Source organism: Somniosus microcephalus, chromosome 7 (genome assembly GCF_052327205.1).
Source record: "Somniosus microcephalus isolate GS21.2 chromosome 7, FLI_Smic_1.0, whole genome shotgun sequence".
In the NCBI taxonomy this organism is placed as follows: Eukaryota; Metazoa; Chordata; class Chondrichthyes; order Squaliformes; family Somniosidae; genus Somniosus; species Somniosus microcephalus.
In genome coordinates this window covers 59,642,118-59,714,206 of record NC_140993.1, presented here as the reverse complement: position 1 = coordinate 59,714,206, position 72,089 = coordinate 59,642,118, and the positions used below count along the sequence as shown (strand labels likewise).

The 72,089-nt window shown below is 46.0% G+C and overlaps 1 protein-coding gene and 1 long non-coding RNA gene across 2 annotated transcripts; both read left to right on the top strand.

Annotated features, from left to right (window-relative positions):
• The first annotated feature begins 27,197 nt into the window (after window positions 1-27,197).
• LOC147114652 (uncharacterized) lies at window positions 27,198-50,293 on the top strand. Its single transcript, XR_015078972.1, has 2 exons — window positions 27,198-29,642; window positions 50,146-50,293. It is a non-coding gene; the product is annotated as an uncharacterized LOC147114652 (long non-coding RNA).
• LOC147114653 (transcription factor MafA-like) lies at window positions 39,955-45,779 on the top strand. The gene is made up of 2 exons (XM_085992498.1): window positions 39,955-42,446; window positions 44,840-45,779. Exons 1-2 carry the CDS (start codon window positions 41,608-41,610, stop codon window positions 44,895-44,897), a joined length of 897 nt encoding a protein of 298 aa, XP_085848624.1. The 5' UTR covers window positions 39,955-41,607; the 3' UTR covers window positions 44,898-45,779.
• Window positions 50,294-72,089: the final 21,796 nt, after the last annotated feature.

The window sequence follows — 72,089 nt, the reverse complement described above, 5'->3', positions numbered from 1 at the left end:
AAAAATAAAATTAAAATTTGTTAGTGTTATGTGACTGTACCTTTTCTACCTAGTGAGAAGTGATATGAGAAACAAGATAAACTTTTCTATGGGAAAATATGACTTGTTTTCAGTCCAAAAGGTTGAGATGTGATTAACCAATCAGCAAGCACAAAAATGACTCTACACAATCAAAACAGGCATAATAAATAAAATCTGTAGATATTGTAATCTATATGGTGCTATAATCTTTGTACCATACCAAGCAGTATTATAAATATAATATGCAGACCAATATCATTATTCTAATATGGAGAGTAGTTTGCATACAACACTAAATTAGGGAGTATAGTTGAATCTAGAGGCAGCCAAAGACTGACAGAATGAGTTAGATGAAATAATAGGTGGGACATTAAATGTAATAAAAAAAGAGTAAAGTACTGCGCATAGGAAGGAAAAATGGAGCATCTATGTACTCCATTAACAGTTTTGCAGTAACTGAGGATGAAGTTGAAGGAGATCTATTAGGTATTATGGATGCTTAATATGCCTGATTAATAGAGCGACAGTCAACAAGGCAAATAGAATGCTGAACTACAGAGTCAGATCAGTAGAGTATAAGTCAGGTTTTGTTTGTTGTTCATTCTCGCCATGTGGGCGTCACTGGCAAAGCTGGCATTTATTACCCATCCCTCGTTGTCCTGGCGACTGAGGGCAGTTAAGTGTCAGTGAAGTTGGTGTGGGACTGGAGTCGCATATAGGCTGGATCGAGTAGGGACAGCAGATTTCCCTCCCTAATGGACATTAGTGAACCAGTTGGGCGTTTAGGACAATCTGACAGTCATGATCACTTTTACTGAAACCAACATTATTTAATTTCCAGATTTAAAAAAAAACTGAATTCAAATTCTCAAACTGCCATGGTTGAATTTGAACTCACGTTCTCTGAATTAGTCCAGACCTCTGGAGTACTAGTCCAATAAAATAACCACTACACTACTGAACCCATGTTTCCCAGGTTAGGTGCTTTGAAATTACTGTGCACAATATGGGGAGACCGAGAGAGGGGAACTTAAGGGAAAATAAATGTCTGTAATTTCCTTGATGTTGCTCCCGTTCCACCAATGTAACTTCACCAGAAGTGTAGTAGAAACACCGTTTATGCACATTGGGGTTTCCATCACACTTCTGGTAAACTTACGACAGCCGAGCAGGTGCAGGTCCAAGGAAATTCCCAGCCAAGATCTCGCCACCAGCAGCTCTTGCAACCTTGATTTTTGTTCGTTAGCTTTCTGTCCTGAAGGTATTGACTCATTGCTAGGTTACCGTTCTACAAGTGCCATTCATCGACTGATATCTCACCCAAGTGGCCATTAGTCAGATGTGTCGGCAGGCTATTCGACTGTGGAGACACACTCGAGCCCGATCTTATCCTCACCTGACGTCCATACCCAGTATGACTTGCTGAATCATAGAATCTTACAGCACAGAAGGAGGCCATTTGGCCCATTGTGCCTGTGCCGGCTCTTTGAAAGAGCCATCCAGATAGTCCCACTCCCCTGCTCTTTCCCAACAGCTCTGCAAATATTTATTTTTCAACTATATATCCAATTCCCTTTTGACTCGTGACCAGGTGTGGGATTTACCCCTCACAAGCCCAGCTGTCAGCACTCAGGCCTCTGCTGTCAGCCCAACCGAGATCAGTAATTCATTGTGATAGAACCTGGGACCTTCTGGGTCTGTATTTCTCAGCCAACACTGAGCAATTGGTGAAGTGCCTTGAGAACATTTTAGGATTAAATCAGCTATTACATAGAATTTTACAGCACTGATACAGGCCATTCGGCCAAACAGGTCTATGCCGGTGTTAATGTTCCACAGGAGCCGCCTCCCACCCCACTTTACTATGTTAAAGGTGCTATATACATGTAAGTTGTTAGACCAGGGAGTCTTTTACCTTAGGGAATAGTTGGGGCACAGACTGTGACCCTGAAAATCTTAGTGCTGTGATCTCGATCGTTATGCCAGTGCTGACCTGCTGGAGTTTACAGGGTCAGTGGGAGATTACCTAATTTGCATGGGACCGGTGGTCGTCTGTGCCACTATGAGCGCACTTTTGTCACCCACTGCCCTATGCAACCTGAAAATACCCTACCTGCTTGCTATCGGGCCCAGCACCCCTCACAAGACCCCAACCATCTCCCCCTCCACATTTTGGAAAGTAAATTTTGGTTTTCTTTTAGGGATCTAGGCTGCTTTTCCCCTCTGGATCCCTCACCTGGTGGGACCTACCTGTGGCCTTGTGGAGGCTGGTATGTCTCATCTTACTTGGCGTACACTCTCCATGCTACGCTTGGTCCCATATGACCTAGGGAATTGGGAACCCCTTGCACAAGGAGTTCCCACTCTCAATTGTAAATTCGATAGATTTCTTTCAGAAAATAATATTTCAGGATACCGTTATGAGTATTTTGAGACATGACGTGGTAAGTGTAGCACGCTTGGGAGGAACTGATGACTTTGTTTCACAAAGCTCTCCACCACTGGAGTTTACCCTGCTTCATGTCTGCCTCTGTTTTAGACTAATTGATAGAGATTGATTACTGTGATTAGTCAACAACTCCATTATCATTGTATCATGTGCCTACCAGGATGGTAGAAGGCAAACTAGATGGATCTTGGTCTTTTTTGTTCTAGTAATTCCTATGTTCCTAACATCATTAGCCTTGTAAGGAGAAGGCGAAGGTTCTGCCCCTCATAACACTAACCAGAATATCCTGGAAAAAGCAGGGAGCTGGCATAATCAGGACTGCCAGGAGTTTTGTGGAACCTCCGAGGAAATTGTGAGCCCACTGAATCTTAAGGGAAAACTATTTGAAGCAGAGAATGATGCAGGGCTATGGGAAGAGAGTGGGGTGGTATGATTAGCTTTGGAAAGATCTGGCACAGGCATAATGAGCCGAATGGCTATGATTGTATGGTTTTGTGTTTTAGTGTTAACAATGCTCAGGACTTTCTCTGTCTGCAAAACTCCAGGAACGTCACTCCTATGTGTTGTTAAACACTGGCTATGGACCTCTAACCTGGTACATCTTGCTATGTACCTAGGCTTTAAAAAAAAACTACAGGATAAAAATTAGATAGGTTATAGAGTATTGATAATAATCAAGGCTGTTCATTATGATTGCCACAGGAAAATGGACAGAATTTCATCACCAAAATTTGGTAAAAATCCCAGAATAATGTAGTAACATGCAATTTGATTTATTCAGTCACGGTAAATTAGTGATACTGATAATACATTGTGCGATACATGATGTAAAACCCATTTGTTATAAAATGGAATATCCTGAGTTACCATGAGCAATTCCATTGGAGATCCACTAGTAATATAAAGATTTTACATATATGTGTGCTTTCCCTGTGTAAGAGCCATAAAAGCTTAAGAAAATACTTTAAAATAGTGGCTAAATGGCATAATACAGTTAGTTTACCTGAACGACTTATTGTATTAAGAAACCCCCTATTTTCTTGCTCCAGTAGTATAGTCCGACACCCCCTTCATTCTTGCCACAATGGAACAGTCCCTAAGCCACACATGGGTGCAGCCATCTTACAGTTTTAAACTGCACGTGGTGAAAGAGGCAGAAGCTGTGAGGTTTGGAGCAGTACAGTTTTTGACCGTGTTCGTTTATACGTGTTTGCTTTGTAATTCTGTTTGTTAAGTGTTATAGTAAACCGTTTAAAAGACAAAGCTACGTTTGGGAACGTTTTATTTCGACACGCGTCTACTCGATGTTAAAAGCCCCACAGCCCAGTGGCCTGCCTGTTTGGAAACTAAGAAGCGCCACTACATTAGTCAAAAACTCGCTCCCTAAGAAGGAAGGGACGGAATCGTCGGCGAACGTATACATGAATGGTCACGGAGCCAGACGACAATTTAAGAAAGCGAAGGTACAGTGACTGTTACTTGCTTTGTTCATTCTGTTGAGAAGCTAAATAAGAGCTGCGGGTAAAATGGCCGAGGCCTTAAGGAGCCAGGAGCTTCCCCCAGCCAGAAGGATTGCTGGCCAAAAGAGGGAAATAAAGCTCACCCCAAAGGCAAGGGAAGAGAAGTTACATAGAAGCATAGGTGCAAGGAAGGCTAAATTAGTTCAGATAACTGGAAAAATGAAGATAATTGATCGTCTCATGGAAGATAATGCTAATATTAAGAAAGCTGAAGACATGATGTATTACGATTTCTCCAAGCTGCATGAAGAATTTAATATACTCAATGAAGATGTATTAGCACTTCTGTCTGAAGAAGAGGGAAACACTGATCAGCACGACTGGTTTGATCTTAAATCAACCAGCATTAAGGACTATATCAAGGCCACGGAGCAGTGGATGTTAAAAATTCGTCAAGATGCTGATACAGCAGAGAAAGATAAGGTTGACGATGAAGTCGGACCAGACGATAGCATTTCAGAGACTTCCGCCAGACCGAGCAAAAATCGAAAAGAAGGTAGCTCTGTTTCTGGACACAGGTCAGTCGCTTCTACCACAAGCTCGGCGCGACGCATGAGAGCGGAGGCTGAACGGGCGGCGTTGATGGCGCGCGCAGCATCTTTAGATGAGAAGCAAGCTCTTGAACGGGAAGAGGCCCAACTGCAGGTCCAAGAGGCCCAACTGCAGGTCCAAGAGGCCCAACTGCAGGTCCAAGAGGCCCAACTGCAGGTCCAAGAGGCCCAACTGCAGGTCCAAGAGGCCCAACTGCAGGTCCAAGAGGCCCAACTGCAGGTCCAAGAGGCCCAACTGCAGGCCCAAGAGGCCCAACTGCAGGCTCAACTGCAGGCCCAACAGGCCCAACTGCAGGCCCAAGTGCAGGCCCAACAGGCCCAAGTGCAGGCCCAGCGGGCCCAGGTGCAGGCAACGAAAGAACGGCTGGAGATGAAAACAGCTATCGAGGTCTCAGATGCCAGGTTGAGTGCGTACGAAGATTATGAAGGCTCACGGGACGGCGGGAGCCACTGCCAGTCAACGTTGCCACATAGAGTTGGATCCAGGGCACCTTCAAGAGTTACAACAGAGCCCGAAAGCAATTCCCCGGCATTACAGCGTGGAAGAGTGGCCTCTCCACTAACAGGAGCACGTGATGCTACCCCAGACGTCAGACGGTCTAGACTAGACCCTGCTGATGACCACCAGAGGCCTGAAGACACAGGGAGAAGCCTATACCGAGTGATGCAACGTCAGAACGAAATTACAGAGATGCTTGTAAAACAACAGAATCTGTTTCGACTCCCTCAAAGAGACATACCAGTGTTCCAAGGCGACCCACTCAAGTATAAGCCCTTCATCAGATCCTTTGAACAAGCCATTGACTCCAAGACAGAGAGCAGCAGTGATAAGTTGTACTACCTGGGACAGTACACCAGTGGTAAACCACAAGACCTGGTCAGAAGCTGTGAACACATGAGACCGGACCGGGGATACATAGAAGCCAGGAAGTTGCTGCAGGAGCACTATGGTAACGAGCTGAAGATAGCCACTGCATATATCGAAAAGGCTACCAAGTGGCCACAGATCAGATCGGAAGACGGAGAGGCATTGAACGCATATGTTCTCTTCCTCATAGGATGTCGCAACACCATGGAGGATGTTGAATTCATGGAAGAGATGGACAATCCTACGACTATGAGAATCGTCATCTCTAAGCTTCCTTACAGGATGAGAGAACAATGGAGAAGAACAGCCTTTGAGATAATGGAGAGACGGAAAAGTAGAGCCAGGTTTGCAGACTTAGTGAATTTCATAGACAAACAGGCTAAAATTGCTAGGGACCCATTGTTTGGAAACATCCAGGATGTCAGCCCGACCACCGATGGAAGAGTGAAAGCCAAGCCTGCTGAATCAAAGACTCTCAGGAAAGGTGGTTCCAGGGGAAGCAGCTTTGCAACTATCGTCACTCAGGCCGAGGAAGAAAGGCCCCAGAACTCATCTCCCAAAAAGAGCAGCACAGTGACGCCTGCTAATGCCTTTCAGAAGCCATGCTTATTCTGCCAGAAGAATCATACATTGGATTTCTGCAGCGACATCAAAGCACAGCCACATAAGGACAGAATCGAATTCCTGAAGTACAACGGCCTATGTTTTGGATGTCTCTCTCAGGGGCACCTGAGTAGAAACTGTAAGCAAAGAACAACATGCAGAGAGTGCACTCGGAAACATCCCAGTCTGCTGCATATCCATAAAGAAGAACAAGTCTCTAAGAAGAGTGAAGAAAACAATACCGATGAGAAGGCTGTTTCAAGTGCTCTGGTGTCGCTAGAACCAGAGACTTGTGGACTCACTGGGGCCGGTGACAGTGACTGTATTCTTGCCATCGTACCAGTAAGGATCAAGTCTAAGAGGAGTGAGAAGGTTGTGGAGACTTACGCCTTCATGGATCCAGGTAGTTCAGCAACGTTCTGCACAGAATCACTCATGCGACAGCTGAACGTTAGAGGCAGAAGAACAGAAATCCTATTACGCACCATGGGTCATGAGAAGTCAATGCAAAGCCATATCCTGTCAGACCTAGAAATGTGTGGACTTGAAGAGAAGGACTTCATAGACCTGCCTAATGTTTTCACACAGAGGGAGATTCCTGTTAGAATAGGGAACCTAGCCCTGCAGAAGGATGTGGATAGATGGCCCTACCTAGAAAAGGTGCGTCTCCCATACATTGAAGCAGAAATTGGCCTATTAATTGGAACCAATGCCTACAAAACTATGGAGCCATGGCAGGTGATAAACAGCAAGGATGACGGACCCTACGCCATCAGGACAGCCCTTGGATGGGTAATCAATGGACCGGTAAGGAGAGATGATGGCCACAAGTCGAACAAGGAGGAACGACAAAACGTCACAGTTAATCGCATCTCTATCGCAAGCATTGAAGAGCTGTTGATACAGCAGTTCAACGCAGACTTCTCAGAGCGCAGCTGTGAGGAAAAGACAGAGATGTCACAAGAAGACCATCAGTTCATGGGTTTGATGACAAGGTCTACACAGTTCATTGATGGCCACTATCACATTGGTTTGCCACTGAGAAGACAGACCGCGAAGATGCCGAACAATCGCTGCATAGCAGAGCAACGCGCCATCAGTCTAAAGAGAAAGCTGAACAAGAACCCCGACTTTCACGAAGACTACAAAGACTTCATGAGAAACATCATAGCGAAAGGCTATGCTGTAAAAGTGCCCGAAGAACAGTTGAACAGAGACGATGGAAGGGTCTGGTACATTCCTCATCACGGGGTGTATCACCCAAAGAAGAAAAAGATCCGTGTAGTGTTTGACTGCGCCGCCTCATTCAGAGGAGCTTCATTGAATGACCAGCTGCTTCAAGGTCCTGATCTTACTAATACCCTCATTGGCGTCTTGACTAGGTTTAGACAAGAGCTCGTTGCCATGATGGCAGACATAGAATCAATGTTCTACCAAGTCAGAATCCCTGACGAAGATGCTGATCTTCTGCGTTTCCTTTGGTGGCCAGATGGCGACATTAGTGAAGCGATGGTGGAATGTAGAATGGCCGTACACCTGTTTGGAGCCACATCATCTCCCAGCTGTGCAAGCTACGCTCTCAGAAAAACTGCAGAAGATGGCAAGGGCAAAGCACCATCCGAGGCTGTGGAGACAATCTTCAGAAACTTTTATGTCGATGACTGTCTGAAGTCCGTGTCAACAGAAGACAATGCCATCGCACTGTCAAGAGACCTTAGAACTCTGTGTTCGAATGGAGGATTCCATCTGACTAAGTGGATAAGCAACAGCAGAGCAGTTCTAGCTTCTATCCCAGAAAAGGAAAGAGCCACTGAAGTCAAAGATCTGGACCTGAGCCACGATGTCCTTCCTATCGAGAGAGCTCTTGGTGTACAATGGTGCATCGAGTCAGACACGTTCAACTTCAGGATAATGGTGAACGAAAGACCATCCACAAGACGAGGGATTCTCTCCGTGGTCAGTTCCATCTACGACCCTCTCGGATTCCTGGCACCACTCATTCTGCCGGTGAAGCTGATGCTACGAGAGCTGTGTAGAGACAAGAGAGGATGGGATGAAGATATCCCAGAAGGTCAAGCTCAGAGATGGCACAGATGGCTGACAGATTTGCAACAACTTTCTAGCTTCAACGTCAGTAGATGCATCAAGCCCGCGAGTTTTGGAGTTACAAAGACGGCTCAACTACATCATTTCTCGGACGCCAGTGAGGACGGCTATGGCACGGCTACCTACCTCTTGCTGACAAATCAACAGGGCCAGAAACATTGTGCCTTCCTCATGGGAAAATCCAGGGTGGCTCCGCTGAAGCAGGTCACCATCCCGAGACTGGAATTGACGGCAGCGGTTGTTGCAGTTAAAGTTGAACAGGTGATGCGTAAAGAGTTACAGCTCCCATTAGAAGAATCTGTCTTCTGGACGGATAGCACGATGGTGCTGAAGTATATAGAGAATGAGAAGATACGCTTCAAGACCTTCGTAGCAAACAGAATCTCGTCCATTAGAGAAGCTACACAACCATCTCAATGGAGGTATGTAAACACCTCATTAAACCCAGCAGATCAAGCCTCACGGGGATTGAAGGCTGAAAACTTCATGAGGAGTGAAACTTGGATACAAGGCCCAAGTTATCTGCTGGAAACAGAGAGATCATGGCCAGAAAGACCAGATATGCTAAGTCAGATTACTGAAGACGACGTCGAAGTCAAGAGATCAGTCACAGTAAATTTCATAACTACGAAAGAGAACTTTGACACAGTGAACAAGCTTGTTAACCATTTCTCAGGATGGCACCAGTTGAGGAAAGCAGTTGCATGGTTTCTAAGGTTGAAAGAGTTGCTGCTACACCTGAGCGGTAAGAGAAAAGAGTACCGAGCCACTATCAGTCAGTCTGAAAGTAACCCTGATAAGCAGAGAATGCTTCTACAGCAGTATATGCATCAGCACAAGACCACATTGAGCAAGAATTCATTGACCGTGGAGGATTTGGCCAAGGCTGAGAAGGAGATAGTTTGCTTCAGTCAAAGACAAAGATACCCAGAAGAAACCGAAGCTCTACAGCAAAATACTCCAATCAAGAAAGGTAGTCATATCTACAAGCTGGACCCTACACTGCAAGATGGAGTACTGAGGGTGGGAGGGAGACTAAACAAATCTGCTATGCCAGAGGAGGCCAAGCATCCTGCTATCCTTTCTAAGGACCTCCGGGTTGCTACTCTCATTCTTCAGCATATACACCAGAGTATTGGACACAGTGGGAGGAATCACGTGCTTGCGAAGCTAAGACAAAGATACTGGATTCCAGGAGCTAATTCCGTAATAAGAAAAATACTCTCTGAATGTATTGTTTGCAGACGGTTACACGCTAGAGCTGGGGAGCAGAAAATGGCAGACCTGCCTGAAGACCATTTGTTACCAGACAAGCCCCCATTTACAAACGTAGGGGTGGACTATTTCGGGCCTTTCGAGGACGGAGCCTTGTCAAGAGATATGGTGTGCTTTTCACTTGTTTGACCATCAGAGCAGTTCATATTGAGGTGGCACACACGCTTGACACTGATTCCTGTATTAACGCCTTGCGGCGCTTTGTCTGTAGAAGAGGACAGGCGTCCATTATGCGTTCTGATAATGGCACTAATTTCGTCGGAGCGGAGAGAGAACTACGGGAAGCTATTGAAGGTTGGAATCAGCTTAAAATACAGGAAGCCATGATGCAAACAGGAATTAAGTGGATCTTCAATCCTCCGGCTGCATCCCACCACGGAGGTGTCTGGGAAAGACAGATACGCACCGTAAGAAAACTACTCAGTTCTGTACTGAAGCAGCAAGCGCTGGACGACGAGGGACTCCAAACCGTTCTGTGCGAGGTCGAAGCCATCATTAATGACCGACCGATAACTAAGACATCAGATGATCCCAATGACCTCGAAGCCCTGACTCCGAACCACCTGTTGTTGTTGAAAACACAGCCAGCCATGCCCCCGGGAGTCTTCAAAAAGGAAGATCTGTATGCCCGTCGGAAGTGGAGGCAAGTTCAGTATATGTCAGACCTCTTCTGGACCAGATGGACAAGAGAATACTTACCTCTGCTACAGGAGCGTCAAAAATGGTCCAAAATAAAGAGGAACTTCATTGTCGGAGACATTGTCTTAATTGTGGATGATTCAGCCCCCAGAAATTCTTGGTTGATGGGAAAAATAATTAAGACCATGCCAGACTCCAGAGGCGTCGTTCGTCGCGTCTGTTTGCAAACCAAGACCAGTACCCTGGAGAGACCGATCACAAAGCTCTGCCTGCTACAAGAAGCAGCGTGAAAAGCTCCTGAATGAAAGAAAAAAGTGGACACTTGTATTGTAAATATGTTGAACTCATTAGTTTATGACTCTTAATGTTTGAGTAATTGATATGCTTCATGTGCCTAGTCAATTAGGGGCCGGAATGTAAGAGCCATAAAAGCTTAAGAAAATACTTTAAAATAGTGGCTAAATGGCATAATACAGTTAGTTTACCTGAACGACTTATTGTATTAAGAAACCCCCTATTTTCTTGCTCCAGTAGTACAGTCCGACACCCCCTTCATTCTTGCCACAATGGAACAGTCCCTAAGCCACACATGGGTGCAGCCATCTTACAGTTTTAAACTGCACGTGGTGAAAGAGGCAGAAGCTGTGAGGTTTGGAGCAGTACAGTTTTTGACCGTGTTCGTTTGTACGTGTTTGCTTTGTAATTCTGTTTGTTAAGCGTTATAGTAAACCGTTTAAAAGACAAAGCTACGTTTGGGAACGTTTTATTTTGACACGCGTCTACTCGATGTTAAAAGCCCCACAGCCCAGTGGCCTGCCTGTTTGGAAACTAAGAAGCGCCACTACACCCTGTTTGTTACAATTCAGATGTCGCACACAGCCGAACACAAATTTCCATATCACCATGATAAAAGGGATAAAGAAACAAAAACGTCATTTGAAACGTACAAACTCGCCAGCGATGGAAAATATCAGCCACAGTGAACTCACCCAATGTTTGCTTCACAAGGTGTCAGCGTTGGCTCAGCGGTAGCACTCTCACCTCTGAGTTAGAAGGTAATGGGTTCAAGTACCACTCCAGTGACTTGAGCAGGTAATCTCGGCTGGCACTCCAGTGCAGTACTGAGGGAGTGCTACACTGTCGGAAGTGCCGTCTTTCAGATGAGACATTAAAGGAAGAGTCTGGCCTCTCAGGTAGATGTAAAAGATCCCAGGGTTGGTGTTGGAACAGCAGGAGAGTTCTTCCAATTATTAAATCCGTGTGTTAATGGAGACACGGAATGCAAGAGTTGGTTTAACAAGTCTTTACTGAATGGAGACAATCTGGAAACTGAAACTACAGAAGCCTGCCAGGGCCTTTTATAAAGGGATGGTCACTGCCGGTACTGCAGTCTGAGACCAATTATTCCCTTAAAGGGACATACACAACAATTCCTCCCCTTTTAGATAAACAGTACATAACATTCATTTAACAACTAAATAATAACTAATTACAATTACGGTTGCTAGATCCATTAGTTGAAGTTAAGCAATTATAAGTTCAGTCTTTGAGGAGGCTTCCTGATTCTGCCTGGATAACGCCATCTATGGGATATCAGGTTCTTCTGGCAAGGTTGAGTTGGGATCAATGTCGTTGTTTGGTTCGTCTGCTTCCAATATCACCGATTCTGCGGTAGATGCAATTGGTACTTCGGTTTCATCGCCAGGTGTATCAGATCGTGGTGTGGAGTTGAGGTTTTCCAGTGACTCTAGAATCTGGTCAGCATGGCGTCTTACAATGCTTTCTCCAACATCCACGGTATACATTAGAGGTCCTTGCCGTGTACAGATCGTTCCTGGCTGCCATTTCTCTGTGCGGTAGTCCCGGGCCAAAACTGGTTGACCTATCTTAAAACTCCTGGTCGGCCTTTCATTCATATTCTGAAACTGTCTGTTCTCCACATCTCTTCTGACGTTTTGCTTAACCAAATCCAAGCGGCATCGTAGTCTTCGATTGAACGGTGGCATAGTGGTTAGCACTGTTGCCTCACAGCGCCAGAGACCCGGGTTCGAATCCGGCCTCGGGCGACTGTCTGTGTGGAGTTTGCACATTCTCCCCGTGTTTGCGTGGGTTTACTCAGGGTGCTCTGGTTTCCTCCCACAGTCCAAAGATGTGCGGGTTAGGTTGATTGGCTATGATAAATTGACCCTTAGTGTTAGGGGGATTAAATACGTGGGGTTACGGGGATAGGGTGGGATATGTGTTGGTGTAGGGGTTACGGGGATCAGGTGGGATATGTGTCGGTGCAGGCTTGATGGGCCGAAATGGCCTCTATCTGCACTGTGGGGTTTCTGTGATTTCTGTGAACATCATGGCTGGAGTTTGGTTGGTAATCGCATGTGTCGCATTCCGGTAGGCAAACAAGAAGTTATCCACCTTGTGTTGTAGGGGTATATCTTCATTACACATTGCCTTGATAGCCTTCTTGAATGTTTGAACAAACCTCTCGGCCAATCCATTAGTGGCTGGATGATATGGGGCGGATGTGTAATGCTTAACACCATTGTTCTTTAAGAACCTCCGGAACTCTTCAGACACAAACTGTGGTCCATTGTCAGAGCAAATCTGTTCAGGCAGCCCATTCCTGGCGAATATGGTTCGTAAGACTGTGATAGTTTTTTCTGTGGTGGTTGAGGACATTTTTATTACCTCTGGCCACTTTGAATGTGCATCCACCGCAATTAAAAACATCGAGTCCATAAAGGGACCAGCAAAATCAACGTGCACCCTTTGCCATGGAGATGAGGGCCACTCCCATGGATGTAGAGGGGCTTGTGGTGGGGCGTTTTGGACCTTCTGGCATCCTGTACAGCTCTTGGTCATCTCTTCGATTTCTCTATCGATTCCCAGCCACCACACAAACGCTGTGGCTAAGTTCTTCATTTTTACCCCTCCCAGATGACCCTCATGCAGCTCATTGAGCACTCTATCCTTCAATTTGGGTGGAATTACTACTCTGGATCCACACATCAAGGTTCCGCTGCACACTGACAGCTGTTCTCTTCTCGGCGAGAATGCTGGCAGCAGTGGTTCGCCATGTGCTGGCCATCCCTTCACCGTTAAATCATAGACCCAGGAGAGTGTCGGGTCATTTCGTGTTTCCTTTTCTATGTTTGCATTCGTCACAGGGAGACATTCGACAATAGTCGAGTGGAATAACACCATTGGATCCACTGCCAGTTCTTCTTCCACCATCGGCAACGGTAGTCGCGACAATCCATCAGCGTTCCCATGCTGTTTAGTTCCTTTGTACTCGATGTCATATTGGTGTGCCCCTAGGAAAAGGGACCACCTCTGTAGCCGTTGTGCTGTCATTATCGGTACGCCCTTCGAGGGTTGAAAATGGAGACGAGAGGTTGATGATCAGTTAGTAGAGTAAATTTCTGACTGTGCAGGTAGTGATTGAACTTCTTCACCCCCCACACCAGGCTGAGGGCCTCTCTGTCAATCTGGGCGTAGTTACGCTCGGCTGAAGTTAACGAGCGTGACGCAAAAGCTATCGGCCTCTCAGAACCATCAAGGAATTTATGTGACAGTACCGCCCCAATGCCGTAGGGAGACGCATCACACGCCAGTCTTATCGGTAGTGATGGGTTGTAGTGAGTCAATACTTCTCTTGAAGTGATTAGGTCCTTACTCTTCGGAAAGGCCCGCCTACATTCATTGCTCCATTTCCATGCTACTCCCGTGCGTAGTAGGGCGTTCAGTGGATGCAGAATTGTGGACAAATTCGGCAAAAACTTATGGTAGTAATTCACCAATCCGAGGAATGACCTCAGTTGTGACACATTTTCAGGCGCTGGAGCCTTAACTACCGCTTCAATTTTGTCAGGGGACTTATGCAACCCCTCTTCATCAATCACGTGGCCACAATACGATATCTGTTTCTTAAAAAACTCGCACTTGGGGCGATTGGCTCGTAGCCCATGTTCACGTAGTCTAGTGAGCACCTGCTGTAGGTTGGCAAGGTGTTCACTGTCATCTTCACCTGTCACTAGGATGTCGTCCAAGTAACACTGAGTCCTCGGAATCCCTTGCAGGACTTGTTCCATCGCTCTTTGCCATATCGCCGGAGCTGATGCTACTCCGAATACCACTCGATTATACTGGTAAAGACCTTTGTGAGTGTTTATCGTGAGATACTTCCTAGAGGATTCTTCAACCTCCATCTGCAAATATGCTTGCGCTAGGTCAATTTTTGTAAAACGCTTCCCTCCGGATAGTGAGGCGAAGATATCTTCTATCCTCAGAAGAGGATACTGTACTGTGTGAAGGATTGGGTTCACTGTCACCTTGAAGTCCCCACAGATGCGAACCTTCCTTGGCTCCTCAGACTTATTGTTTAACGTTTTCTTCATGACAGGAATGATGGGTGTCGCCCACTCGCTCCAGTCTACCTTAGATAACACGCCTGCATTCTCCAGATTCTCCAGCTCTGCCTCGACGGCTGGGCGAATTGCATATGGTACCGGTCTTGCTTTGAAAAACTTGGGAATTGCATTCTCCTCTATTTTTATCGAGGCGGTTACGCCTTTAAGAGTTCCCAGTTCTTGTTGAAATACCTCTTTGGCATCAGCTAAGATTGTTGACAATCGCCCAGGAGTGACGTCGTCATCCTTTTTACCAGCCACCGTCAGTGTCTGAATGGAGTGCCAGTCTAAACTTATCTTTCTGATCCATTCACGTCCCAATAACGGTGGTCCACCATCTTGCAGAATGTAGAGATACAATTTCCGTATTTTCTTGCCATTGTATTCGACAGGCACCGTTATTTTTCCTCTGGGGTATACTTTTTGCCCCGTATACGTCCTCAAGACAATGGATGTCTCTCTCAAGGGTATGTGTGAGAGTAGCCGCTCGTAGTCTCGTCGATTCATGACGGTTAGAGCTGATCCTGTATCCAATTCCATTTTGACTTGAGACCCTGCTATCGTGAGGGTGACCCAAATGGTTCGGTGATCCTCTTTTGCGATTATGTTGTGAAGTTTGAGACAGCTTAGTCCCTTGTTCCCGGATTCACTATCGCTCATCTGGTCTTCGGAACTACTGTCCGTCATCTTTTGTACTTTCCTGTACGGTTCCTTAGTAGCCTTTTTATTGTCGTTGGTCTTCTTCTCAGACCTGCAAACTCGTGCAATGTGTCCCATCTTTCCGCATTGCCTGCATATTTTGTCCGTGGACCAGCAGTCCTTCTGGTCATGGTTTGTTCTGCCGCAGCGATAACATTTTGCAAATCCCCGTGTCATTTCGTGGGTGCCGTATTCCTGTGGCTTTTGCTGTATTTCCGCAGCTCCCCTTGCTGCTGCTTCGTACGATACTGCCACGCTGAAAGCCTTATCTAGCGTCAGCTCTTTCTCTGAGAGTAACCTCTTCTGGGTTCCTTCACTCAGGAGTCCACAGACAAATTTGTCCCGTAAGGTATCTGCCAGTCCTGCTCCGAACTGGCAGTGCTTTGATAGCTTGCGTAGTTCCGTAAGGTAATCAGCATTGCTCTCATTTTTACGCTGATTTCTCCTGTGGAATTTAAATCTTTCTGCTATCAGCAGCGGTGTAGGATTTAGGTGTTCCTGTAGGATAGCAACAATTTCGTTAAAACTCTTTGCCTTCGGTTTGGCTGGAGTAATCAGGTCCCGCAATAGGCCGTACGTTCTTGCGCCCATTAAATTTAGCAATACCGATGCCTTTTTCCCCTCGGCTATTTCGTTTGCCTCGCAATATACCTTGACTCTTTCCACATACGTGGTCCAGTCTTCTATTGCATTATCGAAGGCAGTGATATCGCCAGTCTTTGGCATCTTGAAAATCTAAGATGGCGTCTCCCGCGCTTTTCCTTTGTCCCCGATGGATCAAAATGGCGCCTCCCGTGCTTTTCCTTCTTCCCCGCCGAGTTAAGATGGCGCCTCCTGCGCTTTCCCACCGTTGCCGCTGCTGTCAACGCCGCTCTCTGCGGTATTTTTATTTTTAACCGTTCCCGTCGTGAAGCGGACCCTCTGCGACACTTCCCTCCCTCTTCTTAGGTCCGAACGCTGCCCGGCTGTGAAGCACCGGCCGCGCCCTGTGTGCTCCACCCTCTCTCTCTCTTTGCTTCCCGACTCGCTGCCCGGCCCCATTGCAGAGCCACCCGATCGAGCTCTAGCCCGCCGCAGCCCAGGAAGGATCAGTGCACTACCTGCCACCAGCCCGATTAGCTGGTAAACCACAGACTGAGGAACCAAGCCTGGCTCTTGACAGTCTCCCCTGCAAGTTTTCAATCCGATGATTTGGAGGGCGGTTGCCCACGGTCGACGCCCGTTTCTCGAGTTTCTTTGGATTTTTTTTTTCTTTTCTGGCTTTGACCTTCAATAACGTTGTCTGAGGTGCTCCCGAGTTGCAGGTAAGTTCATTTCTTACTCGTCGCCAGTATTAAATCCGTGTGTTAATGGAGACACGGAATGCAGGAGTTGGTTTAACAAGTCTTTACTGAATGGAGACAATCTGGAAACTGAAACTACAGAAGCCTGCCAGGGCCTTTTATACAGGGATGGTCACTGCCGGTACTGCAGTCTGAGACCAGTTATTCCCTTAAAGGGACATACACAACACCAATGTCCTGGCCAACATTTTTCAACCAACACCTAAAACAGATTTTATGATCATTTATTTCATTGTGGTTTGTGGGAGCTTGTTGTGCGCAAATTGGCTGCCGTGTTTCCTACATTACTTCAGTGATTGGGGCCTGGATTTTACTCACCTCGGGTGCGTGGTGGCGGATCCCGACCTCACTGCTGGCTTCATCCAGCTGTGTGAAATGAATTTCCGTCAATAGGGCTTGTTAAGCCGGCCCAGCGCATTTCCCAGCCAATTAGAGGAAGCGGGTCTGGTGACATCATTCATGACACATCATCAGCCGGTTTCCTTAAAGGAACCATGGTCAAATTTATTTTGACAGTTGTGCTGTCAGTGTTCTACAGCATTGAGGTGCTGCAAACACTGACAGTGACTGCACAAAGGCACAGGGCTGCACCCAGGCTCTCCCATGACTTCCTCCATATGCTTATGGAGGGAGTCACAGCACGAAGGGAGGTTCTCTTCCCTTCCAATGGGTGGAAGAGACCTCCCCAGGAGATCAACACAGCCTGGTTGCACATTGCACAGGAGGGCACAAGCAGGGATGTGGTCAGGAGGACCTGGGTGCAGTGCCGCAAACGCTTCAATGATCTCAGTAAGAAAGCCACAGTCAACCTTATCCTGCTGTGTCTCTCATCACATCCCCATCATTTTACATTCCCTACCATACTCCTGCACATCCTTACTCAAACCAATGTACCTTGGACCTCCACCCATCCCTCTCTATCTATATTATCACATCCCCATCTCACTAGCCACCCCTCACACTTACCCTCATCCTAGTGCAATCATACCAACTAATAACACACAAGGGTAGGCACTTGGGTGTTTTATCCAATGTTCATGTAAAGTTTCTGTTAATGTGCTGTCAAACATTGAAACTTTTATTTTCAACACCTTGCATTCTTGAACAGATTTGTGTGCACCTTTGGAGGTGGCTTAGTGAGTTACAGTGAATGGTGAGACATATTGGTACCCCCCGCAATGGTGGTGAGTGTGAAAGGAATGGCTTGGGCATTGTAGGGATGCTTTATGGTGTTGGTGTTTGGTGGTGCTAACCTGGCACATCATGTGGCAGACAGGGTGTACAGCATCAAGTGAAGTAAAGTTGGCCATGGTGAGGCCATCTCTGGCCTCCCGGGCAACAATGTGCTGATGCCCTCTGTCCTGTGCAGCATCAGTTGATTGCGAAGAAGGTTGGTGTTGTTATTGGTGCTGCTGGTGTGCCTGGTGCTGCTGGTGTTGGGGCTGATCGTGGTGTGATTCTCTGGACCAAGGTGAGACAGTATAAAAGGCACCCATGTTGATGGAATAGATGGCAGGTGATGTAGAGATGACAGAAGCGATCTGTCAATGGTGAGAGGGTTCTTCCAATGAGGTGAGAGTGGTTGGAAAGTGGAAAGCCTGCAGAATGTGTGCTAGAAATGGAGTGAGAAAAAGCTTCTGCCTGAGGAAAGTTACTATCCGTCAGGTAGGAGCTTTTACTGTACATTTGAAGCTGTCAAGTATTCAGCTGGAGCAATGGCCACTGAACTCACGCCTCAGCTTGACAGCCGTGCTCTGCACACAGCAGGAATCCCATGGTCATGAAGTTAAAGACAAAAGGTAAGTGAAAAAATGCTGTTAAGCATCTGGCAACTAGATGCTAATCATTTTAATTAGCTCCCCAGCCACTGCTGTTCGGGTCTGCTTAGCACTGACAGACCCAACACTGGGAAAGGCGCATGGTGCGGGTTGACAGCGGGTTCCTGACCTGCTGTCAAAAAAAACACTTTCCCACCCGACCCGCCATCGATCACGTCTGCTGAACCCCCGGAATTTCCGGCCGACAATTCAAAAGTACTTAATTGGCTGTAAAGCATTTTGGGATGTCTTGAGGTCGTGAAAGGTGCTATATAAGTGCAAGTCTTTTATTTATATCAATTCAACACTTTAGGGATACAAACCTTCACTTTAGCACAAGAATAATATGCTATTTTTTGCATGGTATAATGTTTCTAGTCCTTATAAACAGCACATCTTCTGACTTACTATGAGCAACATTACACACCAAAAACGGGTGCAAAAAGGTCCAATTTCTACAATATATCAAAAATAGTCCATCAGTGTGTGGAGGCAACTCATTGCAGATGTCACATGAGGTTACAAATGTCAACAACAGCTTGTATTTATATAGCACTTTTAACATAGTAAAACATCCCAATGTGCTTCACAGGAGTGTAATAAAACAAAATTGGACACCGAGCCACATAAGGAGAAATTAGGGCAGATAACCAAAAGCTTGATCAAAGAGGTAGGTTTTAAGGAGCGTCTTGAAGGCAGGAAGAGAGGTAGAGAAGCGGAGAGGTTTACGGAGGGAATTCCAGAGCTTAGGGCCTAGGAACGACCACCAATGGTGGAGCGATTAAAATCTGGGATGCGCAAGAGGCCAGAATTGGAGGAGCGCAGATATCTCGGGATGGGGGGAGGGGGTGGGGTGGGGTTACGGGGCTGGAGGAGATTACAGAGAGGGATTGAGGAGGCCATGGAGGGATTTGAAAACAAGGATGAGAAGAAAATGAAACTAACAAGAACTTTTCAATCTGCAAATTTCCCAGGCCAAACAAAAAATTTAACTCTGAGTGGCCGCAGTCTTGTTTGCTTTTAGCAGTTAGACTTTTGGCTACCTTAACCATAAACCTTAGCAGCAAGATATTATATTGTGCTGAATGTGTTGTAATCCTCCTGCATTATGGGGCTGAAATTGCGTTCTTGTCAGGAAGAGATGCAGGTGCACTTGCCTGCATGTCCCTCTCCAAATGGATAATGGCGCGGCGGCCCACGGTACATTGGGTCAGTTCCTCCAGGCAGGTAAAGTGCTAGAGACCTGGGCCCCAACATTTACGAGGGGGTGGGTGGGGGAAGGGAGGGGGGGCAACTGTCAGTGGCTGGGAAACCCGGAAATAACGATGGATTTAACGTCAGTGCTGGAAAGTCACTTATCTGCTGGACCCGGCAGTTCTCGCCTCCCTTTAGCTGCCAGGTTTCCCGAGCCCTGGGAAACCTGGCTCGCAGCCATTAAATTCAAATGGCTGCTACAATTTGAATAACACGGCCTTATTTAAATATTATAATTACCGAGCCGCCTCTCGAAAGCCAGTTAGTCGCCCAACCCTCCCCGGTTAAACTGGAAGTAGGCGCGTTCGCGACGGGTTGGGGTAGGGTTTCCCATATTTAAGAATTTAACCCACACCGTCCCTCTCCCGCCCATTCTGGGGAGTTAATATCCTGCCTTCCCTGGTGTCCCCAGTTAAAATTCGGGGCTTAAAGGCACTCTAGAGAGGCCACAAGGACGACTGGTGTGAGAAATGGAATGTCGCAATGGTGCGGTAGTGGACGTTCTTTTGAGGCTGGTGTTACAACGGATTGTTGGTGCGTTGCTGAGGAAGCTTTACTCTGCATCCGGACTGTGCCGTATTTGGCCTTAGGAATGCTTGATGCTGACGCTGGGTGGCTGAAAATGCTCCAAAGCTGACATCACTCACCTTGACGCGCACAAAACTTTATCCGAAAGAAAAAAAAATTAAAATATACTGCATTAATTGACTATATTTAGTGTCAAGGCAGTGAATGACGCAGGATCGCTGCCTGTAGATTTTCCCCAAAATGGCACGTGGGTTCACGGTTTTATTTGTTTCCGAGGAGACTGCTTGCGAAGTGAGAGTCAGAAACTAGAGGCCCATCTACTGAGTGATTAGTTGCTCAGACAAAGGGCTAGAAATTTAGCTGCTTTGCACCTCCCATTAGCGCCTGCGGGGGGTGGTAACGGGGCACTAAGGGCTTACTGACCGGGTGCGGCGAATTCAGCAATGCCCGCGAACTTCCCTGGCGGTTTTGCGCTGGCGCTAACACTTACCGCCTCGGTCTCTAGATCGTGATCGTGACATCATTCAAGTGCGCAGCCCCCGTTATCGCCCTGGATGTGAAATTCGTTCCCGCCCCCTGCTGCATCACCGGGCGTCAACAACGGCAGCAACAGGAGGCATTGTCACCTCGGCTGGCCGCTTGGGGAGCGATAATTAAAGGCAGTGGTGGTCAGATAGACCAAACTTTATTCTTCGCTCCAGTCTGGTGCCTGCTGAAAGTTTTTGAAGCCTCACTGCGGCGCGATGCCTAAGCCCTCCACTCTCTGAGAGTGATTGGGGCTGTAATGGAAGTCGTGCAGGTCCCCTGGCCTCACAGAACTAAGAAGAACAATGTTGCCAACCATCATTGGCCCTTCCCTTTAGGCGAGGGAAGGAGCCTCTGATGCTGGCAGCATTGCACTGCACATTCTTCAGCGCTCTGCCGCTACAGCCCCCCTCACACACTTTAGCGCCCTAAGAGAAGTGGTTAGTGCTTGATTTAGCGCTCTACTTCCCTCTTGGAGCGGAACAACTGAATTTCACGGGAGGGGAGAAAGATTAGCACCTGGCGCTAATTTTTCAACTTTTAAAGTTTTAGCGTCCCAAACGGGGCTATACCGAATTTCTCCCCCTAAGATCCTTGCTATTCCCAGTGGGTCTTGACATTTATTTTCAATGTGGTCTCTGCTTTGACAACTGTACCCTGGTTGGTTTATAAATAACTCTGTTTATGATATTTGAGCTAGGTATGACTGCTTTCCCCTCCCCTCCTTGGTGCTGAATATCAGCCTCTTCTCGCTCCTCCCCTTTTCCTACCAACCTCGTTCATATAATCTTTCCCGGTGCTGAAATATCCTCAGTCAGCAGGGCCTCAGCGTTCAGCAGTTTTCCCTTCCAGTTCTGCACAAAGCAATGACATTAAGTGCTGAGTATGAGGCAAATCTTCATTAACTTTGCCAACACATGTTTTGGTCAATAACATCAGCCAATCTGCAAATTTCTGCAGTTCAAATGCGTTAAAGAACAATGCTGTCCTGGGTAGGAGAGCGGGCCCCTGAAATATTGTAAAACCATAAAAAAAATTGGCAAGTGTATCCATTGGGCCGCTGGGCTTATTGTCCTTGGTATTCTCCCATTGTGTTACAAAAATGCAAAATCTTGCCGAGGTACTGGTTTCACCCAAGTGCTGCACTCACTTTTGAGTTGTATCTGAGCATGAGGACCAGGAAGAAAGAGAATCCCTCATTTCGCTCCATGGTATGGATCCTGCCATATCTGCGATCCCAGCAGAACTTTTCCCACTAGTTGATCAAAGATGGCAGGTGTCCACGAGGATTTTTTTTGGACTAGAATAAATGGGAACCTCTCTTTTTAGCAAAGAACTGAACCGGCTTTCAGGTCTATATGGCTTAGGCTGGAATTTTGCCTACCTGGGTGGATCCGGTGTGGCCGGTGTCTGTTGCGGGTCGCGACCCCACTGCTGGCTCCATCCCGCTGTTGAAAATGAACTTACTTTCAGGGGCCTATTAAGCCCACCCAGCGCGTTAACCAGCCCAATGAGATGGAGCGGGTCTGGTGATGTCATTCATGACGCGTTTTCATCCAGGTTCTTTAAAGGGGCCATGGCCACATTACATTTGAAGTTTAATCTAACATAGTGCTGTCAGTGCACTACAGCATTGGAGTGCTGCAAACACTGACAATCACTGCACAGAGGCAGTGGGCTGCACCCAGGTTCTCTGATGACTCCTTCCATTTGCTTATGGAGAGAGTCACAGCACGCTGGGAGGCCTTCTTCCCTTCCGATGGGCAGAGGAGACCTCCCCAGGAGACCAAAACAGCCTGGTTGCACATTGCACAGGAGGGCACAGCAGGGATGTGGTCAGGAGGACCTGGGTGCAGTGCCGCAAACGTTTCAATGATCTCAGTAGATCACGAAACATTAGTACAAAGCCACATTCAACCTTATCCTGCCGTGTCTCTCATCACATCCCCATCATTTTGCCTTCCCTGTCCTACTCCTGCACATCCTAACTCACACCAACATACCTTGAACCACCACCCATCCCTCTCTATTATATTATCACATCCCCATTTCACTAGCCAACCCTCACACTCACCCTCATCCTAGTGCAATCATACCAACTAACAACACACAAGGGTAGGCACTTGGGTGTTTTATCCAATGTTCATGTAAAGTTTCTGTTAATGTGCTGTCAAACATTGAAACCATTATTTTCAACACTTTGCATTCTTGGACAGATTTGTGTGCACCTTTGGAAGTAACGTAGTGAGTTATAGTGAATGGTGAGACATAGCGGTACCCCCGGAATGGTCATGATTGTGAAAGGAATGGCTTGGGCATTGTAGGGATGCTTTATGGTTTTACATAAGAACATAAGAAGTAGGAGCAGGAGTAGGCCATATGGCCCCTCGGGCCTGCTCCGCCATTCAATAGGATCATGGCTGATCTGAACCTAGACTCACGTCCACTTCCCTGCCCGCTCCCCGTAACCCCTAATTCCCTTATCAGCTAGGAAACTGTCTATCTCCGTTTTAAATATATTTAATGTCGCAGCTTCCACAGCTCTCTGAGGTAGCAAATTCCATAGATTTACTACTCTCTGAGTGAAGAAGTTTCTTCTCATCTCAGTTTTGAAAGGGCAGCCCCTTATTCTAAGATTATGCCCCCTAGTTCTAGTCTCACCCATCAGTGGAAACATCCTCCCTGCATCCACCCGATCAAGCCCCCTCACAATCTTATATGTTTCGATAAGATCGCCTCTCATTCTTCTGAATTCCAATGAGTAGAGGCCCAACCTACTCAACCTTTCCTCATAAGTCAACCCCCTCATCTCCGGAATCAACCGAGTGAACCTTCTCTGAACTGCCTCGAGAGCAAGTATATCTTTTCTTAAATATGGAAACCAAAACTGTACGCAGTATTCCAGTAGTGCCAACCTGGCACATCATGTGGCAGACAGGGTGTACAGCATCAAGTGAAGTAAATCTGGCCATAGTGAGGCCATCCCTGGCGTCCCAGGCAACAATGTGCTGATGCCCTCTGTCCTGTGCAGCATCATTTGATTGTGGAGAAGCGTGGTGGTGTTGGTGCTACTGGTGTGCCTGGTGCTGCTGGTGTTGGGGCTGATCATGGTGGGATTCTCTGGACCAAGGTGAGACAGTATAAAGGGCACCCATGTTGATGGAATAGATGGCAGGTGAAGTATAGATGACACAAGCATTCTGTCAATGGTGAGAGAGTTCCTCCGATCCGCTGTTAAAAATAACAACTTTCTCACCACCAAGACCACGACCACCCCGGAAAATTCCAGCCTTAATCTCCCCTTTCCTTTCCTCTCTTCTTTCCCGAAGGTACTAGTGCACGCTGCTGCAAAATCCCATAGCTACAGCCCACCATTCAGTACCTCATTCCTTGGCACAGACAGTGGGGTAGATTTTCCGTGAGGGTTCTCTTGATGACCCTCCATAACTTTGACTGATGAAATGACATACACAGCTGCTACCCTGGGGTGGGGGAGGTTCCGGGAGATCAGGGGAAACGTCGTAGATATTACTGGTGAATGAGTTTTGCCATTTTATTTGACCATCTGTGTCAGCAAAACCAAGCCCGATACCGCCCTCACCTGATGCACACTTTCCAGAAAGGATCATAGAAACAGGAGTAGGCCATTCAGCATCTCGAGCCTGTTCCGCCATTCTATTAGACCATGGCTGATCTGTACCTCAACTCATTTACCTGCCATTGCTCCATATCTCTTGATACGCTTACCTAACAAATATCTGTCAATCACAGTCTTGAAGATTTCAATTGACCCCAGCATCCACAGCCTTTTGGGGAGAGAGTTCTATTGTGTAGTGATCAAGAGCAGGAACTCTGGATAATTTATCTTTTACCCCTTAAAAACCATGGGGTGAAAAAGCCAACTGCAGCAACCCAAGATCATCCTGTCTGAGATCAGCTCAATCAACACAGCCCAGGGATTGAACCTGGGATTTTCCTTATCTGTATGGATTAGTTCCACTCTAGGTGGTATATTTACCTATTGATCCATTGGAACATTCAAGTGAACTTTTATTTTCTTTCTGGACGGCTTGCTTTACATTGAAATATTGCCTTCAGCTCTGCGTGACATTCCCTTTGATCATTTACGACAGACACAAAACACTGAATGAGATCTGCTGGTGTTTGTAGATGACACTGATTGCATGGACCTCTCTCACCTTTCATTACAAAATAGAAAAACATGAACAAACAGGTGCAGGACCATTGACCCTGGACAGTTTACAGTAGTGTAGTAGTTATGTTACTGGACTCGTAACCCAGAGAGCATAAGTTGAAAGTTCACCATGGCAGTTTGAGAATTTGAATTCAGTTTTTAAAAAATCTGGAAATAAAAAGCTGGCATCAGGAAAAGTGACCATGAAGCTGTCGGATTTTTGTAAAAACCCAACTCATTCACTAATGTCCTTTAGGGAAGGAAATCTGCCGCCCTTACCCAGTCTGGCCTATATGTGACTCCAGACCCACACCAACGTAGTTGACTCTTAACTGCCCTCTGAAGTGTAGCAAGCCACTCAATTGTATCGAAACTGCCAGCAGTGGTTCAAGAAGATCCGCCACCAATCTTCTCATGGTGTGCAATAAATTCCGACATTGCCAGCAAAGCGCACATTCTAAGAATGAATTAAAAACAAAAAAGAAAGCATTTTGTTACCACCTCTTTTAAATCCCAATTCCCTGTTCTTCCCTCTAAAGCTTAAATAACTTTACTTCCAAGTAACCAGGTCCCCGTTAAACACTTGAATTGATTCTGCTTCTATGCACTTCTAGGGCAATGCATTCACATTCTCACAACCATTCCAGGAATGAGGGACTTCAGTTACGTGGATAGACTGGAGAAGCTGGGGTTGTTCTCCTTGGAGCAGAGAAGATTGAGAGGAGATTTGTCCCTGGCGCTGTGAGGCAACAGTGCTAACCACTATGCCACCGTGCTCAGAGAGAGAAACTGTTCCCATTGGCAGAAGGGTCGAGAACCAGAGGACACAGATTTAAGGTGATTGGCAAAATAAACATAGGCGATGTAAGAAAATACTTTTTTACGCAGCGAGTGGTTAACACACTTCCTGAAAGGGTGGTGGAGGCAGACTCAATCATGGCTTTCAAAAGGGAGTTGGATAAGTATCTGAAGGAAAAAAAATTGCAGGGTTACGGGGAAAGGGCGGGGGAGTGGGACTAGCTGAAGTGCTCTTTCAGAGAGCCGGCACGGGCTCGACGGGCCGAATGGGATCCTTCTGTGCTGTAACCATTCTATGATTCTAATCCTTTGTGTGAAGAATTTTCACTGACCTAATTTTCATTTTAAGATTATAAATAATTGGGAGCCTTCCAGTGGCTAAAGGCACTCTCTAGTGCAGTATTAAGCCAGCCAGACCTGAAAGTCATAGGTTCATTTTGGGCTGGCAAGCTAACTCACTTCAGCCGTGGCAGAATTTGGGGATCTGCAGTACTCCCGATCTAGAGAAGGGGAAGTAAACTCAGCTGGGTTATGACTAACCTGTGACACCTGTATGGACTTTGGGTGTACAGAAGATTGTGCTCAGTTGTGCTGCACTCCACTGGTGAACAGCTTCCTGACACAGTCACTGCTTACCAAGGACTCAGCACCTTCAGGGAAGAAAAAGGGAAAATGATTGGGTAAATTTTAGACTATTTTAATTTTCATTTACACAAAGCGTTGTTAGGACATGGAATTGCCCCACCTAGATGGACAAGGGCAGCAGGCACATAGGAACACCATCACCTCCAAGTTCCCCTCCATGTCACACACTATCTCAACTTGGAGATATATTGCGGCGGTTTCTTTATCGTCGCTGGGTCAAAATCCTGAAACTCCCTACCTAACAGCATTGGGAGAGTACCTTCAACACACGGACTGTAGCGGTTCAAGAAGAAGGTTCACCACCAGCTTCTCAAGGGCAACTAGGAATGGGCAATAAATGTTGGCCTTGCTTGCAACACCCATATCCCAAGAATGAATTAAAAAAAACAAGCAGTGAATCAAGCAGAATCCATAAAGGAAGTGGATAAATATTTGAGAAAAAGAAACATAAGAGTTTGGGGAAAAGGCATTAAATGGATAGCACTTTCAGAGAACCGGTGCAGACACAATGAGCTGAATGGCCTCCTTCTGTGCTGTAAATTTCTATGGTTCTATAACTGTAAGAAAAAAAGAACTATTGGGGACCATTTTGCCTTTGAATGAGATTTATATTAAAATGTTCTACTTGCAGCCATAATTCTCTGCTGTTAACAAAACCAAGGCTGATTCCAAGTATCAAATGACCTTTCCCATGGCAATCGTTCACTATGGTGAAGGGCTCAAATACCAGGACACACCAGTTAAAAATTGGGGAGTTAGGAGCCAGAAGGGAAAGCAGGCAAGAATAATAGATATGGAATATTATGGAATGCCATTGAAGCAGACGGTGTAAATGGATTCAAGATATAATTAGATGTGTTTGTGGAGAATGAAAGGATTGAAGAATATGGTGAGCAGTTTGGGGCGGGGGAGGGGAGTTGGGCTTTGATCTCTCGTACTGGTTCAATTACCTTTTCCTGTCCCCAGAAAGGTCGCCGTTTATCCAGAGCTGAATTTCCCTGACCATTCATTTCATTCCCGTTTAGATATTCAATTGTTTTTTTTGTGAAAATAGTAAATGGTTTGGAAACGGAACTCAACAGTAAAACAGGCACCTGCAGATGATTTTTTAAATAAGGGATTGTTATGGTTTTACATTATGTTGGGAGAATGGTAGTAACACTAAATTCCATTCATCTCAATTTGTGTAACCTCTGCTACAGTATAGCAGAGAGCAACTACCACAAATACACTTGTCCAGGCCAGAGGTTGGTTGATTGTGGACTAACGTTACATCAGAGTCCATATTTAGCCCATAAATTAAACCCAGCCCATTTACAGTAGCTAAAGGGTAAGTGTTAGTTTGCACTGGCTCCTATTTGCTCCATTTAAAGGCTGTTTAATAGCAGAGGCAGCAGCCCCTGGTCTCCAATGGCAGTGCAGTAATTAAAATCACTAATGGCTGATGCTCCTAACAGCTGTCAGGGCCTGTAAACAGACAATTTAAAGTAAGTACTCCCAGAGGGAGGGAGAGCAAGAACGTGTGAGTGTGTGAGAGAGACAAGGAGACAGAAAATAAAAGTGACCAACAGAAGAAGTCAGAGGGACAGAGAGAGAGAGAGAAAGTCAGAGGGAGCCAGAAAGAGAAAATAGAGGGATTGAGAAAGAAAGTCAAGACAGGAGAAGAGATACAGAAAGTCAGATGTATCAAGAGTGAGAGGGACAGCGAGAGAAAGTGGAATGGCGAGAACGTGAGACAGTAAAGCAGAGATAAAGAAAGTTAGATGGACAATTGGAAAAGCAGGAGTGGAGAGAAAGAGAGAGGCACAGGAAGAAAGAGAAAGATGGACAGAGAAAGAAAGAGAAAGTGAATGTATATGTGTGAAAGAGAAAGATAGTCAGATGGAAAGACAGAGAGAGGCAACAATTCAGATCCCTGTGACAGAAAGGTATAAAGAGCGAGACAGAGTCAATGGCAACTTCCCTGAGAGACTGTGAAAGAAAAATGGAAACAGAGAGAGGGAATAACAGAGGCAACGACAACAACTTGCATTTATATAGCGCCTTTGCGGTAATAAAAGACGCTTCACAGCAGCATAATCAGACAAAATTTGACACCGAACCACGTAAGGAGTTATTAAGTGACCAAAAGCTTGATCAAAGAGGTAGGTTTTAAAGAGCGTCTTAAGGGAGGACAATGAGGTAGAGAGCTGGAGAGGTTTAGTGAGGGAATTCCAAAGCTTAGGGCCTAGGCAGCTGAAGGCACAGGTGATTAAAATCGGGGATACACAAGAGGCCAGAATTGGAGTAACGCAGAGTTCTAGGAGGGTTGGAGGAGGTTACAGAGATAGGCAGGGACAAGGCCATGGAGGGATTTGAAAAAAAGAATGAGAATTTTAAAATTGCGTTGCTGGACCGGGAGCCAGTGTAGGTCAGCGAGCACAGGGGTGATGGGTGAAGGGGATTTAGTGTGAGTTAGGATACAGGCAGCAGAGTTTTTCCAGATGCCTAGAGAAGAGAAAGGGAGAGTAAAGAATAGAGAGAGGGCCGCAGGAACAGAGGTAACAACACAATCCTCTGCAAGAGAGGGACGTCAGAGAGGAAGGCAACAGCAGAAACCCTTCTGAGAGAAAGAGAAGACAGAGACAGAGACAGAGAGAGAGAGGTTGAAGGCAAAAACACAGATTCCTCAATGAAAGAGAGGGAGCTGTAAAGGACTTAGAGAGAGAAGAAAGTGAAACAATAAACAAAAAGGTTAAAAATGAAAAATAGACAAAAAAAGACAGAAATTGAAAGGTCAAGAAAAAGAAGATAGAATAAGACTAACAGAATAAAACTGATATAAAAAGACAGTAAGAAGGAGAAAAAATGATAGGAAACAAGAAAAGACAGAAAGAAATCCAAATAAATGAATGAAAGGGAATAATGGATGGTCGACTGGCTGCTTGTCAGTTATCAGCCCGAGTTCCACAATGAGCTGTTGGTGGATCGATTGCTTGGAGAGGAAAGCCTGTCATTGCAATCCACTCCCTCACTGTTCAGATATTTTTTCTGCACCTGTAGGTTTTTGGAAATAATATAAATTATAATGAGAGGCAAGGAAGGAGGAGATATCTATACAGCAATTTACCTTCTGTTCATACTTAATGGCCCAGAAATTAGTGTCCCAACGCGCGAGTAAGCACCGTGTACTCACACGTGGGACCAATGGAATTGCCGGTTTTCTGCATGCACAGCGTATGCGCGGGAAACTGGCATTTCCGATCCTCTGAACCAAGGGGTTCAGAGGTCGAATGCGTGCGTGCAGGAGTCTGCGCGTGCGCGTTGAACTTCCTTTTTTTTTCCAGGTTTGCCCGTGCGTGAAGGCCTCCACTTTTTACACTTTAAAAAAGCAGACGTAAGGACTTAATTTTAAAAGGTAAGTGGTCTATTAATTAAAAATATAATTTTTTTTCCACAGGTTTATTATTTTTAAAGACTTTACAGTAAGGTAAGTGTATTTTTAGCCCCGATTTTTTATAAAATTATTTTTTTCAAAAATTTTAATTATTGTTTAAAATAGTTATTTAAAGTTATTTATAGTTCATTTAAATAGTATGATGTTTTTTTAAATTTTATTTCAAGTTTAAGTACTGTTTTGGGCACCCGGAGTTTTCATGAGTTTGACAGTTCTTACTGTCAAACTCATGAATGAACTTTTGCATCCTCCGATTGGTTGCCCAGTGCTCACGTGATCCCAGCCGACGCATCGCACTAAGTACGCCGCTGGGTCACGCAAGCACAGCGCGCCGGGAGCTGAACCGGGCCACAGACAGGAAAATCCATGCAGGCCCAGGCTTCAACTGCCGGCACGCTAGGTAAGTGTAGGTCGGGGGCTTGCACTTGCGGGAAGCCCCCGACACGAATTTCTGGGCCAATATGATTTTAGTGCAACTGATAATTTGAATAAGGCATTGCAGGTTGGGTTTGTGATGGTTCCCTTGTTTTAAAACTAAAGCTGGCTTCAATTAAGTTGAATTATATTAAAGATTAGAAATGTGTTCTCTATGGGCTCAGTGGGTAAAGGCACTGTCGGTATGGTACTGGGCAAACAGACTCTAAGGTCTCAAGCTTGATCTTCTGTCTATGAGGTTCAATTGACCTCATCAGGAGTTGGAGTGCTACAATTGACAGCAATGGTTCTGAGCTAGGCAGTAGGTAAAAAAAAACTCAGGTTCCCATTCCATTGGACATTGGAAAGAAAGAGAGAAAGAAGGGCAGAAAGACTTCCCTCTATATAGCTCCTTTCACAACTTCAGGATGTCCCAGAGTGCTTTAGAGCCAATTAAGTACTTTTGAATTGTAGTCACTGTAATATTGGAAACAAACCAACCAATTTGCACACAGCAAGGCCCCACAAACAACAATTAAATTAATGACCAGCATATCTGTTTTAGTGGTGTTGGTTGAGGGATAAATGTGGGCCAGGGCACTAAGGAGAACACTGGTCCCTTAGAGGATGAGACTGTGGAATTAATAATGGGAAACAGGGAAATGGCAGAGACTTTGAACAAATATTTTGTATCGGTCTTCACGGAAGAAGATACTAAAAGCATCCCATAATAATTGATAATCAAGGGGCTATAGGGAGGGAGGAACTTAAAACAATGACTATCACTGGAGAAAAAGTACTAGGCAAACTAATGGGACTAAATTAGTCCCCTGGACCTGATGGCCTGCATCCGAGGGTCTTAAAAGAAGTAGCTGCAGAGATAGTGGATGAATTGGTTGTAATCTACCAAAATTCCCTGGATTCTGGAGAGGTCCCAGCGGATTGGAAAACCGCAAATGTAACGCAGCTATTCAAGAAAGGAGGGAGGCAGAAAGCAGGAAAATATAGGCCAGTTAGCCTAACATCTGTAATTGGGAAAATGCTGGAATCCATTATTAAGGAAGTAATAGCAGGACATTTAGAAAATCATAATACAATCAAGCAGAGTCAACATGGTTTTATGAAAGGGAAATCGTGTTTGACAAATTTACTAGAGTTCTTTGAGGATGTAACGAGCAGGGTGGATAAAGAGGATTTGGATTTCCAGAAAGCATTCGATAAGGTACCACATACTGTAAAAGGTTACTGCACAAGATAAGAGCTCATGGGGTTGGGGGTAATATATTAGCATGGATAGAGGATTGGCTAACTAACAGAAAACAAAGAGTCGGGATAAATGGGTCATTTTCAGGTAGGCAAACTGTAACTAGTGGGGTGCCACAGGGATCAGTGCTGGGGCCTCAACTATTTACAATCTATATTAATGATATGGATGGAGGGAACGTGTGTACTGTAGCCAAATTTGTTGATGAAACAAAGATAGGTGGGAAAGCAAGTTGTGAGGAGGAGACACGGGGCTCGATTTTACCATTGGGGGCGAGCTGGGGCGTGTCAGGTGGTTTTCGTGTCAGGTCCCTGACTCCGATGTGAAGTGGGATAAAAGTGGGATTTAGCCCTAATTGGGCACTTGATTTTCAGTGTGTGAAAACCCTTGGCCCAATGAGTCTTTTCATACAGAAAGTCACTTCCGATGACATCATCAATGCTGCTGGATTTAAGGCCTGCAAGCAGCCTTGCTTCTTCTGGAGACTTTAAACTTTATGCCCATTGTTGTGATCGCTTCATTCAGCAACTATGTCCAGCAGTAGGCCAAAGTGTGCTCCATGGTTTGATGAGCCCTCCTTCCAAACTTTGGTGGAGGGAGCAAGATCAAATAAGAAGGTGCTCTTCCCTTCCTCAGGGAGGAAAAAGCCTCCCCAGCAGACTAAAGGTGTGTGGTTGCAAGTGGCCCAGGAGGTCAACTCCATATCGATGAGCCGCAGAACCTGGCTGCAGTGCAGGAAGAGGTTTCATGACTTTCTCCGCACAGGAAAAGTGAGTATGACTTTCCAATTACCCATCGCCTATCCTCACCAGCACTCTGCTTTGCCAACCTCTTCCTCCACATCCCACTTGACACTTACATCCCTGCACCCTTCCCCATTCCCTCTCTCTCTGTAGTCACATTCGCTTAACTATTTGACCATGCAGCCCTCACACTCTCCATCACTGTGATGCAATGACAACAACTTACAACACACAGGGAGGGCCCTTTGTCTCCTTCTAAGCATCTATGCTATGGGTTCTCTACACTCACTCCTTCATTCTCACTCAAACTTCACTTGTGTCCCTCATTGCAGGAAAAGAGAGCCCACAATAAGAGGGAAAGAGCGAGGACAGGAGGAGGGCCACCCTCAGTAGCCCAGCTCACCACCTCGGAGGAGGCAGCCCTGGAAATCGCCGGTGTCGAGGAAGATTCGCAAGTGGGGGATGGACAGACGGGCGCATCACAGCAAGCTGGTGACAGAATAGTTTGGCATCTATCTCATTGACATTGCACGAGTGACTGATAATGATTCTGATGCACTAACAGATTGACTTATTATCATCTGCACAATTTAGTGTGCATGCAACCTTTACCTCGCATCTCTAACTCTTTCTTTTACTCTCCCACAGGACCATCGACAGCCCACTGTCCAGGAGGAACAGCCTCTGCTTCAAGACTCCTCAGAGGAAGCTGCAACCCCTGAGGGTGCAGCGTTAGCAGAATTCAGCGCACCCAGCACCAGCGCACATACTCGCACCTCGGTGGGACCTTCACAAGATAGAGTAGTGTTGTCACCTGGTGTATCACAGCTCACAAGTGAGCATCAGCAGATGGTGGAGACAGGGACAGCAGTGGAGAGTCCTTGACGGAGGGCGCAGGGCTCTCCCAGCTCAGCTCAGCTGCATGTCGACCCTGTGCCTCTGGATCCATCCAGAAGGAGAGCGGTGCTGGAACTCCAGGAACAGTTGCAGGAGTCTCTGGCAGGTTTTGTCTCCAGGGTCATTGCGAATGGTGGAGCGAATGGAGGAGTCCATCGTGAACATGAGCAGAGCCTTTGTGGAGGCATTGCCGCATGAACGCATCACCACGGAAAGGATGGCAGCCTCCGTGGAAAGGATGGCTATGCTAGAGGAGAGGATGGCTACGGCCATGGAGGAGCTAAGTCGCCAGAGTGTTGAAAACATGGTCATTGTTCAGAATAGACTGACATCTCTTGAGGAGCGATGATCAGCTATTGAGCATAGAAACCAGACCTTCATGGAAGTCCTCTGGAGTAGGACTTCCAGTGCAGAAATGGGTCCTCATGACCCCCCCTGAAGTGCAGCAAGGTGCTGTCAAGCCACTTGCTAGCTCTGAAGTGGGGCTGACCCATGAGAGGGATGTTGGTGGCAGAGAACAAGGGCATCTCAGCCCCTGCACAGCTGCAGGAGCAGCAGACAGTTGCCGAGCCCTCACAGGCTCGCAACCCCAGCGGACGCCCGCCAAAGGTGTCGAGACAGGAGCAGCAAGAAATTGAGCAACGGGCCTCTAAATCTGCTGAAGCCACAGGGGAAACACCACGTAGGAGCACTCATAAGAGGAAGATAAATCACAAGGTAGTCACTTGGGTGTTCTGTTGTATTGTTTTTTGACAAGCCATCCTTGTAATGTGATGATAAACAGATTTGATGGCAAACTGTTGAAGTTTTGGCCTGTGTCATCTCGCAAATGGGACTTCCACATTGAGGGCTTAGGGTGAGTTGCAATTGTCAGTATGGTGGTCAGAGTGATAGGAATCCACAGGTTCTTGTCCATTGTCGATGCTCTGGTAAGAAGGTGCGAGGCAAAAGTGCTTGATTGTGCAGGCTAAGCAAATCTGGCCAACATGAGTGTGTCCCTTGCATCTGGGGCAGCAATATGGTGGCGCTCTGGCGCCTTCTGGCCTGTGCAGCTTCAGGTGGGTGAGCAGCAGCTTGGCGCTCCTGTTGTTGCCGCAGCTGGTCTTCGTCCAAATCTGATGTCCAGGAGGCAAGGAAATAAATGGTTCCCATGCTTCTGGTATATGCCTCAGTTGAGGAAGTGCTCAGTCAAGCTGGGGAGAGGGGTTTCCCAGGAGGTCACACTGGAGATGGATGTCAGGCTCCAAACTTCCACAACAATGAGTAGGCCGCTAAGAGTTTCCCCAGACCTGAGACAACAAAGTTCTGCCACCTGCAAATGATCATTGGTGAAAACTCCTTTTTAATGGTGGAGCTGCAGCTGTTGGTAAGCAATCCACTTGTGAGGCCACCAGGATTCACTGGCGTGTTCCAGCGGAGACAAGCAGGATGGGGGAAATGTGTTAAAATCAGAAAGGCCTCTCAAAATGGGAGTATAGAGGCAATTAACTGGTTGTTAAGGGCCTATCCCGCCTCTTAGAGGTGGGATGGAAACAGGGTCTGAAACCCCGATTCTGTGAAAATTGCTCGGAGACGGGATCGGAGCCGCCTGCCATTTTTTGCGATTTTTAACACCTCACACGCCTCCAATCCCGTCTCCTCGGGCCTGGAAAAATCGAGCCCTAGGAGTCTGCAAAAGGATATAGATAGATTAAGTGAGTGGGCAAAAATTTGGCAGATGGAGTATAATGTGGGAAAATGTGAGGTTATCCACTTTGGTAGGAGAAATAAAAAAGCAAATTATTACTTAAATGGAGAGAGACTACATGATGCTGCGGTACAGAGGGATCTGGGGGTCCTTGTACATGAAACACAAAAAGTTAGCATGCAGGTACAGCAAGTAATTAGGAAGGCAAATGGAATGTTGGCATTTATTACAAGGGGGATGGAGTATAAAAGTAGGGAAGTCTTGCTACAACTGTACAGGGTGTGGGTGAGACCACACCTGGAGTACTGCGCACAGTTTTGGTCTCCTTATTTAAGGAGGGATATACTTGCATTGGAGGCAGTTCAGAGAAGGTTCACAAGGTTGATTCCTGAGATGAAGAGGTTGTCTTATGAAGAAAGGTTGAGCAGGTTGGCCTATACTCATTGGAGTTTAGAAGAATGAGAGGTGATCTTATTGAAACATATAAGATTCTGAGGGGGCTTGACAGGGTAGTTCCTGAGAGGGCGTTTCCCCTTGTGGGGGAATCTAGAACTAGGGGGCATAGTTTCAGGATAAGTGGTCGCCCATTTAAGACGGAGATAAGGAGGAATTTCTTCTCTGAGGGTCATGAATCTTTGGAATTCTCTACCCCAGAGAGCTGTCGAGGCGGAGTCATTGAATATATTTAAGGCGGAGACAAATATTTGAGCTACAGGGAAGTCCAGGGTTATGGGGAGCGGGCAAGAAAGTGGCGTTGAGGCCAAGATCAGATCTAATTGAATGGCGCGGCATGATCGAGGGGCCGAATGGCCTACTCCTGCTCCTATTTCTTATGTTTTTATGCCCCTGCTCCTCTTCGAATCGTGCAATGGGATCTTTTACGTCCACCTGAGAGGGTAGATGGGGCCTCGGTTTAACGACTCATTCGAAAGACGGCATCTCCGACAGTGCAGCACTCCCTCAGTACTGCACTGAAGTGTCAGCCTAGATTATGTGCTCAAGTCTCATGAAGTAGGGCTTGAACCCACAACCTTCTAACTCAGAAGCAAGAGTGCTACCACTGAGCCAAGGCTGAAACATCCCATGGCACTATTCAAAGAGCGGGCAGTTCTCAACATTTTGCCCTCAAGCAAAACTGCCAAAACAGATCAACTCATCATTTATGTAATCTCCTTCAGCCCCACAACCCCCCGAGAAGTCTGCGCTCGTCAAATTCTGTCCTCTTGAACATCCCTGATTATAATCAGTCAACCATCGGTGGCCGTGCCTTCAGCTGCCTAGGCCCTAAGCTCTGGAACTCCCTTCCTAAGTCTTTCCGCCTCTCTACCTCAGGGACAGGAAGGAGCTGTACCAATGGGATGGGCTCCACCTGAACCGGGATGCGACGCGTGTCCTAGCGGAAAGGGTAAATAGGGACGTGGCAAAGGCTTTAAACTAGTAATGTGGGGGGAGGGATCAACAAGAAATATAACCAGCCTAAATATAAACAAAACAGGAAAAGAGAGCATAGGAAAGAATAAACTAAGGGAGGACATTGGTGGCAAGGGAATAAATAGAGTTATAGCATGGAAGTCTAAAAAGATGGTTAAGCATAAAGTGAGAGGAAATCCTATTAAAAATGAGTTAAACTGTCTGTACAGCAATGCACACAGTGTCCATAATAAAACAGGGGAGCTGGAGGCAATCATGCATTGTGAGGAAGCAGATATAGTAGGGATTACTGAGACATAGCTACAGAAAAATCAGGACTGGGTATTAAACATTGCAGGGTATAACTTATTTAGAAAAGATAGGGAAGGAAAAAGGGGAGGTGGAGTAGCTGTACTTATTAGGAATAACATAATGGCAGTAGAAAAAAGTGACATAGATATCAGCAAGACAAAAATAGAATCCATATGGATAGAGATAAAAGGTAATAAAGGATCAATCACACTAATAGGCATAGTCTACAGACCACCTAATAGTGGAAGGGAGGTGGAGAAAGAAATATGCAGACAAATTAGGGAAATTAGTAAAAAACATAGAATAATAATCATGGGGGATTTCAACTACACCGATATTAATTGGACAGAAGAGGTAGGTAAAGGGGATAAGGGAATGGAGTTCCTACAATGTGTACAGGACTCCTTGCTAACCCAATATGTAAAAAGCCCAACAAGGGAGGATGCGCTATTGGATCTAGTAATGGGGAATGAACCAGAGCAGATAAGGTAAGTAAAAGTCGGGGAACATCTAGGCAATAGTGACCATAATATAATATGCTTTAAGATGGTAATTGAGAAGGATATAGTTATGACAAAAACCAGGTTAATAGCTTGGAGAAAAGCTGATTTGGAGGGGCTGAGAATAGAACTTGGGAAAATAAAATAGGCAACAATATTGGCAAACAATGATGTAGAACAGCAATGGGAAACATTTAAAATGGTGTTCAACAGAGTGCAGGAAAAATATATTCCGCTAAAAGGAAAGAACAAACTAAACAATAATGAGACTCCATGGATGAATAAAGCCACAAGGAAACAATTGAGGGTAAGGAAAGAGGCATACATTAAGTACATAGACAGCAGGGGAGGGCATGATAAGGGAGAATATGAAAAGATTAGGAGAGAAGTCAAAAAAACAATTAGGGATGCAAAGAGGAACTATGAAATTAAATTATCAAGGAACATAAAACAAAATAGTAAAATATTTTACAGGCACATCAATAAAAAGAGGAAGGTTGGGGTGGGGTTAGAGCCATTAAGGGATAGACAGGATAATACTACAGGTAACGATAGAGAGATGGCAGAAATAGTAAATCATTATTTCGCTTCAGTATTTACCAGGGAGATAGATCAGGTGGGTAAGACATTGGATGATGGGATTAGTAATGAGATAATTAGTAATGAGGTAATTAAAAATAAAAAAGGGGATATATTAAATAAACTAATCAAACTCAAAGAGAATAAAATCCCTGGTCCAGATGGATTGCACCTATGCATTTTAAAATAATCTAGGGATAGCAGAGGCATTACTACGCATATTTAATAATTCGTTAGAAAAAGGTGTAGTGCCAGCGGACTGGCGGATAGCTAACTTAATACCTATATTTAAGAAGGAGGATAGAACATTTGCAGGGAATTATAGACCAGTCAGCTTAACATCGGTGGTAGGAAAAATAATGGGAGATCCCAACTAAAGGAGAAAATAGAAGAACATCTAAAAAACAAAATATAATACTGTAATGAGTAGTCAGCATTGATTTCAAAAGGGAAAGTCTTGCTTGACCAACCTTATTGAATTTTTTGAAGAGGTAACAGAGAGAGTAGACAATGGTAATGCAGTAGGTGTAATTTATCTGGATTTTCAAAAGGCCTTCGATAAGGTACCCCATAATAGACTGATGAACAAGGTCAGAGAATGCAGAGTCAGGGGACAAGTAACAGAATGGATTATTGGCTGGCTTCAAGACAGGGTATCTATTCACAGTGGCAGAAGGTGGGTCATGGTGTTCCACAAAGATCAGAGCTGGTACCACTGCTGTTCACAATTTACATTAACGATTTAGACTTTGGAATCAAAAACACAATTTCTAAATTTGAAGACAGCACCAAATTGGGAGGGATAGTCAATACTGAGGAAGACTGCAACAAATTGCAGGAGGACATGAATACATTTGCAGAATGGGCATATAATTGGCAAATGAAGTTCAACACAGATAAATGTGAGGTATTACATTTTGGTAGGAAGAATAGGGAGGTCATTTATCACTAGGTGGAGTAGAGGAACAAAGGGATCTTGGAGTACAAATACACAAATCACTAAAAGTTGTGACACAGGTTAGCAATGCCATAAAAAAGCAAACCAAGCACTATGCCTTATTTCTAGAGGTATAGAAGTGAAAAGTAGGGAAGTTATGCTAAACCTGTATCAAACCTTGGTTAGTCCGCACAAGAGTATTGCATACAGTTCTGGTCGCCATATTATAAAAAGGATATAGAGGCACTGGAGAGGGTGCAGAGAAGATTTACAAGGATGATACCAGAAATGCGAGGGTATACATATCAGGAAAGGATGAACAGGCTGGGTCTCTTTTCTCTTGGGGGAGAAAAAAGGCTGAGGGGTGACCTAATAGAGGTCTTTAAAATTATGAAAACTTTTGATAGAGTGGATACAGAGAGAATGTTTCCACTTGTGCAGAAAAGCATAACTAGAGGCCATCAATATAAGATAGTCACCAAGAAATCCAATAGGGAATTCAGAAGAAACTTCTTTACCCAAAGAGTGGTGAGAATGTGGAACTCACTAGCACAGGGAGTGGTTGAACTGAATAGTATAGATGCATTTAAGGAGAGGCTAGACCAGCATATGAGGGTTATGCTGATAGGTTTAGATGAGGAAAGAGGGGAGGAGACTCATGTGGAGCATAAACGCTGGCATGGACTGGTTGGACCAAATGGCCTGTTTCTGTGCCATATCACAGAATCACAGAATCACAGAAACCTCACAGTGCAGATAGAGGCCATTTCGGCCCATCGAGCCTGCACCGACACATATCCCACCCCCGATCCCCGTAACCCCTACACCAACACATATCCCACCCTATCCCCGTAACCCCACGTATTTAATCCCCCTAACACTAAGGGTCAATTTATCATAGCCAATCAACCTAACCTGCACATCTTTGGATGTTATCCTATGTAGTCCCATGTACGTTGCTTTCCTCCTTTAAGACGCTCCTTAAAACCTTCCTCTTTGACCAAGATTTTGGTCATCTGCCCTAATTTCTTATGTGGCTCAGTGTCAAATTTTTGTCTTGTAATATGCCTTGGAATGTTTTACTACATTAAAGGTGCTATATAAATACATGTTGTTGTTTGTGGGATCTTGCTGTGCACAACTTGGCTGCTGCATTTGTTCACATGACAACAGTGACTGCACTTCAAAATTAATCTGTTCATTGTAAAGTATTGTGGGACATCCTAAGGGTGCAATAGTCGTATAAATTGTTACTTTTCATTCCTGATCGCCATTCAGTGAACCCTGCTGGAACGTGAACATGTGAATATTGGATGAGGATTTTTATTTATTCATTCTGAGGATGTCCGCGTCCCTACTGAACTGTGATGTCCCCCTCCCTACAGTCTAATAAATTGCTGGTGCTCACTCTCTAGTCTTTTGGCCAAGGACCCAGATGGTGGCCAATATCCCATCAGCACCTTGAGGAGAGTGAGAGAGAATATTAGGATAAAATGAGAAAGTTGCAGGCTAGCAATAAGATAATATTAATCATGTAAATAGCTCTGTATTATTTTTTTATTTCTAATGCCAGGGTAGTTACATTTTGATTTGTGTTATAAAATTCACTTTAATTAAAAGCAATCTTTCTGTGCGACACCCTCCAGCCCTCTCAACCCAATCCCTAATTAATACAAATCACTGAAAAGACACTTCCCAGTCTATATCCACGTGTGCTCCTGAATAATGGTGGGAAGAGGGAGAAGACAGATTGCAAACAGTCACATTTTTAACCACCATCGTAAGTATTAGCTTAAGTATTATATAGCACGTTCTCCAGAAATGATTCAAGTTAGAATTTTAGATATTTTATGATATTTTAATTACATTTAGTGATGTAATTAATAGAAGAAGTGCGTTTAATAGAACAAGTTGAATTACTATAATTTCAGAGTTGGTTCCTAAATGGGAAAAATAAGGGAATATAATTTAAGAAAGGAGCAGATTAGTTACAAAATTTCTGTACTCAGACCCTTGCAGCTTTGAATCGACGAAAAATTGCTTTTCCAATCAATCTCTGCGAGATTCAACCAGATTCAACACTTTTCGGCTCATGATTTTTCCGTAAATTAACTTAATTTAATCATTAAAAAAATGGGATTCTTCAGAATCCTCCGAAAATTAATTGCAGATTATTCTCCCCTCCCCTTGAAGGCTTGTTGCAGACAGAGGGAGTTGTTGCTCTGTCCCGGTTGATTGATTGATTGATCGAGCGATGGATGGAGTGATTGACAGCTCCCCTCCCCATTCTCCGGCGGCGGTCGCTATGGTGTAATGCAAATCAATCTGCCGGAGAGGTTTCCTATTGGTGACGGGTGACATGGCACACCTCTTTGTGGGCGTGACGATGAGCCGGGGTGTATAAAATGGAGCTCTTTGAGCCTTGGGAGCTATTTCACTCAGGGTTGGGCGCGGAGAGAGGGAGAGTAACAATAATAGTGCAAAAAGATCCAAGTGACACTTTCAATTCAAATCGCAGCCGCGGTGGGAGTTAAATTATTTATTAATTATTGAAAGCGGCGCATCGTGTCCATTCTGCACGGATGCAAGAACTCTGCCCTTCTTGAGAAAGGAAGGGGAACCAACGGGAAACACACCTTGAGATTTGCACTGGATCATTTACCCGGACGCTCCATCTGAAAGTTTTCCTGACAAGTGGGAGCAAGAAACGAAATCTTTGCAGAAGAGAAACTTTGCAACAGGACAGCAACGAAAAGTGAGTGAGGGAAAAAGAATAAAGCCATTCAGAAGAGTTAACTGCAAACAGCTACCGTTCCAGATAAGACAGGGAAAGCTCTTGAGAAATCGAATCGTCTTTTTAAAAAGAAATTTTAAGCCAAGTTTCCGCATGCACAAATAAGGGGCATCTCACTCCCTTATATACAGTAGGGTTTTAAAAAAAAAAACTTAATTTTAATTGGATTTTTTTTTGCATGCCGTAGGAAGAAAATTGGAAGGGAGTTTGAGTTGGAAGATTCTTTTCAGGACTGAGAAGGGGTGCAACACCCTGGGACAGAGCGACTCCATCCCGGCTGTGCTTAGCCCCACCACCCAGTGTTTGGAGATCGGAGCCTCCTCTCTCTCTCTCTCTCTCTTGTCTGCGTTGTGTTGTCTGGTTCTCTCTCCTAAGTATATGAACTTGCAATGGCCTCCGACCTCGGCATGAGCGCGGACTTGCCCACCAGCCCCTTGGCCATCGAGTACGTGAACGACTTCGACCTCATGAAGTTCGAGGTGAAGAAGGAGCCTCCCGAAGCCGAGCGCTACTGCAACCGCATCTCGGGCTCGCTGTCCTCCACCCCGATCAGCACCCCGTGCAGCTCGGTGCCCTCCTCGCCCAGCCTATGCGCCCCCAGCCCGGGCGGCAGCAGCAACAAAGCGCATCACCTGGAGGACCTCTACTGGATCAGCAACTACCAGCACCACCTCAACCCCGAGGCGCTCAACCTGACCCCCGAGGATGCGGTGGAGGCTCTGATCGGCAGCTCTCAAAGCCACCACCACCACCACTTCGAGGGCTACAGGGCGCAGCAGTACCCCGGGGAGGAGATGCCCATCAACGGTCACCACCAACACCAAGCCCCGCCGCACCACCACCACCACCACCACCACTTGCGCCTGGAGGATCGCTTCTCCGACGACCAGCTGGTCAGCATGTCGGTGAGGGAGCTCAACAGGCAGTTACGGGGCTTCAGCAAGGAGGAGGTCATCCGCCTCAAGCAGAAGAGGAGGACCTTGAAGAACCGAGGCTACGCTCAGTCGTGCAGGTACAAGAGGGTCCAGCAGCGGCACATGCTGGAGAGCGAGAAGTCCCTCCTCCAGCAGCAGGTAGACCAGCTCAAGCAAGAGGTGGCAAGGCTGGCCAAAGAAAGGGACGTCTACAAGGAGAAGTACGAGAAGATGGCAAGCAGGAGCTACAGGGAGCCGGCACCGGCCACCTCCAACCCTGGCAAAAACAATCCCTCTTCCAACGAGTTCTTCATGTGAGTTGGAATGCACTCAAGCTAGGAAAAAGGAAAACCAAAAGGGGGCGAGAAACACTTTTGATGTGACTTCAACTTAGTGTACAAAACCTTTTAGAAGAGGGGGTGGAAAGACTATGTAAATAATTTGAAAAAGACAATTATGTGGGACATATTCTGCAGATGCTTTGAGTTTTGTTTGATATGGGGGAATGTTACAGACTCACTTCAGAAGAGTACAATCCTGAAGAATGGAAGTCAAAAACATTTGCTGGTGAAAGATATATTTAACAGGGAAAAAAAACTTACAAATCCAGTAAGGAGAAAGAGGAGAGAGAAATGAGCTAAAATGAGAAATATATTTAAAAAGGAAAAAAAAAACTTTACAGGGGCAAAAACTGACTTTGAATCACAAGAGACATGTTACAAAAAAATTGTGAGTTTCAAACAAATGTGGACTTTTTAAAACCAATCCTGCATGCTGGACATGTATGGCGTTTAAAGTACTTTCTCTTTTTTGTACCCAGTCCTGTTGGGAGGGGGGGAAAAAAGCATGGCTCCTGGTTTTAATTTAAATTTTTCTTCATTTCCGAGCATCATTAGAGAGCAACAAGGGGATTAAAAATGGCTGCGTTCTGGAATAATAACTTAACGTGTGGAAATGCAGCTGTAAATGTCCCGCAACACAGTAGGGGAAAATAATGGGAGATATGACTTTGCAAGTGATCTTACCCCAGTGATTACATGGGTCGAGTGCCGCTGCTGTAGTTTCTTTTTACATTATCATCTTACGTTTTCCATTAAAAAAATGCTGTATAAAGCCAGATTTAGGGGAAAAATTTAAACGACTTGAATATTTAACTGCATTGTACCTGTACATAGAATGGTTTAGGTATCTGCCTTTTTCTCCATTTTTTTTTTTGAGCCTATATTTTGCTTGATCGAGTCTTAAAAGAACTTTATAATTAAGAGCATGCAGATAATGTAAAGAAATGAAAACAAAAATCATTTAATAATGTAGATAAAAAAGATAAAAAGCCTACTGCACTATCAGAAGCCGAATTTGTTTTATAAATAAGGCTTATTTTTTTTTAAACTTTGTTTTTAACTTATTAGAATTATTGAGATGATTGCTGTTTGAGTCTTGGGTTGGAGACGGGGGGGTGGGGGGGGTGCAGGGAGGGAGGGGGAAAGCGGAAATTTGGAAGGAAATTGCTCAGGTTTTAAAGGTGATGGTGGGCTTTGTTTTAAATCGGATAGAATTGAATAATTCCCATCGTTGTGGAGCAGTGGCCCTCGTAGGAAATTGCTCCTTGATTTGTCGGGGGAGGGAGAATCCGTACCTGGGGGGGGGGTGGTGGTGGGAGGGGGCAAGGAAGGTTAACACTGTCTGGAGCCATATATTGGTAAGCGCACTCCGGGTTTGTTTAAGGGAGATCGTTGGGCTCTTAAGTGAAAAGCAGGTATTCCTGGAATACAGTCGAGGAAAGATAATAAGTTATTGAACTCTAGAGCCACTGCAGACATTTCTGGAACACTTCCCGATTATAAAAAAAAAACAAAAAAACATTTGGTTTAGAAATTCCACTAAATTTTTTTTTCACATGGGTTCAAAAGATCCAAGCGCTTTATAATTAAAAAGTATGGTTAGAAATGAAATGTCGTTTGGTTTGGCAAAGCAGGAATCCAGTATTGTTTCCTCCTCTTACCCCAGCCACCCACAAGCTTTTTTTGTCTCTGGGGTGGTGGGGGGGGGGGTCAAAAAGGCAAATGGAATAGTTGTGAATGAGAAGATTCTAGAACGGGTTACTGTTAATAGGAGGGGAAAAAGAAGAGAAGAATGATGGGAACCGATGAAAACGGGTGATTCAAAGTAATTCTAAAAGAGTGAAATCCAGTGAGGCAGGTGCAGTACTGTACATTGCTGTGTCATCTATATTTATATAAAGCAATATGGATTCTTTAAAATTACAGAAATTTTGTCAACTGAATCTTTCATTGTAAAAATTTTTTTTCCCTCCCCCCCACCCCCCCCCTCGGCGAAGGGAGCGAGGATCCGGTTTTTCCGATTGATGCTGCATGTTCACTCTGTTTTTGAATGACACCAAAAATGACTTAACAGCTTCATTCTATCGCTGCGTTTTATGTAAGGGCAAAATTAGCACCGCGGGTGCCGGATTCGTAAAACCTGCGCGAGAGAATTGGTTTTCTTTTCCCCCTCATCCCCGTTTGCTGCCGCTTGCAACAAATTCGAGAAATAAAGAGCTGAATCGCAGAGTAATCTGTACGTGTTTATTCTCTAATAAAATGCTTTTTTTTAAAAATGCAAATTTTTTCATGTGTGCAGAAATTCTACAATGCAATCTAAACTCAACTGAAATTGTTCTGTTTTTTTTGTTGCCCCTCATTTCCAGTTTGTTTAAATTGCAAGTCACCATCAGTAAGACAGGTCGGCATTGTTTGCCCGCATGACCGTTGGGCCTGGAGCTGTTGCCAATGTCCAAAGGAGCCAGTCTTTTCCATCCCGCTTGCTTCCAAAACAAGCCTGCGGAGGGGTCGGACATTAAACTGGCAGCTTTCAATTTAGACCGTGCCTTGCTGCATGCTTCATGACTGCTGAGGAGCGGTCATCGCAGGCTCTCGCGCCCCTCCCGTTTGCGTTTCGTTAGGGGCACGCGCTTTTTTTTGCGGGATTCCGGCCCACCCTCCTGAGTCTGGAGCTTTTATCATTGAGAAACATTATCTGGTGATCAGTTTTATTTTAACTTGAATTCAGCAAGGTGACTTTATTGAATGTCCTGCTCGTGCAATAGAACCGGCTTTTTGTGTTCTGCCGAGAGAGATTGTGTGAGAAAGAGAGGGGAATGCATTACTTACTTGGGTACAGCTGAGCATTGCATGAATTGCAGTAGTGTTTTTAAACTGAATACATTTTTTTTAAAATTAAGCAATTCATGGGGAGTGATTGTTGATTTCATTGTGTGCATAGATATAAGGTAATTCACCTGCAGTTTACGCCTGATAATTCAGTCTGTTTTTTTGTTGCACTAAAATTTGAATTATTGAAGAACTTGAATAAAGTGGGTATTCAGTGCTTTAAAAAAAAAAAAATCGAGTCATCACTTGTCAGATAATTTGAGTTGAGGACCAACCTATGCCCTTGGCTATGCATCCCAGGCTGAGTGATTCAATCTGTTTCATGTTCCACCGGAACTTGAACATAGGGAGAAAGGGGGAGAAGGGGAACTCTTTGGCTGCAAGTTCAAAGTGCATTTCTTTTGGTGTTGAAGCCTCCATATCTGTGGCGTTCAGTCTCGTTGCCTCAGGAATTGCTGCAGCTTGGACTAACACAGCCTCCTATACGATTGATTTTTTTTTTGTCTTGGGGTGGGTGGGGAGAGGTGTAGAAATGCACAAACCACACTCGATGGTTAATCAGAGAAATGGCTGCAGTCAAGGCAGAACTGGACATTTGTGCTCTTCCTCATGATTCAGCATGAGAATTTAAATAAAATGACCCAAGAGCCCAGGCAGGACAAGTAAGACACTCTGTGCGTTTGATATACCACGGGATCGATTTCTTACTCCGGTCTTGCTTACCCTTAATCACTAGTTATATCACCCCTTTTAAACATATTTAAATCCTTACACTTGAGAAGGCAATCATGCGGGGAGAACGCAATCATGCGGGAAGGACAAAATTTGCCAGTTCTAGCCATTTAGCTGTCTCCTTTTTGCACGAGCTGCTTTTCGTTTGAGCCTATTGTTTGCATAGGAATGGGAATGCAGAATGGAGGGGGCTGAAATGCATGGACTAATTTAACAAAGCTTTTTTTAAAAAAAGGAAAAATGTTCTAGTAAATCTGAGTTAAAAAAACACATGATCAGTATAATTATACTATAAAACTAAAAGGACTGGGATTCAAGGGAGGGAATAGCGAGCGTTTGCTTCAGTGACTTGAGTTTGCATATTATGGTGGAGAGGTGCAAGAAAATTAGCAGAAGATTGTGACGGCACTTCCTTCTGTCAGCATTCTCATAGTTGTGCCTTAAAGCAAAAGGTTTTAAATGTTTTAAAATTAATTTTTAAATTAAACTTGAGGCTTTAAATTCTCTGACGCACCTTGTGTGCCCTACCTTTCACCCCAGCACTGAAGTGGTTGGTTGATGCACCTACTGCATGATGATGATGAGACTATTTGCGTCCTGAGCACAGAATTGCAAAGCTCAGCATAATAATTAAAAAAAAAACCTACGCAGCTCTCAATCCAGGTTCATATACATCAGAAAGCAAATTGGAAAGATGGGGGTTGGTTGGGGTGGGGGGGGGGGGGTGGGTTGTGAGTGGAGTAGAGAGATTCTCGGTGACTCCATTCAAGCAGCGATGAGCGCACAAGTGGCATTTTGCACAGCATTGCAGAGCAGAGGATGGGGTGAAGTGGAGGCAAAGAGCAAGTGATCAAACCGGGTGTCCAATTGAAAAGAAAATCTGCTAATTTGCGTCTTTAAAAATCGTAGTAATTTTGACACATTACATTTTATCGGATCTGTTCGGTGCTGAGAAGAATAGCTTATTAGAAGAATATAATAGTGAAGTGAGAAGTTTTAGATCTGAATGTATGGAGAATTCATGTATTTTTCACAATATTCGATGGAAAGTCTTTTTGTAACAGCCTTGTCAAAACTGGTGCGAGCTGGCCTCGACTCTGTCTGCTGCTGCACCCTGCTTGAACTTTCCTTCTCCTCTCAGGAATATGCTGAATTTTTCTGGGATACAGTTGTCACATTGTGTCGCCCAAGTGGGCATTCTTCATGCGTCAGCCTTGACGATGTGTCAGCAGGGCTATTTGACTGTAGGAGCATCACGGTCCAACCCACTCCTGTCCGTGTCTTGTCCATATACCCCTGTGTTTTTCTAGTAGAAGTCAACTGCATAGTGATCAGGGGCACTAGCATATACACCATATATGTATTTCACTTGGTGAAGCCTCGGGATGCTGAGGCACATTGCGGCAGCCCCCATCTGCTGCCCTGATTTAAGAGCAGCTAATTTGGTGCAGGTTGGGGATTGAGCCTGGGACCTTTCTGCTCTGTGGCAGTGCATTTACTGAGTTACCCACTGTAGGCAGCACACTTCCCTCCCCCACCCGCTGCCCTTCCAAAAAAAAAAGCAGGCTGCAGAAGGAGTTTCTAAGGCCACTTTAATTGATGTTTCACTGGCAAGATGTTCTAACAATCCATCTGTGATTACCTCGTGTAGCCTTGTCTCCCTGCAGTTTGAAAGCAGCAGCTGCACATGACACGCTATCTGTAACTAAAAGTTAGAATTCCTTAGTGTTCTCTGAATATGCCACTGTTATCTCAGACCACAGCGTGGCTCCCAGTTATTGTGGAATTCTGAAAACACACCACTAACTGGGACTTGAGGTTTGGATAGTCTGGGACCTGTCGGTCTATCCAATAGTGTTGAGAGTGTAATGGGTACTTGGGGATGCATAATGGGCAGCTGGGAGTGAGTTACTCGGAGAGTAGCCGATACCTGGGGACGAGTTCCATGCAGAATAACTGTCTCTTGGCATGAATTACTTAGAGAATAATGAACCTGTGAGGAGTGAATTTCAGTCAGTAATCTTGCAGTGAGGAAAACATGAAAACTCCCTAATTAGGAGATGAAAGCCAATCTGGAACTCTTGTAATACATTATATATACTATAATAAGCAGAATGAGGGGGGTCTTATTAAGTTTGGATCACTTTATTTTGTTGATGGTGGATGTTAAGGCGATAACCATGAAACAGGGCCCGTTGGCAAATGTTGTTGCCTGTACTAATGGCTGCATTCTTGTAAACTAATCACTCCAGTTGTATGATCACGATAAATAGTAATAAGCTGAGAATTAATAGTCACATCTATGCTTCTATTCATGCCAATCACACACCAGACTTTGACACAGAACAAATTTTTAAAAAAAGTAAATCATTGACCAGCATCCTGAAATTTACCAGTAATTACAATTGCCTTCTGACCTCTGCAATTTCCAAGTGCTACAATTACCTGAATTTTAAAGAAGTGGCTTTAAAGCAGACCAGATTAGCAATGAGACACTGCAACTGCTCAACCCCACCGGAGATCTGCTTGCATCTATAATGGGTATCGCCTTTAGTCCGGGTTTATCGTACACATAGGAGTTTTGGTTTTTGGTAATTTTTTAAACCATTTTTCATTTGGACCCCACTTGATGGTATCGATGCTTTTTCATTTGCTACACAAAAAAAATTAAACATTGAAGCAAGTTTGGGTGAAGTGGAAAAGCTAAACAGCAGGTGAAACTGCAGATTCACATTGTGCAGTCTGGGGAAATGAGCATTAGAATAAGAGAGAGGGGGGCGTGAATTCTGCAATCACTCTACCAGCATTACAAGTTTCATGATAAGATTACATGATGATTTTGCCTGCAGAATTTTCACTTTTTTGGTGGTTGATGGGCAAATTGGAAAAACAAAAATATTTTTTTTTTTTTGCTTTAAGGTGAAAAGCAAGACACTAGCTACAATATTCAGATAATATAATCAGTTTGCGTTGGAATGTAACAGCATTCAGGTGGGATCAAACCCTCTCCTAAACCCACAGGAATGGAGCACAACCGTTATTTAAAAAAAGTTGTTCTTGGGAATACTGGCATTTATTGCCCACTCCTAGTTGCCCAGAGGACATTAAGTAAACCACATATTGTGGGACTGGGGTCACACGTAGGGCAGATGAGGTCATGGTTGCAGGTTCCCTTAAGGACATTAATGAACAATTACCTGAGGATTGTCCTTATTACAACAATCCAGCCGCTTTCATGGTTATTTTATCTGGTGCTAGGTTTTACTGAATTTATTTTCCCCACTTGCACAAAGTGGGATTTGAACTCATGGTGTAGGGGTTACGGGGATCGGGTGGGTTATGTGTCGGTGCAGGCTCGATGGGCCGAAATGGCCTCTATCTGCACTGTGGGGTTCCTGTGATTTCTGTGATAGTCCAGTACCATAAACCACTAGGCTACCGTACCCATACCCATTTAACTCATTTCCATTGGCGAGTTACTTTACTGCTAATAGGCTAGCAGAGAGATGTAGAATTCGAGACAGATGGCCCTCTGTCTCATGCACCCCCTAGTGGATGGCTTCAGAACAGCATTAAAGGGCACAAAAGTGAATCACTGATCTGATCATGTCCGCACGTGTACTTGCAAGAAATCGGGAGTGGGAATCCTGGTTAATTTGATTTCTCCCTTCCTTAACCCACGGTCTCTTGAGGCCATGTGTAATAGTTCCCTTACTGCCACCAAGGCTCAGATCAAATAACTCGGCACAGATTGAGTTCTCCCCGGTGTCCTGGCGAACATACCTCAACCAACATCACTAAAACAGATTATCTGGTCATTATCACATTGATGTTTGCGGGACTTTGCTTTTCACAAATTTGCTGCCACGTTTCCTACATTACAACAGTGACTACACTTCAAAAGTACTTCATTGGCTGTAAAGGGCATGGTGACATCCTGAAAGGCGCTAAATAAATGCAAGTCTTTTTAGAGGTTTTCCTTCTCTGTGTTCATTTACACACTGAACTGTGCAATTACCCATTGATCCTTCTGGAGAGCTGTGAGATGTTTAATTAAAAAAAACAAGGAACCCTACTGTTAATTTCCACCTTCCTGTTTTTATTGGAACAGTGTCCATCTCTAGGTGTCCAATCGCTCCGTGTCTTGCTGCTCAATGACATCTGTGGAAGGCTCGCACTGCACGATTGGTGAGAAGGGATATCGACGTGCAATGTTCTAAATTACCAGTGAAGATTTAAAAATAAATTATTCAGATGAATATTGTATGTTAAATAATTACAAACAGACGCCGGTGATCAGGAGACTTCCTAACTGAGCAACATGAGGCAGGAAAATAAGTAACTGAAAGAACTCACTTGTTTGTTTGTCAGAGGATGGTTGGTAGAGAATGGACTATTAAAATATCATGTTGAATGAGCACTGCCAACCTGGCATAAACTAGTCTGCTGATGCTCACTGTCTAGGCACACACTTGACAAATAGGCAAGTGTGTGAGGTACATGACACCCATGGAACTGTACCCCAGAACAAGGGGGCATAACCTTAAAATTAGAGCTAAGCCGTTCAGGGGTGATGTTAGGAAGCACTTCCTCATATCCGGGGTAGTGGAAATCTGGAACTCTCTTTCCCACCACCCCCCCCCCCCCCCCCACCCCTGCCAAAAGCTGCTGAGGCTAGGTCAACTAAATTTAAAAACAGATTGATAGATTTTTGTTAGGAAAAGGTATTAAGGGATATGGAACCAAGGCAAGTAGATGGAGTTAAGATATAGATCAGCCATGATCTAATTGAATGGCAGAACAAAACTGAATGGCCTACTCCTGTTCCTATGTTCCTAAAAGGAGCCAGAGCTCTCGGGTGAGGAAGGGAGAAGATTGTAAAATGGGGGCGGTAGATTTGAGGGAGAGCGGGACAGTACCCGAGGAGAGAGAACCGTTAACAATGTCAGCTAACATGGGAGCCAGAAAAGGAAGTTGGTTGGTCAGCAGTTTGGTGGGAATAGGGTCGAGGGAACAGGAAGTGGGTCTCATGGACAAGATGAGCACAGAGAGGTCATGAAGGGAGATCAGAGAGAAACTGGAGAAAGATGTGAGTTCAGGGCTAGGGCAGGGGGGAACCTTAGAGCAAGTTTGGCCCTGTGGGCTAGGGGAAGGAAGGGAAGCGGCAGAGGCAACTGAACGGATGGTCTCAATCTTAGAGACAAAGAAGTCCATGAGCCCCTCACACTTGTTGTCGGAGGTGAGGGTGGAGGAAACAGGGAAGAGGGGTTTAAGAAGATGGTTAGCAGCGGAGAATGGAAGTAGGGGCTTATCTTTGCATTCCAGAATGGTTCTGGAATAGTGAGCAATTTTGTTAGACGAGAGCAGGACCCAATAATGCTTTATGTGGTTTAGCCAGATCTGGTGGTGATTGGCTAAACCAGTTGTCCGCCATATCCGTTCAAGTCTGCGTCCCTTGGACTTAAGGGAGTGAAGATGAGGGCCATACCTGGGGGAACGGCCAGGGTGAGAGAGAGTAATTGTTTTAATAGGGACTAGGGCATCAAAGGTGCTGGTGAGGGTGTGGTTGAGCAGATCGGTAGCTGCAGAAATATCGTGGTGAATGGAGGGCCAAAGGCTGGACAGTTGGGATTTTGTAAGTGCAGTTGGGAGAGAGTTTTTTCCAGGGGCAGACACAGAAGAAAGTAGTGTTGGTGGGGGGTGAGGAGGGGGTGGGGGTGGAGACTGATACAAGGAAGTGGTCAGAGATGGCCCTATCTGCGATTGATACGATGGGAGTAGCAAGGCCATGAGATGGCAAGGTCGAGGGGGTGGCCGAGAATATGGGTTGGGGAGTTTACATGGAGGGAGAGATTAAGGGAAGATAGGAGGTTAGTGAACTCAGAGGAGAGAGAGCATGATGAATTGAGCTTGAGGTTGAAATCACCAAGGATGAGAAGCCGCTCGGTGCAGAGGCTGAGGGAGGAAAGCAGTGAAGATATCTTGGTAATAAATTTTTTATGGTACTTGGGTGGGCAGTAAAGAACCTGAATTTTAAATGAGAGGTGAGAGGGGTGGAATAAGGTGAGATGCTCGAAGGAGGAGGAAGTGCCGGAGGAGTAGGGGGATAGACCAAGGTGTGATTTGGTGATGAGAGCCACACCGCCACCATGGTGGTCTGAGCGGGGCAAGTGGTGGAAGGTATAGCCAGGTGGGGAGGATTCATTTAAGGGTAAGGTGTCATCAACAGCAGCTTAAAGCGCCTCTGTGCCAGTTTGCAGCCATTCACAGAAGCGTGCATCCTTTAGACACACGGATTGATAATCTGTTCAAATTAGTCAGGCTGGGCCAGATAAATTTTAAGATGTGACAAAGGTTGGCGCCCAAATCTACAACAACAACTTGCATTTATATAGCGCCTTTAAAAATTGACACCGAGCCACGTAGAGATATTAGGACATGTGACCAAAAACTTGCTCAAAGAGATAGGCTTTAAGGAGCATTTTAAAGGAGGAGAGAGAGAGGTTTATCGAGGGTATTCCAGAGCTAGTTAGCTGAAACCCAACCTGTTGCAGTTAATCGCCACTTTTATTGTCATTGTCTGTGGAAGTATCGAAACTTAAAAGTTTAATATTTGAAAGAACTTAGAGCTTGCACTGTAGGGACAAGCAATAAGTATTCATAAAGCATTCTGGGCAATTCAAGGTATAGTGGGCATTCAGTGTGCTGTAGGTTAACCACTATCCATTCGCCTCTGGGGGCCAGTTCAAACTGACTGGGTGAAAGTCACCGCTCGCTGCTGGCAGTGAAGCTTCTATGTGAACTGAGTTTCAACTGTGTTGCCAATGGACCTAGGCTCGTAACACAAACGTAACACTAAACTGGCACTAAATTAATAATCTCACTCAGAGACACTGTTGGATGGTTTGTGTGAAAACTGGAGAACGTAGGAGGTTCCTCTGAGGGTGGACCTGAGGGACATTGCTGGAGCAGCATGGAGGGGACTTTACTCTGCTGTGCTGGACCTGACCTAGGAGTGTTTGATGTATGAAGTGGGAAATAGTTTGATTTTCCAGTGAGATCCCTCACCTTAAAGAGAAGAAAATATACAAAAAGAAAACACAATAAATATATCAAAAGTGACTGCTTTTGAATTTGGGCAGTTTCAAACACTATCTGTGGGAAAGCCTGGACTGAGATTGATTCCTGTCTGTCATTTTCTACCTCATTATGGGGTTGCTCAGCTCGATTGCGACCCCTTTGCAAGTCAAGCTGCCTACCAGTTTGTGATCTCTGGCTCAAACCGCTGCTGCCTTTTGATAGAAAAACCTGACCAGTTTCTGTGATGGGAGACTCCTTAGTTTCAGATCACAAGATGTGGCTGTTGAGCATAGGCTGGTGTCATCCTGCAACCTCATACATCTGGTCAATCTCAAAGTGGCTTTATGTTGATAGCTAATGCGATAAATATAGATAGAACTTACATTTATATAGTGCCTTTCAGAATCTCAGGACATCCCAAAGCAAAGTACTTTTGATGTGTAGTCACTGTTGTAATGTAGGGAAACGCAGTACCCAATTTACAAATGCAAGGTCCCACAACCAGCAATAAAAAATATTGGTTCGTTGAGTGATAAATATTGGCCAGTACACCGGGTAAACTCCTCAGTTCTTCTTCGAATAGTGCATGGATCTTGGGAGGGCACACGGGGCCTTAGTTTAACGTCTCATCCAACAGTGCAGTACTCCCTCAGTACTGCACTGGAGTTTCAGCCTAGATAACGTGCTCAAGTCTCTGGAGTCGGACTTGAATGGACAACCGTCTGACTCTGAGGTAAGAGTGCTTCCACTGAGCGGAGCATTGCAGGTTCAAGGCAGACACCCCAGAGCCACCTCTCCCATACACACTGTCGCGTTTGGACCCTAAACTTAAGCTCATCCAAAACTAGCTGCCTATATTCTAACCCACACCAAGTCCAGCTCACCCATCACCCCTGTGCTGGCTGACCTATATTGGCTCCCGGTCCACCTTGATTTAAAAATTCTTATCCTTGTGCTCATATCCCTCCATGGCCTCGTTCCTCTCTATCTCTGTAACCTCCTCTGGCCCTACAGCCCTCCGAGATCTCTGCGCTCCTCCAACTCTGGCCTCTTGTGCACCCCCAATTTCCATCGTCCCACCATTGGAGGCTGTGTCTTCAGCCATCTAGGCCTTAAGATCTGGAATTCCCTCCCTAAACCGCTCTGTTTTTCCATCTCCTTTAAGGCACTTCTTAAAACCTACCTCTTTGCCCAAGCTTTTAGTCACCTATCCAAGTGTCTCCTTCCTTGGCTCGGTGTCTTTTTTTTCCGATTATGCTCCTGTGAAGTGCCTCGGGATGCTTCCCTACGTTAAAGGCGCTATTGAAATGCAAGTTATTGTTGTAACCTGGTAGTGTGATCAGTAGGAAGGACAACTGCTTAGAGAAATTCACTGCAGGAACTTCTTACTGGGAAATAAAATGCCACAATCAGCACGCAGATGATGTACAGAACACATTAAGGCCCTGCGTGCAGGAGCACAGTGTTGGAGGTCAGCAGTTATATCCCTCCTCTCCTGCCCCATTGCTAAGCTTTCTGTTTGTGATCCAGTAGAAGTGTTCTGTAATAAAAAGAAAAGCTAAATACTGGAAATTTCATAAAAACAAAAAAATAAAGCTGGGACAGATAAATCACCATCTGAAGGAAAAGGATGGGTCAATTTTTGGGGTGGGACCCTTTGTCAGAACAGACCAACGTTGTGAGTCCTCCAGTTGTATATTTTTAGCCGCCAAAAAATTCCTCCAGCTCTCCACATCAGTTTAAGCAGCGCAAAGTTGTGACAAAAGGTCATCGACCTGAAACGTTAACTCTGTTTCTCTCTCCACAGATTGCCTGACCTTCTGAGTGTTTCCAACATTTTCTGTTTTTATTTCAGATTTCCAGCATCCACAGTATTTTGCTTTTGAAAAGTTGTAAGTGTTGTTTGTGTGAGTGTTTGTTTAAATCCCAGAACAAAACTGCATCTCATTTTCAATGTTGCGTGCTCATGTCGTACAGGAAAGCACTTATTACATTGCACTGAAATGAGTCTTAAAAAATGTGAAGAGTGCAGGACTGGTCCAGTGATGCACTGTCTGAACGTCATTTCACCATACCCACCAATTTAAAAACAAGTAAACAAATAGAAACCTGTAAACGCAACAACAGTTACTGATGAGAAGAATTTTTTTTATGCAGTGAGTTGTTTTCATCTGGAATGCATTACCTGAAAGGATGGTGGAAGCAAATTTAATAGTCCCTTCTCAAAGAGATTGGATATATACTTGAAAAGGAAAAAAAATTGCAGGGCTATGGGGAAAGAACAGGGGAGAGGGACTAATTGGATAGCTCTGCCAAAGAGCAGGCACAATGGCCCATTGTATTGTGCTAATGGCTCAGTGATTAAATGCATTGTCTGGTTGGTCATACAGACCCAAAAGAGGCCCCGGTTCGATTGCTGGTCTTTGCTGATTAATCTGGTCTGTGTCGCAGCAGAGGTAGTAGAGGCATTACAAATGGCCACAGCGCCCCTGTGGGTTGAGGGGGTTGGCGATAAAGTCAGCCGGTGGTCCTGCTCTCACTGCTGTTGTGACCCCTGTTGGATGTGTGTGCGAATGTTGGGTGATGCCAGAGGGTAATGCCCTCTCAAGGGCCAAATAACATGCTGACGTTCATCACTCAGGTGAAAAACTGGTTCCTGTGGAACTGCTTCCCAGCAAGGACTTAGTGACTTTGGGGGAGGGGAAGGGATTTGCTTTAAAAGGGCAGGACCAGTAATTGGTTGAAATCTGTATGTTGCATTCAGTGTGGCAGTAAGCTACATTTCTAAAAAGCTACATACAAGAATATGTATAAACACAAAATCAAATCAAATCCTAACACTGTCGAACACAAGTCTAAGGTTACTTGCTGTTTGGGAAATCTAGGGTTGGAACTGTTTATATTTTTGAATCATTTTATTTTCTGCCTTTGCTTTGTATTAAACATCTATTTAAATAAAAGTTATTTTGGCTTGAAATATTTAAAAATTTATTTTAGCTGAGTTTGAATAAATTCAGGTTCTTCACTAAACTGTAGAAATAAACTGTCATGTAAATCCTAAATAAAGATTCATTTTTAAAAGGTGCAGCTGTGTTTATTTGATGGCTCATATCATAAAAACATAGAAGATAGGAGCAGGAGTAGGTCATTCGGCCCCTCGAGCCTGTTCCGCCATTTAATGAGATCATGGCTGATCATCCAAATTCAGTACCCTGTCCCTGCTTTCTCCCCATATCCCTTGATCCCTTTAGCCTTAAGAAATATATCTAACTCCTTCTTGAATATATTTAATGAATTGGCCTCAATGGCCTTGTGTGGTAGAGAATTCCACAGGTTCACACCTCTCTGGGTGAAGAAATTCCTCCTCATCTCAGTCCTAAATGGCTTACCCCTTATCCTTAGACTGTGACCCCTGGTTCTGGACTCCCCCGCCATCGGGAACATCCTTCCTGCATCTAGCCTGTCTAGTCCTGTTAGAATTTTATGTTTCAATGAGATCCCCTCTCATTCTTCTAACCTCTAGCGAATATAAGCCTAATCGACCCAATCTCTCTTCATACGTCATCCCTGCCATCCCAGGTATCAGTCTGGTGAATCTTCGCTGCACTCCCTCCATGGCAAGAGCATCCTTCCTCAGATAATGCGACCAAAACGGCGCACAATACTCAAGGTGTGGTCTCACCAAGGCCCTGTACAACTGCAGCAACACATCCTAGATGATCTAGACGAGGGAACTAGATGTAATATCTCCAAGTTTGCAGACGACACAAAGCTGGGTGGGCATGTGTGCTGTGAGGAGGATGCAGAGAAACTCCAGTATGATTTGGACAGGTTGGGTGATTGGGCAGATGCATGGCAAATGCAATATAATGTGGATAAATGCGAGGTTATCCACTTTGGTGGCAAAAACAGGAAGGCCAACATACCATTTGCCTTCTTAACCGCCTGCTGCACCTGCATGCTTACCTTCAGTGACTGGTGCACAAGGACACCCAGGTCTCGTTGCACTTCCCCTTTTCCCAATCTAGTGCCATTCAGATAATAATCTGCCTTCCTGTTTTTGCCACCAAAGTGGATAACCTCGCATTTATCCACATTATATTGCATTTGCCATGCATCTGCCCAATCACCCAACCTGTCCAAATCATACTGGAGTTTCTCTGCATCCTCCTCACAGCACACATGCCCACCCAGCTTTGTGTCGTCTGCAAACTTGGAGATATTACATTTAGTTCCCTCGTCTAGATCATTAATATATATTGTGAATAACTGGGGTCCTAGCACTGATCCCTGCAGTACCCCACTAATCACTGCCTGCAACTCAGAAAAAGACCTGTTTATTCCAACTCTTTGCTTCCTGTCTGCCAACCAGTTCTCTATCCAAGTCAGTACCTTACCCCCAATCCCATGTGCCTTAACTTTGCATGCTAATCTCTTATGCGGGATGTGGTGTATGTAACCTGTTCCACCTTAAGAGAACTACCTTAAGAGATGTACTACTTTCTCTTGGCTGCTGTATACTGTAGTACCGGTGGTGACCACACCGGTGTATAAGCGTTGTGTAGTGATTTACTGGGCAGTTCAGCCCTGACCTCCGAATAGTAAAGACCTGTTAAAAGTTATTCTTGTGGTCTGTGTCCAGTGATTTATAATAAGCATAACTGGGACACACAGACTTAACAGTGGCGACGAGTCCGATCTTACCCTGCGGCAGTTTTACATCCAAGGCAGCTTCGTCCTCAGAACGGGCGTCGAGAAGAGGCATCCGCCCTCATCATCCTGCTGAGCACCATCGCACGGGAGGCATCGAGAACCCGGGTTAAAAAGAAAAATTCTGACCACGAAGCCCTCCATCAGCGACAGGCAGTGATCATCCCTTCTACCACGGTGGTGGGTAAGCCGATCAGCGACACGAGCAGAAAGTCGGCCGCGTTGACTGTGGAGTGGGGGAGGGAAAACGGAGGAAAAAGGGCGGAGAACTCGACCACGGCCGGTGAAAAGGGCCGGGCTGCAATCGAGGCCGAGAGGCGCAGCGACTGGGGCAGCTTAAGGCACGAGAGCCGCGGAGAACTCAACCGCAGCCGGTGTAAAGGACCGGGCTGCATGCGGGGCTGAGAGGCGCAACAGCAGGGGAAGCGTGAATGCCCACCGGAACCGCGGGGGAGTAAAAGCAGCGTCGGGGAATTGAGAACCGCTGGGGAGGTGAGAACGGCAGCAGCACGGCAATCGCCATTGCAGCCAGCGGGGGAAGAAGGCAAATGCGGGAATCCGCCATTGTAGTCGGCGGGAGAAGAAGACGAGCGCGGGAAAGACCGCCAAGCGCGGGAAGCCGTCATTTTAGTAGGCGGTGGAAGAAGACAAGCGCGGGAAGCCGCCATTTTGAGAAAGAGAAAAATTTAAAAAACTTGCAAGGATGCCTAAACATGGGAACATTAATACCTTTGATAGCGTTATCGAAGATTGGACCATGTATGTAGAACGCATGGAAGTTTATTGTAAAGCAAATAAGGTACCAGATGATGAGAAAGCACTAACCTTATTAAGCTCAATGGGTGCGAAGACATACGGGCTATTGAAGCACCTTCTATCACCAGATAAACCGGCGGATCAGACTTTCGCGAATATTGTTACTGTCCTGAAAAATCATTTAAACCCCACGCCGCTGATGATAGCGGAACAATTTAAATTTTACAGAAGAACGCAGCTGAAAGACGAAAGCAACGCTGAATTTTTAATTGAACTGCGTAAGCTATCAAAGTACTGTCAGTTTGGAACAGGACTAGCAGATGCGCTGAGAGATAAATTTGTGTGTGGATTGTTAAAAGAAGGAACACAAAAGCGACTGCTTGAGGAGAATGATCTTACGCTTGATAAAGCTGTCACTATTGCAGCATCGCACGAAGCCGCAGCGAGAGGCACTGCGGAAATGCAGCTACGGTCACCGGAACTCAGCACCAATCAAATGGTCTTGGGTACAGTAAAATGTTATCGTTGTGGAAAGACAATGCACGATCAGAACCAGTGCTGGTTCAAAAATCAGGAATGCAGAAAATGTGGCAGGCTTGGTCACATAGCTAAAGTATGCCGGTCAGGAAAGAAGACCAGCAACAAAAAGTCACCGCAGGAAAAGTACAGAAAGGTACACAAGGTGACAGAGAACAGTTCGAATGAACAGAAGTCAAATTCAGACTCCAGCAGTAATGAACTGGGTAGTCTAAGAGTACACAATGTTGGTAATGAAGCAGACCTCCAAACAATCTGGGTCACACTTCAGATAGCAGGAGTCCAAGTGAAGATGGAATTGGACACTGGATCGGCATCGACGGTCATGAATAAGCAAGATTACAAAAGGTTATTCCCACATATTCCCCTACAGGATACGGAGATTGTATTGAAAACATACACGGGGCAAAGAGTATACCCCATCGGGAAGATAGAGGTAAAGGTGGTCCACAAGGGCAAAGAAAGCCGAGGAATGGACTTATATGTGCTACCTGAGGGAGGTCCACCACTACTGGGACGGGAGTGGATTAGGAAAATAAATATGGACTGGCATTCCTTAAAAGCACTAACGGTAGATTCCGGTAAAAAAGATGTCAAACCTAAATGATTGTCTAGAATATTGGACGATGCTAAAGAGGTGTTCCAACAGGGACTGGGAACACTGAGAGGAATTACGGCAAACATCAAGGTTGAAGAACATGCAAACCCGAAATTTTTCAAAACCTTATGCGATATGACCTGCTGTGGAAGCTGAGCTGGAAGGGCTAGGACATTCAGGAGTACTGTCTAAGGTAGACTGGAGTGAGTGGGCCACGCCCATTGTCCCCGTCATGAAGCGTTCATCGAGCAACAAGCCGGGGGAACTGGGGAAGGTTCGCATCTGTGGAGATTTCAAGATCACTGTTAATCCGGTGCTTCACACGGTGCACTATCCGCTTCCGCGGATTGAGGATATCTTCGCTTCGTTGTCTGGCGGGAAACACTTCACCAAGATAGACCTGGCGCAGGCGTACTTACAGATGGAAGTTGAGGAAGAGTCACGCCAGTATCTCACGATCAACACGCATAGAGGCTTGTACCGGTATAATAGACTGGTTTTTGGCGTGGCATCGGCTCCAGCAATTTGGCAGAGGGCCATGGAGCAGGTATTACAGGGAATTCCAGGCACACAATGTTACCTGGACGATATTCTGATTACAGGAGATGATGACGAGGAACACCTTGCAAATTTGGAACTGGTGCTCACCAGATTGAAAGAATATGGACTTCGAGTTAATCGCCAGAAATGTGAATTCTTTCAGAAGCGGATCTCGTACTGTGGTCATGTCATTGACCAGGAGGGGCTTCATAAGTCTCCTGACAAGATCGAAGCTGTTGTGAAGGCTCCCGCTCCGGATAATGTATCCCAGTTGAGGTCGTTCCTAGGGTTGATTAACTATTACCATAAGTTTCTGCCAAATTTATCCACGGTGCTGCACCCGCTGAACGCTCTTTTGCAGAAGGGAGTACCATGGAAGTGGAGCGAGGACTGTAAGAGGGCCTTTCGCAAAAGCAAGGCATTGATCACCTCAGAGGAAGTGTTGGCTCACTTCAACCCAACGCTGCCTATTCGTTTGGCTTGTGATGCTTCTCCATATGGTATTGGGGCAGTACTCTCACACAAGTTGCCAAATGGCCTGGAGAGGCCAGTTGCGTTCGCATCCAGATCATTGACCTCCGCTGAGCGCAACTATGCTCAGACAGATAGGGAGGCTCTCAGCCTTGTGTGGGGAGTAAAGAAGTTTAATCATTACCTGCAGGGCCAAAAGTTTACGCTTCTGATAGACCACCAGCCGTTGGTATCCATTTTTAACCCTAAGAAGGGTGTTTCGGTGATGACAGCACAGAGACTCCAGAGATGGTCCCTTTTCCTAGGGGCACATCAATATCAGATCGAATTCAAAGGTACAAAGCAGCATGGTAATGCTGATGGGCTGTCGCGCCTGCCACTACCTACAGAGGAGGAGGCACCGACGGTTGACCCTGTTGAGTTATTTCACTCGACCATCATCGAATGTTTACCAGTCACCAATGCAAGTATTGAAAGAGAAACCAGGAACGACCCGACACTGTCCCGGGTCTACGAAGTGACAGTGAAGGGATGGCCAGCACATGGTGATCCACTGTTACCGGCATTCTCAGCAAGACGAGAACAGCTGTCCGTCTGTCAAGGAACATTGATGTATGGAACAAGGGTGATTATTCCTCCTAAGTTAGAGAGAGTTCTAAAGGAACTGCATGAAGGTCATCTGGGGGGGCTCAAGATGAAAAGCCTTGCTAGGGCTTATGTGTGGTGGCCGGGTATCGACCAACAGATAGAGGACCTGACAAAAAGCTGCTCAGGGTGCCAAAAAGTGCAAAATGCACCTCCGATTGCACCGCTGCATCCATGGGAATGGCCTTCAACCCTATGGCAATGTGTACATATTGACTTTGCTGGTCCATTCATGGACTCCATGTTTTTAATTGCGGTGGACGCACATTCTAAATGGCCAGAAGTGATTAAGATGACTACCACTACCTCGGAAAAGATGATCGCGGTGCTAAGAACGATATTTGCAAGAAATGGATTGCCAGAACAAATATGTTCAGACAACGGACCGCAGTTCGTGTCAGAAGAATTCCAGAAATTCATGAAGAAGAATGGGGTGAAACATTATACCTCTGCCCCATATCATCCGGCTACAAACGGGTTGGCCGAGAGATTTGTACAAACGTTCAAAAAAGCAATAAAGGCCATGAGCGAAGATCAGATTCCACTACAACACAAGGTGGACAAATTCCTACTGGCATATCGAAACGCCACTCATGCAGTGACAAACCAAAGTCCTGCCATGATGTTGTATAACAGGAGGTTGCGGTCCAGGTTGGACTTGTTAAAACCAAATGTGCGGAGGGAAGTTGAAAACAAACAGTTCCAGCATATAAATAACAAGACCACTCGGAGTTTCGAAATAGGACAACCAGTGTTAGCCCGAGACTATAAAAGCGAGAAATGGCAATCTGGAACAATTCGGACCAGACAAGGACCCCTGATGTACATGGTAGATATTGGTGAAAATGTAATACGGCGTCATGCTGACCAACTGGTAGAATCGAGAACAAGGGTCGAACCCAGGGTTACGGCAGAGACAACCGTGGAAGAAGTTAGTGAACCTGAAGCATCTACCTCAGAAGTGAATGTACCTGATGATGATGTCCAATCCATAAGAGATCAACTAGATGAGTCACCCCAGCAACGAGAATCAGAGACCCCTGAAAGGCGTTATCCAACTCGAATCAGGAGGCCTCCTCAGAGACTGAATCTTTGAACTGTTTTGCATGAAGTTGTATATATATATATATCTATATGTTATTATGTTATGTTAAATGGGGATATAACTGTTAAGCTAAAAAGGGAGGATTGTGGTGTATGTAACCTGTTCCACCTTAAGAGAACTACCTTAAGAGATGTACTACTTTCTCTTGGCTGCTGTATACTGTAGTACCGGTGGTGACCACACCGGTATATAAGCGTTGTGTAGTGATTTACTGGGCAGTTCAGCCCTGACCTCCGAATAGTAAAGACCTGTTAAAAGTTATTCTTGTGGTCTGTGTCCAGTGATTTATAATAAGCATAACTGGGACACACAGACTTAACACGGGACCTTATCGAAAACCTTCTGAAAGTCCAAATACACCCCATCCACTGGTTCTCCCTTATCTATTCTACCAGTTACATCCTCAAAAAATTCCAGTAGATTAGTCAAGCACAATTTACCTTTTGTAAATCCACGTTGACTTTGTCCGATTCTGTCACTGTTTTCCAAGTGCTCTGCTATTACATCTTTTATAATGGACTCTAGCATTTTCCCCACTACCGATGTCAGGCTTACCGGTCCATAATTCCCTGTTTTCTCTCTACCACCTTTTTTGAATAGTGGGTTTACATTAGCTACCCTCCAATCCATGGGTACTGTTCCAGAGTCCATAGAATTTTGGATGACGACCAGCAATGCATCTACTATTTCTAGGGCCACTTCCTAAGTACCCTAGGATATAGATTATCAGGTCCTGGGGATTTGTCGGCCTTCAATCCCATCAATTTCCCTAACACCATTTCCCTACAAATACTGGTTTCATTCAGTTCCTCCCTCTCATTAGACCCTATGTTCCCTGACATATCCCAGGTGGACACTGCATACTGAGGGAGTGTTGTATTGTTGCCCTTCAGGTGAAATGTTAAACCAAGGCCTTGTCTCACTGTTCCAGTGGTTCACGTAGATCTTAAAGATCCATTCAAAGGACAGCAGGGAGTCTTTTCCTGGCCAACCTTCCTCCCTTAACCAACGCCACTGAAAACAGTTGAACTGGTCATTCATTTCATTGCTGATTATGGCATCTTGCCATTTTCAAAACGGCCGCCGCATTTTCCTCAATAACATTCACTGCATTTTGAAAGTAATTAATTGTATGCAAAGCACATTGAAGTGTTTGAGAAATGTGATAAAGGTGCTATATAAATGCAAATGTTCTGTCTTAAAGTCTTACAGGAGTCTCGCTGTATGCATGCCACTCCCCCCAGCAAACAGCATAAGCTAGACCAATCAGTTGAAAGAAAAAGCCTATAGGAAATGTAACATAAATGGTATAGTTGCATAGTTCACAGACTAGAGATCAGTATATTCTGATGTGTTGTCAGCTGGAACCCTGTCTATTGCGTTCAGCAGAAGTTTAACCAGGATTGCTGGAACATGCATTAGGGCAGTGATACTGGTAATATGGTCTAGGGTGCACCTTTGTAGCCCACCTCTTCCTCACCTGTAACCCTTGACAATTTCAATTGAAAAATCATTCTCCAGGTGTGGGTGTCATTGGAAAAGCCAGCATTTATTGCCCATTCCTATTTGCCTTTGAAAAGGTAACCCCACGATGCTCTTTGGTAGGGAGTTCCATAGAGTCATAGAGTTATACAGCACAAAAAGAGGCCCTTCGGCCCATCGTGTCTGCGCCGTCCATCAAGCCCTGTCCAGTCTAATCCCATTTTCCAGCATTTGGTCCATAGCCTTGTATGCAATGGCATTTCAAGTGCTCATCCAAATGCTTCTTGAATGTTGTGAGGGTTCCTGCCTCTACCACCCTTTCAGGCAGTGAGTTCCAGACTCCAACCACCCTCTGGGTGAAAAAGTTCCTCCTCAAATCCCCTCTAAACCTCCTGCCCCTTACCTTGAATCTATGCCCCCTTGTTATTGAGCCCCCTACTAAGGGGAAAAGTTCCTCTTTATCTACCCTATCTATGCCCTCATCATTTTGTACATCTCAACCAGGTCCCCCCTCAGCCTTCTTTGCTCCAAGGAAAACAACCCCAGCCTGTTTAGTCTTTCTTCATAGCTGAGGCACTCCATCCCAGGTAACATCCTGGTGAATCTTCTCTGCACCCTCTCCAAAGCAATCACATCCTTCCTATAGTGAGGCGACCAGAACTGCACACAGTACTCCAGCTGTGGCCTTACCAGCGTTTTGTACAGCTCCATCATAACCTCCCTGCTCTTATATTCTATGCCTCGGCTAATGAAGGCAAGTATCCCATATGCCTTTTTAACCACCTTATCTACCTGTTCCGCTGCCTTCAGGGATCTATGTACATGTACACCAAGGTCCCTCTGACCCTCTGTACTTCCTAGGGTCCTACCACTCATTGTGTATTCCCTTGCCTTATTTGTCCGTCCAAAATGCATCACCTCGCACTTTTCAGGGTTAAATTCCATTTGCCACTTTTCCGCCCATCTGACCAACCCGTTTATATCGTCCTGTAGCCTGAGGCTTTCCTCCTCGCAATTTACCACCCCACCAATTTTCGTGTCATCTGCGAACTTACTGATCATACCTTTTACATTCTCATCCAAATCATTTATGTAGATCACAAACAGCAAGGGACCCAGCACCGATCCCTGAGGTACCCCACTGGACACAGGCTTCCAGTCACAAAAGCAACCTTCGACCATCACCCTCTGCCTCCTGCCACTCAGCCAGTTTAGGATCCAACGTGCCAAGGCACCCTGGATCCCATGGGCTCTTACCTTCTTGACCAGTCTCCTATGCGGGACTTTGTCAAAAGCCTTACTGAAGTCCATGTATACCACATCCACAGCATTTCCCTCATCCACACACCTAGTCACCCCCTCGAAAAATTCAATCAGATTGGTCAGACATGATTTACCCTTGACAAAGCCATGCTGACTATTCCCGATTAATCCTTGCCTCTCCAAGTGGAGACTAATTTTGTCCCTCAGAATTTTTTCCAATAATTTCCCTACCACAGATGTTAGGCTCACTGGCCTGTAATTCCCTGGTTTATCCCTGCTACCCTTCTTGAATAATGGTACTACGTTAGCTGTTCTCCAGTCCTCTGGTACATCCCCTGTGGCCAGAGAGGTTCTGAAAATTTGTGTCAGAGCCCCTGCAATCTCCTCCTTTGCCTCACACAGCAGCCTGGGATACATCTCGTCCGGGCCTGGGGATTTATCCACTTTTTGGCCTGCTAAAACCGCTAGTACCTCCTCCCTCTCGATGCACAGTCCCCTTGCCTGATTTCTATGTCTACATCGTCTTTCTCCATAGTGAACACAGATGCAAAAAATTCATTTAAAACCCCGCCTACATCATCTGGCTCTACACACAGATTGCCACTTTGGTCCCTAATGGGCCCTACCCTTTCCCTGGTTATCCTCTTGCCCTTAATATACTTATAAAACGTCTTAGGATTTTCCTTTATTTTGCTCGCCAGTGTTATTTCATGGCCCCTCCTCGCCCTCCTAATTTCTTTTTTAAGTATGCCCCTGCACTTTTTATACTCCTCTAGGGCTTCCTCCGTCTTTAGTCTTTTGTAACTGCCAAAAGCCCCCCTTTTTTTCCTAATGCATTTTTGTATATCCCTTGTCATCCAAGGTTCCCTTTGCTTGTTGGTCCCCCCCTTGACCTTTACGGGAACATGTTGGCGTTGTACTCTCTCTATTTCCCTTCTGAAAGTCTCTCACTGCTTTGATGTGGATTTTCCTATAAGTAGCTGCTCCCAGTCCACTTTGGCCAGATCCTGCCTTATCATATTAAAATCGGCCTTCCCCCAATTTAGAACCATGATTTTGACCCAGCAATGCTGAAGGAACGGCAGTATTATGTTCAAGTCGGGATGGTGTGTGACTTGGGGGGGGAACTTGGAGGTGTACCTGCTGACTTTGTTCTTCGAGGGTGGTGGCAGTCATGGGTTTGGGAGGTCCTGCCGAAGAAGCCTGGGTGACTTGCTGCAGTGCATCCTGCAGATTGGACATACTGTAGCCACAGTACGCCAGTAGTGAAGCAAGTGGATGTTTAAGCCAGTGGATGGAGTGCCAATCAAGCTGACAGCTTTGTTCTGGATGGTGTCGAGCTTGGCCAGAAGCCTATGGGCTTCCATTTACACCATACCAAAGTTGTTGACTGTTTGAGGACTCTTTCTGTTGCTTTCCAATAATGGAAGGAAAAGCAACAACACATTGCAATATGTATAGCGCCTTTAGTAAATTGGTCCAAGGTGAATCACAGGAGCGATATCGGACGAAATTTGACACTGAGCCACAAAAAGAGATAGTACGACAGGTGACCGAAAGCTTGGTCAAAGATGGGACTGAGGTACACTGGTTTTACACAGCCATGTCAAAGGGCTTAGTTGAATGCCCGACCTACACTTAGTGACTGTTGCAGTGGCTTGATTGAAATTAGAAATGTTCTGTGTGTGACTAGTGTCCCATCACTCTTTTGTGCAGCATGTTGTAGCCTTGCAGAGGGCATTTGTGATTGAGGCAAGGACTGCAATAAGCTACAGCATATCGATGATCTCGTGTCAACATCCCCTTTCAATCACTGCAAGTCATTCAGTGTTCTTGGAAATGAACAGATACTTTGCAGTTTCTCCAAGGTCTTAGTGCTCCAAATATTTGGGCATGTGGGGGTTACAGTGGTGGGGAGAGGGGAAGAATCAGAATTTGTTTCCAAGAGACTTGGACAGCAGTTTCTATTGTACCTCTCACCAACAGGAAGTGACTCACTCTGGCTGTTACAGGGTCTGAGAATAGTGAGGATAGCTATAATACATCCCACTGATCACGTCCATGTTTGAAGACAAACTATCTCATATGCTCTGAGGTGGTGGGGAGGGAAAGTGAGACTATGTGCATCTACCTCACAAAACATTTGAATATGTGGACGATGGCTGGTGAATTAATGTCTTGCTACTGGCGTATTTCTTTTACATAGAATTTGAACGCTTGAATGTGATGTACTCGGCCCTATCCTCATTGCTGAGCTGACGGACGAGAATTTAGTAATAGCAGTACAGTAATATGATATATGGCCAGTAACAGCAACCCTGAGTTTGTATGCCAGTTCACTTCACTATGACACCCCTTGTGAAAAAAATGAACAAGAAAAGGTAAGAAAATCGATACTTTTTCTCCCCCTCTCCGAGAATTGCTGACTCAAAGTGAGACACGGTTCCATGACAGATGGCCAGTTTTTCATGTTTCCCCAAGTGCCTGATCTTGATTTACGAGCCTTGACGTGCCAGCAGACAATTTGACCACTCGGATCGTCCCAGCTGTGCCTGATCCTGTCCTCACTCAATATCCATAAAGGCACACTTCCAGTAAAGGGTCACTGGGTAGCAATGAGATGTGAGAACTTTGGCTCATTTCCCCCTCCCTAACCCAGGGGAGCTAAGGCGCATTGTCGAGCTTCCACCACTGCGGCCTAGCTGAGACTTGTGGTAAACCACTGTTTGTATTCCACTGTGTACATGTCTGTACATGCCTCGGCTGACTCCTCCCACGAGTCCAGGTATAAAGGTGACTGCTCCACAGTCCCTCTGTATTCTGGACTGGTCGACCACTCGAGGCACACCTTCATTCTCTTGTTAATAAAAGCCTGTTAGTTACTTGCTTAACCTCAGTCTTTTGAGTGATTGATAGCGCATCAATTTTATTAACAAGATTTTTTATAATGGAGAAGATCCTCACACCAGCATGCCTAGACTTAGACCATCGGGAGGCGGATGCATCCACCAAGTTTGCTCACTGGCTTAGGTGCTTTGAAAAATTCCTGATCGCCTCCGCTGCAACGGTCAAATCGGATGAGGACAAACTGGATGTCCTGACCTCCAAAGTGAACCACCGAGCGTACTCGGTCATCCAGGACGCGACCTCGTACACGGCTGCTATCAAGCTCCTCAAGGACCAGTACAGGCGCCCAGTGAACGAGGTGTACGCCAGGCACCTCCTGGGGAGTCGTAAACAACAACCTGGGGAATCGACCGAGGAATACCTTCAGGCACTGTCTGTGCTTGGCCGGGCCTGTGGTTGTAAGGATGTAAAGGCCGCCGTGTACACAGAGGAACTTATCCGGGACGCTTTTGTAGTGGGCCACAGGTCCAATTACACCCGACAGCGACTGTTGGAGCAGAGTGACCTCGACCTCAACAAGGCCTCTGAACTCGCACTATCATTGGACGCAGCCTACCGGGGCATGGATGCCTACTCCTCTGCACCGTGGACACCGCGGGGAACGACAGCCTGGGACACGGTAGGACCGTCTCATAGCGCCGTGCCACCCCAGCCACATCCCAGCAACGGCCCAACTACCGCAGCAGTGTCCCAAGGCCAGAAATGCTACTTCTGTGGCCAGGCCAAACACCCCAGAGCGCGCTGCCCGGCGAAAAATGCGATCTGCTCGGGCTGCGGGAAGAAGGGACACTACGCCAGCGTCTGCAGGGCCAAAGCCACCCCGAACCCCAGCAGCGCCATGTGTGGGCTGTGCGGGCCGCCATCTTGGGCCTCCCCAGCCATGTGCGAACCACCGGAACAACAGCCATTTTGGACGCCTCCAGCCACATGGGGATCATGGACGCTGCCATCTTGGACGCCAGCCGGGACGCAGCAGGCCCCCAACACCGCCTCATCTGATACCCGCAACGACACACCGACCCCTACGCTGGCCTCCGTTACGCTGGACCAAGCGAGACCGCACCAACTGGCCCGGTCCACAATGGACATTAAGGTAAATGGTCACGAAACAATCTGCCTTTTTGACTCTGGGAGCACGGAGAGCTTCATCCACCCCGACACGGTGCGGCGTTGCTCTCTCCCAGTCCTGCCTGCGCACCAGCGGATTTCTATGGCCTCCGAGTCCCAGTCGGCGGACATTGGCGGCTACTGCGTGGTGACACTCTTAGTAGACGGGACTGTGTACGATAATTTTAAACTTCTGGTCCTGCCCCACCTCTGCGCTGCCGTTCTACTGGGGTTAGATTTTCAGTGCCACCTTAAAAGTGTTATGATGGCGTACGGTGGACCCCTCCCCCCACTCACAGTCCGCAGCCAGCAGCTCCCAAATTGCCCGCCGCGCACCAGGTGCAACCTCTCCACACACCCCCCCCCCCCACTGTTTGCTAACCTCACCCCCGACTGTAAGCCCATCGCCACAAAGAGCAGGCGATACAGTGCCGGGGACAGGGTTTTCATTAAAACCGAAGTGGAGCGGCTCCTGAAGGAGGGGATTATTGAGGGCAGCACCAGCCCCTGGCGAGCCCAGGTTGTGGTCGTTAAGACCGGCGAGAAACAGCGCCTGGTCATCGACTACAGCCAGACAATAAATCGCTACACCCTGCTGGACGCTTACCCACTCCCCCGCATAGCTGATATGGTCAACCAGATCGCGCAGTACCGCGTCTTCTCGACCATTGACCTGAAATCAGCGTACCACCAGCTCCCTATCTGCCCTGAGGACCGCCAGTATACCGCCTTTGAGGCAAACGGCCGCCTCTATCACTTCCTTAGGGTTCCCTTTGGCGTCACCAACGGGGTCTCCGTCTTCCAAAGGGAGATGGACCGGATGGTCGATCAAAATGCGTTGCAGGTCACTTTCCCATATCTGGACAATGTGACCATCTGCGGCCATGACTTGCAGGACCATGACGCAAACCTCGAAAAATTCCTCTGCACCGCCCAACTCCTGAACCTGACGTATAACAAGGAGAAGTGCATATTCCGCACAACCCGCCTCGCCATCCTTGGCTGTGTTGTGGAACACGGAGTCATCGGTCCCGACCCCGACCGGATGCGTCCCCTTATGGAACTCCCACTGCCCCACTGCCTCAAGGCCCTGAAGAGGTGCCTAGGGTTTTTCTCCTATTACGCCCAGTGGGTCCCCTACTATGCGGACAAGGCCCGTCCGCTGATCAAGTCCACCTCTTTTCCCTTGACGGCAGAGGCCCGCTTAGCCTTCCACCGTATCAAGGAAGACATTGCCAAAGCCACCATGCACGCAGTGGACGAATCCATCCCCTTCCAGGTGGAAAGCGACGCGTCCGACTTTGCCCTGGCTGCTACCCTTAATCAGGCGGGGAGACCCGTGGCCTTCTTTTCACGAACCCTCCAGGGCCCGGAGACCAGACACTCCGCTGTTGAGAAGGAGGCCCAGGCTATTGTGGAGGCTGTGCGTCATTGGAGGCACTACGTGGCCGGAAAACGATTTACCCTGCTCACTGACCAGCGTTCAGTTGCTTTTATGTTTAACAACAAGCAGAGAGGCAAAATCAAAAACGACAAGATCTTGAGGTGGAGAATCGAACATTCCACCTACAATTACGAGATCTTGTACCGGCCCGGGAAGCTCAATGAACCCCCGAATGCTCTATCGCGTGGCACCCACGCCAGCGCACAGATCGATAGACCTCTGCCACCCGGGGGTCACCAGGTTCTTCCACTTCATCAAGGCCCGCAACCTGCCTTACTCCATTGAGGAGGTCAGGACCATGACCAGGAACTGCCAAGTCTGCGCTGAGTGCAAACCGCACTTTTATAGACCAGACAGGGCTCACCTGATAAAAGCCACTCGCCCCTTCGAGCGCCTGAGCGTTGATTTTAAAGGGCCTCTCCCCTCCTCCGACCGTAATGTGTACTTCCTCAACATTATTGATGAGTACTCCCGTTTCCCGTTCGCCATCCCCTGCCCGGACATGACCAGTGCCACGGTCATTAAATGTCTGAACGACCTCTTCACCCTGTTCGGTTTCCCCAGCTATATCCATAGCGACCGGGGCTCATCGTTTATGAGCAACGAACTCCGCCAGTACCTGCTCGCTAGGGGTATTGCCACAAGCAGGACCACCAGTTACAACCCCCGGGGGAACAGACAGGTGGAAAGAGAGAATGCGACAGTTTGGAAGGCCGCCCTGCTAGCCTTAAAGTCTAGGGGCCTTCCGACCTCCCGCTGGCAGGGTGTGCTCCCCGATGCGCTCCACTCTATTCGGTCACTGCTCTGCACTGCCACTAACGCCACCCCTCATGAGAAAATGTTTGTCTTCCCAAGGAAGTCCACATCGGGGACATCGCTACCGCCATGGCTGACGTCCCCAGGGCCGGTCCTACTGAGAAGACACGTGAGGACCCATAAAACGGACCCCCTGGTCGAGAGGGTCGACCTCCTCCACGCCAACCCCCAGTATGCTTACATTGCGTACCCGGACGGGCGGGAGGACACAGTCTCCATACGAAACCTCGCACACTCGGGGGCCCCAGTAACCCACTACCCACTACCACCACCCCCCCACGATCCAATATCCAACCCCAGCAGACGGCACGCCTGGGCCCCGCGACCCGCTCGACACCCACGAGGACTACACACCAGTGCCCCAGCCTACGCGGGACTCGACGCCGGAAGCTTCACTACCCCTGCCGTCGCCACGTCGATCACAGCGGCAGACAAGACCTCTGGAGAGACTCCAATACACAAACTTTTAATACACTTCACCCCGCCGGACTCATTTTTAAACAAGGGGTGAATGTGGTAAACCACTGTTTGTATTCCACTGTGTACATGTCTGTACATGCCTCGGCTGACTCCTCCCACGAGTCCAGGTATAAA

Coding starts and splice junctions, on each gene's coding strand:
- LOC147114653 (XM_085992498.1), top strand. CDS start 41,608: ATGGCCTCCGACCTCGGCATGAGCGCGGACTTGCCCACCAGCCCCTTG. Junction 42,447..44,839: donor TCTTCCAACGAGTTCTTCAT/GTGAGTTGGAAT, acceptor CCTCATTTCCAG/TTTGTTTAAATTGCAAGTCA.